The 72,089-nt window shown below is 35.7% G+C and overlaps 2 protein-coding genes and 1 long non-coding RNA gene across 5 annotated transcripts; 1 reads left to right on the plus strand and 2 right to left on the minus strand.

Moving 5' to 3' along the window:
• The first annotated feature begins 15,825 nt into the window (after positions 1–15,825).
• Positions 15,826–21,167, plus strand: LOC131622247 (uncharacterized). The gene is made up of 3 exons (XR_009289823.1): positions 15,826–16,255; positions 17,928–18,147; positions 19,197–21,167. It is a non-coding gene; the product is annotated as an uncharacterized LOC131622247 (long non-coding RNA).
• Positions 21,168–44,486: 23,319 nt separating this feature from the next.
• On the minus strand, positions 44,487–46,116 carry LOC131622250 (ankyrin repeat-containing protein BDA1-like). Of its 2 annotated transcripts, XM_058893275.1 has the most exons (3): positions 45,489–46,116; positions 45,080–45,406; positions 44,798–44,907 (listed from the first exon to the last, which is right to left on the minus strand). In XM_058893275.1, exons 1-3 carry the CDS (start codon positions 46,095–46,097, stop codon positions 44,896–44,898), a joined length of 948 nt encoding a protein of 315 aa, XP_058749258.1. In that variant the 5' UTR covers positions 46,098–46,116; the 3' UTR covers positions 44,798–44,895. The 2 variants fall into 2 exon arrangements, with proteins under 2 accessions (XP_058749257.1, XP_058749258.1); XM_058893274.1 differs by having other exon boundaries at positions 44,487–45,406.
• A 10,463-nt stretch (positions 46,117–56,579) lies between these two features.
• LOC131622249 (ankyrin repeat-containing protein BDA1-like) lies at positions 56,580–58,217 on the minus strand. Of its 2 annotated transcripts, XM_058893273.1 has the most exons (3): positions 57,582–58,217; positions 57,173–57,499; positions 56,891–57,000 (listed from the first exon to the last, which is right to left on the minus strand). In XM_058893273.1, the coding sequence occupies exons 1-3, from the start codon at positions 58,188–58,190 to the stop codon at positions 56,989–56,991; spliced, it is 948 nt and encodes a 315-aa protein (XP_058749256.1). In that variant the 5' UTR covers positions 58,191–58,217; the 3' UTR covers positions 56,891–56,988. The 2 variants fall into 2 exon arrangements, with proteins under 2 accessions (XP_058749255.1, XP_058749256.1); XM_058893272.1 differs by having other exon boundaries at positions 56,580–57,499.
• Between the last annotated feature and the right edge of the window lie 13,872 nt (positions 58,218–72,089).

The raw sequence follows: 72,089 nt of genomic DNA on the forward strand, positions 1-72,089 counted from the left end.
CGGTGGCTTTGTGAACTTTTTGACTGGAATTTTGATCTTTCTTCTCAGGTGACTCACACCTACAGATCCTTTGGGCTTCTTTTTCTTCTTGATTATCAGGGCTTTCAGTTCTTGCTGCCCCTTTGCCAGTTCCAGAATTGCCACTTGAACTTGGGCATTCTGTGCTTCGAGATTCTTGATGCTCATTTCAGATTCCATCTCTTCTGACTGAAATAAACAGCGAGAAGATGAGAAATCCGTCATGTGAACCTGTTATGCAATGTGTATGACTGGATGCCATGTGTATGCAATGTATGAAATGTATATGCAATGTATATGAATGCAATGTATGAAATGTATATGCAATGCATGAAGTGAAATGTGTGTGCAATGTTTCAAGGATCTTAGAGTTTAGATTTGTTAAAGAAGAAACAAACGTTAGTTAATCAATTTATTTCTTTTTTTTTTTTGCTTCTCTTTTCTTTTTTTTCTTTGCCTCATTTGGGCTTACAAGACAGAAATAAAATAAATGATCCTTCAGGTCTCCCGTGGACGCTTTCTCTTTGCCCCCAGGAATGTGTTGATCTGCTGTTCTTCTTGAAGCTGTCCGGTGAGCTCCAATATCCTTCTCTCATAGTCCTGACAGTATGATTTGAAGGTGTCTCTTTCCTCTTTGAGTTGAACCCAAGATTTTTGCAACTCTTCTAGGTCAGTTGGCATCTCCGGGTGTAGAATAACTTGAGGTTCATATCCTTCGACCTCTGGTTCAATAGTCACAGGTAGAACAGCAGGATATGGCATAAGGAGTTTCTGAGCATGAGTGCGGACCCATCTGAGGTAGGGTTCCATAGGAATAGAGTTCCATTGCCCCAGAGTTTTGCTTTCTATTCTATAGACACTGCCCCATGCATGTATGAACCTTCGTCGGTGTCTATGAGAATCATTCTCGTAATCAAACACAATGCCATGGATAATCATGTCATGAGGACCGTTGCTCCTTGCATATCCGAATTGGCGTAGAGCTAAAGAGGGATTGTAAGTGATGCCTCCTTTGATGCCAAGGAGTGGCACATTAGGGTACTCTCCACAATGATCAATGATAGTAATGTCTCTTTGAAAGAAGTTGTTCCACCGGATATCTGAATGAGACAAAGACATAATCCTGCGAGACCAATGCATTCTTTGTTCATTTCTCAACACTGATCGGGGAAGATGAAATATAAACCACCTAGCCAGTAGTGGTATACAGCACATGAGAGTTCCTCGTTTCTTCATGGTACGAGTGTGTAGAGAATGTAGAATGTCTCCCAGCAAGGTTGGTTCCGGGTTACGGATTAGGAAAAGGTTGATGATGTGTATACTTATGAACTGGTCGGGATTAGGGAATAAAACCAACCCATAGATCAAAAGTGCCATAACTTCCTCAAAAGCTGGATAACTTTTGTTTTCTAGCAGTAGTCGAGCCTTTTCCAATAAGAACTTGGCAAGTAAACCCTCAACTCCACTCTTTGTTTCCCAATTGGACTTGATTTCTGATTTCTGCAGATGTAAAGCAGCAGCAATGACCTCAGGTTTTGGAATCCTTTCTAAACCAGTGAAAGGTAATTGATTTCGAACAGGCAATCCCATTAGTTCAGAGAATTCTTCCAAAGTGGGTACCAACTGGTAATCAGGAAAGGTAAAGCAATGATGTTCAGGGTCAAAGAACTGGAACAGGACCCGTATCATGTCTTCTTCAAATTTTGAGGTAACCAAATGGAGTAGGTGACCATGCCTTTCAGTGAATTGAACATTCCTGGGGAATTCTGACACCAAGTCTTTTAGCTCAGATGGTACCGTTGAAATGTTGATTCGGATGTAATCTTTGGTGGCGGGAGCCATTACCTGCAAAAACAAAGGTAAACTCTTTGATCCTTGAAGTGTCTGGTGCAAAAAATGATATGCTTATGATGCAAACATGTGGCACACAAAAACAAATCAAACAATAGCCTTAGGTTTAAAGGCTTGCATGGAGCTGATAGGTGATACCCTCCCCACTGAAGTTGAGTTGGTTAAAACCTGTCCTAGAATAGCATTCGGGTTCTATGATCCTTGGAAGTAACATCTCAATACGGCGCTCGATCGGCCGATCAAAATATTCCTCGAGGATAACTAACTTCGATCAATTTCAAAGCTAGCCACTTAATAGGCCACAAGTCAAGTTCAACTAAAAAGGTTCTAAGACAAATTAGTGTTTAATGACATTTCGGAAGCCTAATATACTCCTTGATCGTTTTCAAGGGACATCAGTATAAACCAAAGTGTCGCACTAACGATGACTACCAGCTCAACCGTATCGGTACATGCCGTACAGTTTCCTTGGTCTAATGTCATATACTTAAGGTATCTCGAGATTCGGGTTAGAATCTTTCACACAAGCAAAATACCCAAGCAAGCCTTTGAAAAATAAAGCAATCAAGTCAAACAATTGAAAACATCGAAGTGATCTATTCTCTTAAGGTAACCCCTTTTGAAAACATTTTGTTTTTGAAAGTATCTCCCCAGCAGAGTCGCCAGTTCTGTGGACCTCCGATTTTTTTTTAATACCGGGCCATACCTCTGATCTGTAGAGATACGTGAACTGACTCTTTTTTGTCGCTTAATGCTTTCGCATTTTTGAAAATTCACAGAGTCGCCACCGACCTTTTATTTTATCCAATTAAGGAAAGGTTTATAAAAGAAACAGAAAAAAGACCTTTAAGAAATTCTGGGTAAGGGGGTAGGTTATACAAAGGGAAGGTGTTAGCACCCTTTGTATCCATGGTTATCCATGGGCTCTTAAGTTTGCTTAGCTCACTTGTTTTTCGATCACTTTTCAATTGCTCTGAAATTGCTCATATGTGGTTTCAAATACCTTTGTAAATTGAATTTTGTAATGATCCGTGTGTGGATGTATACAAAATGCTTGTTTATCTTTCGAAAGATGTTTTGAAAAGAACGTTAACTTTGTAATAACCCGTGTTTGGATGTATACAAAGTATTGTCTTTTTTGAAAGTTTTGAAAAATCAACAGTGTATGAGAATTTTGTTTGTTTTGATTTGAGCAAGCAAACTAGGAGGTCTACCCTGAGTTGTAAGGTCTTTATCCTATTTCCTTTAAAAATCTATCCTTTCACCGGATATAAAAGCAAGGTTCGATTTTGTACTCGAAACAGTAGAATTTTGACTTTGATTTTGAAAGGAATGAGAAGGGATTACCTCAAGAGGTGCAAGTGTGATTGTGATTGGATTCAGATATTTATCTTTGAAGTTAGTGATCTAACGGTTCAATTTTATCTTTGACATACACGCAGTTTATATTTGCTGGAAATTAAAGTGCGGAAATGTAAAGTGCGGAAAGTAAATCTACGCTATTACATCGATTGTGCGGGAAATGTAAACTAGCCTATTTACATGAATTTGACATCCTATACATTTATCTAGGAATTTTAAATTGCAAGAAACATAAAAGGCATGTTTTTGGAATTTTTATGATTGGTTTTAATTATAATTAATGCATGATTAATTAAATTAAAATGAAGAAAAAAGATGAAAATAGATTTAAATCTAGAAATTAAGTTTAAAATATGTACAAAATATTTGTTAATTAATTTTAAAACAAAACTAATTTTTTTTGGAATTTTTGGAAATTGATTTGAAATTGATTTAAGTTAATTAAAACATAATTATGCAAATAATTATACAAATAATTAAAACTTAAAAAGAAAATTATTCAAAATATGTACAAAATTAGTTTATAATATATAAACAATATTTAACACAAAGAACAATTTTTTTTATGATTTTTTGATTGGTTAGAATAATTAAAAAGCAAATATATAAATATATACTAATTAATTATGCAAAAATATTAAAATTTTGAAGAAAATAAAATATTTTTATTTCAGAAAATAATATATTATTTTAGAAGTCTAAAAATATTTTTTGTGTATTTTTTGGATTTTTAAAACTATTTTTAATTAATTTAACAAAGAAATTAAAATAAAATAGAAAATAAAAGGATACTGATCCTGTGTGGTTGGATTGAGGGAGTATGGTGTGCATGCATGATCTGAAGCGTTGGATGACTCATTAAATGAGATCAGATGGTCCAGAAATTGAGGCACGTGGTAAAAGCTACACCTGCAAAGCACTTGATTAGTGTAAAGTTTAAAAAAGTACGCGCGCTGCTGAACCAATGGGAGGAAGACACGTCTTCGTCTTCAACCTTCAGACAAGGCTTTTAACAGCGCTTTTGTAAAAAAGCGCTATTGTAAGTGAACCCTAAATCTGCAAAATAACGAATAGGGGTAAACAAGCATAAAAATCAGGCGCGATGGCACCATTGAATTCGTCTTGTTCCACTGAATGTAACCATGTCCTTAATTTTGCTTAATTTTGGCCCTAATGAAAAACCCTAATTTTGAACTAAGCAAACCCTAAAATGGTATATGACACAAACAACCATTAAAGTCCAATTGAAGCTCCAGAAACGACCAGAGCTTCAAACCAAACACAATTATGCATCTACATCTTGTTAAATGTGCGTGAATGATGAGATATAAGTTGATTTTAGTTTGAACAAACCGTGGCCTAGGTAGCTCGATTTATGAGGTTTCAAGACTTGGAAATGATTGAGATATGTTCAGTAATGCTTGAGGAAAGTGTTTAAGTGTTTAGTTTGTATTGAAAATGGATTAAACTCAGAATTCGAATTTTGAATTTCCTTGAAATTTTTAAAGTGTTACAAGCATGGTACAGGCATAAGCATAGCTCTGAATTCGTGTCTCTCTTGTTACTGAACTAAGATAGCTTATTTATAAGCTATGTGTGCTTAGAATTGAAGCTAACTTGCAGCTAGTTGCCTTTGTTGAAACTTTGGTTTTTTAATATTAAAAACCTTTGAAAACTTGACCAAGTCTTGCCCTCCTTCAATGCACCTGCCTTGCCCTTCAATTCTCTGCAGAAGATGAAGATTCCTTAGGGGTGAGTCATGCTTGGAAGTTAAGCTACCATTATCCATGCATTTTCCTTTTAATTTTAATCTTAAAGTAAGATAAAATCATGCAAAAAATGGATAAAAAAGGTATGGGCTTAGTCTTGGTCGTGGGAGGCCCATAGTAACATGGAAATGATGTTTGAATGCTGAAAACTTGGCCCCTTTTGGAAAAAATGCAATTTTGAACAATGTTGGTTTCATGCATTTTTCCAAAATTTAGCCAACTTCAACAAGGTGTAAATCCCTCAATTTTTGTCATATGAAGGAGATCTTGCACTTTTTGGAAACCTCAAAGAGTCCTCTAACCAATGTCTTTGGTCTCATGTCAAAATGATTTTTGAAGCTCCTTGTGTGTCCTTTTGAAAAAAGTGTCTTTTTGTTGACTTTGAAAATGACCTGTAATGTCTTTGGTCATATTTTTCAAATGGTGAATCCAATGACCATGGGATCAATGGCATTTGAAAGATAATTGAATTTCCTTCAAAACAAGCTTTGGTTTGAATTTTTTGGATGAAGGATGAGAGAGTTATGATCAGTCAAAGTTGAGTTGACTTTTCAGGCAAAAACCCTAATTTTGAATCTTAGGGTTTTGTTGGTTTTTGATCTTTCCTTGATGAATTATGATCATCCAATGATCAAATGATGAATCCTTTGACAAAATATGGACTTTGACAAAAAATTTCATTTTTGACTGTCTGTTGACTTTTTTGGTCAAACGGGTCGTCTGTTGACTGTTTGAGCTGCTGACAGTGCGTCTGAGTGAATTGAAGTTTGAAAATTTGTATGATGGTACTTTGAGATATATGGATGTGTATGAAATCCATTTGAGCTCTCAAAAACTTGTTGCTCCTGTAAAAACAAGAAAAAACCCTGATTAGGGACTGTTTGTGTAGGAGATAGTTAAGCGTACCTGATTTTTGTGCAGTGTTGAGTCTCTGCTAATCGCTTGATATTCAGAAGACTTCTAGAACAAAAATCTTGGAATTTTGAATTGTGAAAGATTGATTTGATTGATGGTACAAAACACTGAGGATTGTACTGCCAGCAGTTTGGCTGTCGACTGACTGTTCAGGTATTGATGTAGCAGTTAGAGTGAAAAATCAACAGTCAAAGTTAATTTTCTTTTTTTGTTGTTTTTTGTTTTTGTTTTATGTGAAAAATGAAAGTTTATTTACATGACTTGTTAGAAAAACACAGACATAATAAATAACTAATATTTACGGTATGCGGGCAAAATTACCGATAATAACCCTGAAAATCATTTAATGCACAGAAATAGGAATATTTGACTGGCAGAAAGCACACAAAATATTATCTTAGTAATTAAGCAATATTATGACAAATAGTACAACATTTAATACTGACAGTACAAATATCACATACTATATTGAACAGTACGACGAATAAACGGTACATTTAAGAAATAAGAAATACGGCAAATTTTAAGAATGACGATTGATAACCCATGCTATGAACAATAACATGTAGATGATTGGGAGTGCAACCATTGCAGGTCCACACTCTTCAGGACTATGTAGGCAGAAGAAAGTCATGATCACCGTAGCAATGGTGATGACTGTAAGAAACAGTGTCTCTATCCACTTTGCCATTCTTGTCAGGGAAGAAGAGAAAATAGATATGAGATAGGAATTTGAAAGATGAGTTGGAATTTGATGTGAGATTTTATGAAAGAAAATGAGAGGTATTTATAGAATGGAAAGAAAGAAAGAGACGTTGGGGAATGATGTGATTCCGTACAAAAGGAAAATTTGAGTGGAAGTAAGATTTGAAAGAAAGTGTATGATAGTGTTGGAAAAAAGGAGAGATTTGATTTTTGAAAAAGAGATTTGAAAAGATTTTTGCAAATAATGGAATATAGTACAACAATTAGTGGGAAACAAAAGATAATAATAATCTACTTGTTACCAGTACAGTCTGAGTTTCCTGATTCTGCGCCTGCAAAAAGATTTAACTTTGTACCAATTGTGTCAGTACCATTTATCTGTAAATAAATAAATAGCATGTGTGAAGTAATACACAGTATTTGGCGTTTGCGTAAGAATAAGTTCAACTGCAAGCCAAATTACTGTATAAGAAAGATTCTAAAAACTAAATATTTCATATGTCAGGATATTTGTTGAAATAAAAATCCATGATTATATGAGACCCTTAATTTTCAGATTGGAGTTTTCTTGAAAAATATGTGGGCAAATTTTGGGGTATAACATTTAGCAACATGATCTTCAGCATCTGCTTCTTGCATGGAAGCATCTCCATATTCTGCAGCAGGAATTTCCGAGTCTCCATTCTCAAGTGCCTGAAGAATGGCAGCTAGATTCCTGGGAGCAGAAGGACCTTCAACTTCTGGTGGGTCAACAACTTCTGGAATGACCAAGCTTGGGTCTTTCTCCGAAGGGTTTTCCCTCAGATATTCAAAGAGAGTCTTGAAGTCTCCGAGCAGAACAGGATAATCAGGAATAAAGACAACGATATCCCTGCATGGATTTGCTTCCATTTCAGCAGCCAGTCTTAATTGTTCCATCTCATCCAAGAAGGGCTTCTCCTCAGCAGCAACACAATTTCTGAGAGGATGGTAGTATATACCATTATCATCCTCCAGAAGGTAACCAGGGTAACCAGGGGCAGCAGCCACTAGTCTTTTCTGTACTCCCATTGCTTCTACTTGAAAATCCTTGCGAAATCTTCTCCAGAGATTTCTTGTAGAAACATCATCCAGACCATTTAGAAATGCATCCTTCAGAAGGTCTAGACTGCTAATCACCTCATGTCTGAAAAGTTCCAGGTAGGTATAGGGTTCAGGTTCAGGCGGATTGAAGGTGAATTTGTAGTCAGGGTAGAGAAGACAGTAAGGTTTGGATTTTCTGGTAGGTAAGGGATGGGATATAGAAGGTGGAGGTGCGGTGGATGAGGAAGAAGGGATATCTGAGAGAATGATTGATGAGGATGGAATATCAGAAATGATAGATTGAGACGAGGATGAAGTATTTGTAAAGGGAGTTGGTGAGAAAGATTTATCAGAAGGAGTTGGGGGAAGAATACTTAAAGGTGTGGGGTTTAGAATGGGAGAGGAGAAGGATGATGGAGAAGGATTTGGTAAGGTGAAGTTTATTTTTGGTTCAGATGGAGGTGATTGGAAAGATGGTTTAGGGACAGAAGGAGGTGGAGTAAAAACCTTTCTGGAGATTTGTACAGAAGAAGAAGATCTTGTTCTGCGAAAGGAATCTCTGATCCTTTTATCTCTTCGTTCTTCAGAGTCCACCTTGTCAGGATCATAGGTGACCCTCAACTTCTTGGCTTTCTCAGCCTCATCTTCTCGGGCTTTTCTTTTTAGCCTAGCCTTTAGTTCCTTCTGATCCTTCTTCAGAAGATCAGCCTTGGACGGAAGTACTCTGCCACGGATCCAAGCAGGATCAATATCTGATTGCTTCCTAACACAATCTTCCAGGTAAGACTTGACAACCTGATGCAGTTCTTCTTGAAACAAGGAGGCAAAACCTTCAACAGCAACTCTTCTTGAGAGAATGTCAGGAAAGCTTGGGCACACAGAAGGTACATTTTGAATGAGTTCTAATCTGAACAAATCCACACCATTAAAAATGGGACCTTGAACTACTCCAAGCAAATGGGATGCATTGAGTTTTCTGATGGAGTCCAGCACTTTGCTTTCAGTAAGAATGTCTGAAATCATTCTTCCAAACGGAATAGTCGTTCTTGAAAGATGAGGGTACTTCGCCCTTTCCTCTTCTCTTGACTCAAGGATTGAAGTCTTTAGATTCTCAAACAGAATGTGAGAAATGTTGATCTCAGTCTTTTTGCCAATGCAGAAAAGAGTGTGCTTGTGATCTGGACTGATGTAAGAAGAGGAGAGCATCCTTTTTCTGTGGTAAAGAGAACCCAGAATAATCTCAGCCCATACTCTATAGAATGGCCTCAAGGTGCCTGTGTTATTCGAGTCAATCCCAGAAGACTTAGAGATTTGTTTTTCAACTATCGACCAATCAACAGATGCATGTCAAAAACCAGACCAACCTTCTTCATCATTCAGATTGTATAGCTTCCTGATCAGTTTTTCAGAGATAACCACTTCATGCCCTAGCACGAATGAAATGATGGCCGTTGGGGTAACCGTGGCATGTACCCAGAAATCCTTCACCAGATCAGGATAAATTGGACCAACCAATCTATTAAGGTACTTGGACCATCCTTGCTCAAGGATTCTTGCATCACACTTAAAGCCATTCGCTTTAAGATTGTTTAAGTCCACAGCAGTTTCACATAAAACCTCCAAGTCCTTCGTGGGTATCAAGCAAGTTTTCAAAGGAGCGTATTCATAATTTCGTAGAAGGATTTGTGAAGAAGTAAGTCTTTCTTTTGAGGAAGATGAACAAGAGGAAGAGTTCATGATGATTATGTCGTAAGATTAGATCAAAGACTAGGGTTTGAAAAAGACAAACAGATGCAGCGAAAAAAAATGTACAGCAAAATAGAGAGAAGGAGAAAAGAATGAAGTTGAAGCGGGCTATTTAAAAGATTTGAAAATAATTTAAATCATTTTGCATTAAATGTGAAATGACATTAGGAGAGATAGCATGGTAAATGAAATGATTTAATACAGTTACCTAGGTCGGCGTCTTTTCAACTGCACGCTTCGTACTGACCGTAGAGACACGTGTTCATCATTAGATAATGGATGACAGGTGTGAAATATTCAATAGGCTTTACGCCTTCTGATTTCGATCACTGCTTCTGAATTGATCAAGTTTCTCTTCTGGAAACACTCCTTCTGAAGTGTGCTGATATAAATCTGAATGATCTTCTGATCCATTACTTCTGATATACACAGCTTCTGGAGATTCACTTCTTTGTTCTGCAGCTTCTGATAAGACAAAACTGTATCTGCAGAAATTCTTAAGCTGCTTTGTTTCATCAGGAACAAGTTTATCATCAAACCAGATATTTATTGATTCGTCCACAGTCAATGTTTCAATATTGTATATTCTGTAGCATTTAGAGCATTCAGAATAATCAGGAACGAAACATCAATGCTTTAGAAACAAACAAAACAGATGGTTCCAAGACTGATAAACTTTCTTTTCTGATCTCCTACGAACATAATTTCTTCCACAGATTTAAGTACCAGAACTTGGAAGACAGTCCTTTTTCCCTTCAAGTGTTGAGACCAACTTGAGTCCAGGTGACATGTCATGTTGACTTTTATCTTCTTTGTCGCCAAGAGAATCTGCAAAAGAAATAGTCTTTTTCTTTGGTACCCACATCTTCTTGGGTCCTTTCTTGTTAGATTTTCTCAAGTTCTGATTGAACTTGGGTTTAACATTGTAAGCAATAGGAGGAACAGCATGATAATTTTTAATGTGAGTTTCATGATAATTCCTAGGTTGTGTCACATGCTTTTTGGTGTGTGTTATGTGAAAACTTTGAGCATGTGAAGTGTGCCTAATATCATGGGAGTGGCCATACTTGAACTGATCATACAATGGCTTGTATGTGAATTTCATTTCATCAACAGGTTCAAGTTTGTATGGGGTTTCACCCTCAAAACCAATGCCGACTCTTTTGTTTCCAGACACAGCATATATCATAGAAGCTAGCTGACTTCTGCCAATACTTCTAGATAAGAACTTCCTGAAACTTAAATCATATTCTTTCAGAATATGGTTTAGACTAGGAGTGGATTTTTCTGAATCAGAAGGAGATCCAACATTATTGGATAATTTTAAAAGTTTTTCTTTTAATTCAGAATTCTCCAACTCAAGCTTCTTTGTTTCAAATTCAAATAGCTTTTTCAGCTCTTTGTATTTGAGACTAATCTGAGACTTGAATTCCAGAAGTTCAGTTAGACCGGAAACTAACTCATCTCTAGTAAGTTCAGAAAATACCTCTTCAGAATCTGATTCTGATGTAGATTCTGATCCGTCATCTTCTGTCGCCATCAGCGCACAGTTAGCCTGCTCACCTTCAGAGTCTGAATCATCTTCTGACTCATCCCAGGTTGCCATAAGACCTTTCTTCTTATGAAACTTCTTCTTGGGATTTTCCTTCTGAAGTTTTGGACATTCATTCTTGAAGTGTCCAGGCTCATTGCATTCATAGCACATGACCTTCTTCTTGTCAAATCTTCTGTCATCAGAAGATTCTCTATGTTCAAATTTCTTTGAACTTCTGACGCCTCTGAACTTCCTTTGCTTGTTCTTCCAGAGTTGATTTAGCCTTCTGGAGATCAAGGACAGTTCATCTTCTTCTTCAGATTCTGATTCTTCAGGATCTTCTTCTCTAGCCTGAAAAGCGTTAGTGCATTTCTTGATATTAGATTTTAATGCAATAGACTTACCTTTCTTTTGAGGCTCATTTGCGTCCAGCTCTATTTCATGGCTTCTCAAGGCACTGATAAGCTCTTCCAGAGAAACTTCATTCAGATTCTTTGCAATCTTGAATGCAGTCACCATAGGACCCCATCTTCTGGGTAAGCTTCTGATGATCTTCTTTACGTGATCAGCCTTGGTGTATCCCTTGTCAAGAACTCTCAATCCAGCAGTAAGAGTTTGAAATCTTGAAAACATCTTTTCAATGTCTTCATCATCCTCCATCTTGAAGGCTTCATACTTCTGGATTAAAGCAAGAGCTTTAGTCTCCTTGACTTGAGCATTTCCTTCATGAGTCATTTTCAAGGACTCATATATGTCATAGGCCGTTTCCCTGTTAGATATCTTCTCATACTCAGCATGAGAGATAGCATTCAGCAAAACAGTTCTGCATTTATGATGATTCCTGAAAAGCTTCTTCTGATCATCATTCATTTCTTGCCTTGTCAGCTTTACGCCACTGGCATTTACTGGATGTTTGTAACCATCCATCAGAAGATCCCATAGATCATCATCTAGACCAAGAAAGTAACTTTCCAGTTTATCTTTCCAGTATTCAAAGTTTTCACCATCAAATACCGGCGGTCTAGTATAACCATTGTTACCGTTGTGTTGCTCAGCAGAGCCAGATGTAGATGCAGGTGTAGACTTTGCAGTTTCATCAACCATCTTTTACTGAAGCGTTTTTCTCTTCCTGAATCTTTTCTAAACACGGTTAAGTGCTTGCACCTTAGAACCGGCGCTCTGATGCCAATTGAAGGATAGAAAAACACTTAGAAAGGGGGGGTTTGAATAAGTGTAGCTTTAAAAAACTTGACAGATAAAAATAAATTGCACAGTTATTTTTATCCTGGTTCGTTGTTAACTAAACTACTCCAGTCCACCCCCGCAGAGATGATTTACCTCAACTGAGGATTTAATCCACTAATCGCACGGATTACAATGGTTCTCCACTTAGTCAGCAATTAAGTCTTCCAGAGTCTTCTGATCACACACTGATCACTCCAGGAACAACTGCTTAGATACCCTCTAAGACTTTTCTAGAGTATTCCGATCCACACGATCACTCTAGTTACAACCTGCTTAGATAACCTCTAAGACTTCCTAGAGTATTCTGATCCACACGATCACTCTAGTTCCTTACAACTTAATGTAATCAATTCTAAGAGTATTACAAATGCTTCTTAAAAGCTATAATCACAAACTGTGATATTTCTCTTAACGTTTAAGCTTAATCTCACTAATATATTACAACAGCAATGTAGTGAGCTTTGATGAAGATGAAGATTCTGAGCTTTGAGTAGAACAGAGTTTCAGCAAGTTAATAGGCGTTGTTTTTGTTCAGAATCGTTAACCTTGCTTCTCATCAGAACTTCATATTTATAGGCGTTGGAGAAGATGACCGTTGAGAGCATTTAATGCTTTGCGTGTTCCGTACAGCATCGCATTTAATGTTATACGCTTTTGTCAACTACCTCGAGCCTTGTTCACGCTGTGTCTACTGACGTTGCCTATAATAGCTTTTAACGTTCCTTTTGTCAGTCAGCGTAGCTTGCCACTTGTACTTCCTTCTGATCTGATGTTTGTGAATACAACGTTTGAATATCATCAGAGTCAAACAGCTTGGTGCAAAGCATCTTCTGATCTTCTGACCTTGAAGTGCTTCTGAGCGTGATACCATCAGAACTTCATTGCTTCTGATATCATGTTCTTCTGATGCTTCCATAGACCCATGTTCTGATTCTGCTTCGACCATCTTCTGATGTCTTGCCAGACCATGTTCTGATGTTGCATGCTGAACCCTTTGAGACAAAGCTTCTGAGCGCTGAATTATGCGTACTCTTTATATATTTCCTGAAAAGGAAATTGCATTGGATTAGAGTACCATATTATCTTAAGCAAAATTCATATTATTGTTATCATCAAAACTAAGATAATTGATCAGAACAAATCTTGTTCTAACATATGTGACCCTAAAGGAGGGGGTTCGATCCCCAATCCCAACAATTTTTTTATAAAAGACACAAGCTCATGGATCCAGTGGTATACGTCCTCGCGGGGCAACGGTGCACTTCCTTCAACAGCCATTGGAGTGCAAGCTGCTCAAATCCAACGCATAAGGACCTAAGGACTATCATAGACCTCCAAGGACCACGCCATATAGGATCTCGCCCTAGGTTTCTCTATATATTTTCTATTTTTATTATTTAGATTAGAAATTAATTAATAATGATTAATTCAATTTATTTATTTAATTAGGATTAGAAATATAATTAGGATTAGGATATATCAATTGGGGACATTAGGATTGTCCCGATTATTTTCCCGTTTATTCGATTTAATTATTTTAATCAAATTTTAGTTGTTAATTATAATCACGAAAACCCTAGAAAGTTACCAATGCATTAGGGTTCGCCCAATCCCATTGGCCAGTGGCCAAAGTATTAGGATTAGGGTTTTCCAACCGACTTAGGTTTTAGCCAAACAATGTTAGAATTTTATTCGCTTCGATTAAATTAATTGATCGCGGTGGGTAATGATCAATTGTCTAATTAATTAAACTCAAATCAAATATAAATTAAAATAACATTTATTTTGCTAAATGGTTTTAACCAAATCTATTGGTTACGATGATTAGCATATTTCCCTTTATCAAATCCGTTATTATTCGTAATCAAATCTATTGATTATGAGGGATAACGATCAAATTAATTACTTAAAACACACACATTTGCTATTCGTGATAATCGGATCTATCGATTATAGTGGTTAGCAATCCTCCCTTCAATCTGTTAGCCCTGGTAATCAAACCTATTGATTATCGCAACTAATGGTAACAAATTAAAATCAGGGTTGTACGCCAAACACTTAAAACACTAAAAGATTCATCCTTCAATACTGCGATTTTCAAATCTACGATAAGGTAATTCAAAATACCTTCGAACTTCGCATTTCAAGAACTGTGATAGGCCATTCAAAAAGCCTTCAAACCATATCATATCAAATTCTAAGGCGTACAACCCTAGGCCCAAACTACGTTGACTCTGATTCTCCCTAAGGAGATACGTAGGCACTTGGTAACAAGGCGAGTCCCCTTCCCCATAAATCTCACTTTTCCCCTGTTCATTTCCTTAGCTATTAAACTTGAATATTTAGCCATAAAACTATACCTTTGACTTAAAACCTTAGGAAAGGGTTGAGGGTGCCTAACACCTTCCCTCGACTTGATTATAATAATCTTACCCCGATCTCTTAACTGCGTAAGGTTTCCTATTCGCCTTGGTAGAATAGGTGGCGACTCTAAATAACTTTAATTTTTAGGGCAGGTTGTTACACACCTAATTGCATGATACTTACTTGGTTAAGTAAGTTTTCTTTTATATTGAGTAAGTCTTTACTTCTCATGTATGTTTGTTGATGTTAAATAAAGAATGATATGTTCAAGGATAGTCCTTCGAGGACTTGAGAATCGCTTGACTTCATTTCTTTCTTTGAGCTTGTTTATGTTTGTTATGTGGTGAAACTCTTAGGGGTTTTTGATCCAACTTATTGTGTTTGAATCTTAATCTCACTTCCTCTTCTCATCTCACTTTCTTCTTTCATCTTGAGTTCAAGATCCCATTTGATTGGATGATACTATGATTGGTGTGTCGCCTTTCGTATATGCTTTGGTTTTGATGTGTGGTAACCATCTCTCCTTATACTTCGTGCTTGCTTAGGTGGTCACCAAATTGAACATGTTTGTGTTGCTTGCTTGGTTAAGTATGAATTATTTTAAGCTTTTGTTTGAAGTGTTTACTTCTTTTAGAGCTTGTTTAGATATTTTGACTAGCTAGTCTTGTGTCATGAGGACTAATTCCTCTCTTCAGAGGTGTCCCATGATTAATACATATGGGATAACTTTTCTAATTCCCCATTTGTTTTATTTTGATCCTTAGAGGTCACTTTTCTATTTTTTTTTAGCTGTGGATGCATGATTCCTCAATGGTATGACATCACAGCTTCTATGATTTCTTTTACCTTGTTTATGGTCCATGGCTACTCATGTGATTGAGTATTGATATTGAGATAACTTATTCTATAAGTTACATTCTCCTCTCAAGTCTTGACCTAAATTGGTTCTTAAACCATTCCTTCCTTTACTTGCACTACAACAAAATTAGTTCTTGGCAGCGCTACAAAGACAACATTTTTCCCAAAAGGGCTGCTAAAAGTTTTTAAAAAATAAAAAATAAAATCTTGAAATAAAGTGCTGCTAAAGGCTAACTTTAGAAACCGCTTTTAAAAAGCGCTGCTAAAGGCTGTTAGAGACAACACATACGAAAGAGCTTTTTGAAAAGCGCTTCTATAGGTTAAATTTAAAAAGCGCTTTCATGAAAAGCGCTGCTAGCCATTTTCATAAAAAGCGCTGCTAGAAGCCAGCGAATAGAAAGCGCTTTCAGTAAGCGCTGCCTTAGGGCTTTAGAAAATGTCGAAACTCCTTCTTGATTCTCTGTGTCCCGACCTTCATCTTCTCCAACCACGTTTTCTTCTCCGATCACGTTTTCCAGCCACAAACTTCCGACCTCCGCCGCCATTACAGAAACTCCTTCAATCTCTTTCACTGGTAAGCCCTAAAAACTTCATCCCTGTCTTCTCTCCCTCTGTGCAACGCCGATTTCCCACTCGTCTTCTTCTTCTTCATTTCTTCTGTTTCAATGGCTTCCGTTTGAATTCGAGCATCCTTTCTCACTCTTCTCAGTTCGAAATCCATTCTTTTGTGCGTTTCGTCTATGGTGATTTCATGTATGGTTGCGAAAATTAGGGCATCAATTTCACTTTCCAACTCACATCAAGTTCACCTTCTATAGATTAAACTGTAAGTTTCAATATCCTTTTCTATTGATGCCTATATCAATTAGGGTTTTCGATTGATGCTTCTATCAATTATGTTTTTCTATTGATGCTTCTATCAATTAGGTTTTTCTATTGATGCTTCTATCAATTAGGGTTTTCTAATGAAATGATAATGAAGGTAAAGGTTAACTGTAAGTTAATTGGATGAGCATGGTTATGCATTGATGTTCTATCTTAAGTTTCTTTACATTGTGCCTTAGGTTGTTGAATATGAACTGTACCAATATGATAATGTTTAATTTGCTATGTATTTTGAATTCTGCTACTCATTTTTTCTTTTGAATGCTTGAATTTAAATGGCAGTATGTTTGGTACTCAATTTTGTGAATTGTGTCTGAAATAACAGTTCATGAACAAACATAAACAATTTGGTTTTTATCAATGAGGTTGGGTGCAATTCTGCAGTTGGGTTTGTGTTTTCGATTTATTTTACACTCCTAATTGTGGTTATCTGTTTGGTTCTTTTAAATCAAGAAATAAAATTTTTAAAATGTTATTCCAAACAAATATTAAGGTCATGCTAAGTCTGTTAATGCTATTTATGTACCTTCAAGAAACATCATCCTTCATTTCTAGATTTTCTACACATAAGAGAAATTGAAAAAGACAGTTCTCATACAAACAATGAGTCTTTCATACTATTTGGATTTTCGATTTTGATATCTCTGAGTTCGTTTTCACTGATTTTGATTTTGATTTTTTGGGTTTGATTTTTGGTTTGAATCGAAATCAATTTTTCCATGTGCAAAAAGAATTGTAGTAAAACATGAATTTCAAGTATATTACAAAAAGTCTCCCACTAACAGATATCGGGGTCCAGCCATAATCTACAAAAAGAATAGTAGTAAAACATAATATTCATGTATCAAATAATACCATCTCAGTTGGAAATTTGAAATTTCCTAAACGCAAGAAACTCATCTCAGTTGATACAAAAGTCAACAACTCAAGATAGTTTGGCACTTATTCATGGCTTTGATACTTGAGTTAGAAAAAATATTGGGCATTATCGTATTAGCTAATTAGTCTTAGCAACAGAGTTTCATGAAATAAGGTTCTACTAGCTAATTATTCTTATATGTAGAAAACAAATCATTGGACAGAGCATTTGCTGCCAGGCATATTCGAAAGACTGCAAATATATAATAGGACTGTTGACTTGAAACTCAATAGAATATCCAGAATAGCAATATTTTTGTTACTTGTTGTTTGTGGGTCCAAACATATACTTATCTCTTTTGAAGAGTTGTAAAATTGCTATCTATCTTCTCTACCGGTTAGCATGACTAATGACCGACCAAGCCCTCTATATGTGTTCCTTGTAGCCCACATTCATGTCCTAAGCATAGGCCAAAAAAGTAGAATCAATCACCAAGTATGCATATTATTTTAATTTTTCAAAGTTTTAGTTAGCAATATCAACCAACCTTTTGTTAAATAGACTTTTTTCTATAATGCATATGGTTTTACTTTTTACATTGCCTTACAACTGCATCTCTTCTTCTTTTCAACATTGAACAATTACCATGTCATTAACTTCATATAGTATATTTGCATTACATATTTGAATTTATCTTGTATGTATTTTCAGTGTCCTTACACGTAGTTCCTCTTTGTTCCCATTACATCTTTAGGTTTACTGCACCCATACTTCCCCAGATTATTCTCTTCCCTGGCAAAAACAGAGACAATTTACAAGCACCGGAAGGCAAGACTTTGAATACCTTAAACTGCAAAATAATATGAATAAATATCTCTTAAATTGAACTAACAGGCCACTCGTTATGCAGTGCGTTTATGATTGGAGACAGGAAAATATTAACCATCGCACATTGTATGGAGCACGATACCCAAGTAATTTCTGAATTGTCATTTCTTCAGTATGTTGTAGATTTTATACTATATAATTATTAAAGTTCCTAGAGAGTTGCTTCCAAATGAATCTTATATATGAAATTGCCAGCTGAAGGAAGAAAGTTTGGAGAAATTTCAGGATTGTTCAGATTAAAGAAAATCAAAATCATAGAAGACAGTTCATAGAGTTTGTCTTTGTTATATATTTGGTGAAGAGGACTTGTCGGAACCTAAAATAGTGAGTGTCGATGATTTAACTTCACCCATACTTGGCTTAACAGTAGGATCAATAGCAATAGGCGAAGTTATTGAAGTCGGTGTGTCAACCTTCTTAGCAACTATATAACCATCAGCAGTACAAAGTTTTCCGTCTGCGGTAAAACTTTTGGACGATGTCACTACAGATGAAACTGGTGGCGTCTTCTATACAGGTTTTTCAATAGTAGAGACTGTTTTGTCAGCCGCAGCAGTAGAGCCTTTTGTTTCTTTCTCAGATGTAGAAAAAGGAGACACAACTTCATTAGGAGGATAGGCATCATCATCCAACTCCTGATAATCCTTTGAGAGAAAGGGAGAAGGGGAATAACAGTCAATAATTACGGGTTAAGATAACACAAAATGTCTCAGTTGAAAACTCAATTCACTTTATACTATCAGGAACCAAATTCAAAGAGTGTAAATATGGTCACCTTTATATTAAACAACTGCTCCAATCATCATTGTATATTTTCTGCTAGCTTTCTTTGGTCCTTATATATTTTTATAGATTGTCATAATTGGTAATTGTATATGCTTAGTAACTTGTTTGTTGTAATCACTTGATTGGCATCACCTATATGCTTTGTTCGTGATACTTCTCAATATTGAAGTAATCACTTGATTCTATGTTTATCCTTTGTGATTTTTTTTGGCACGGAAATAGTACAAGAAGCAAGTGACAAATGTTATAACAAGATTAAGAATCTATGTTTAGAATCTGGTTTTGATGATAACAAGCATATATTTTGTGAGTAACAATTTTATCACTAATGATTTCTTTAAGTGTGCAGATATTATGCTATAAGCCTTATACGACAGCATTAGAAAGAATCTCAGACAAGTACAGCATTAGAAATTTTGTACAAGAGAAAGAATTCAACAAGACAAGCTTTAAGGAATTAAACAGAATATCAAGATACATGAAGTCTCGTTACAACAAGAAGATCACATGAATAGAAGATCAGAAGTTCTGATAGAGTAACGCAGTGACATAGAAAAGCTACAACAACAAAGGCACACGTGGACAAGAAAAGAAAATACAATTTCAGCCTACCAAAGTGCAAAAGATCAGAATCAAAAGAAAAAAACCGTTACAAACATCATCATTAGCAAAACGGTTGCAACAAATTAATGGAACAACTCCCAAGGTTGATTAAAGAAGCAACCCACATGCAGCGCGTTGAAAAAGACAAGCTTAGCCAAGGAAACACGCAACCAACTGTCATCATCACGCTAAGGATAAGATTCTGCCAAGAACAAAACTTGTCATTCATGATTCAATCGAGACAAAGCATTCAAAGAAAATCTTCAAAAAATCTCAACGGCTATATTCCAACGGTAACTCATCAAGCTATATATATAGATCAAACTTCAAGCTTGAATGTGTGTCCATTGTACACCAAAATTGCATTGAGTGTGCATCCAAAGTGTGTATCCATGGTGCGACTACAGAGTGCAGCAAAAGAGAAATCTTGAGAGGAAATCTGTAGAGAGAAGCTGAGCATCAAAGTATAAATGAAGAAATGTGAGATCATGCTTCAGAATTTACATTAAGAGGCAACATACACAAAGTTTGTGATGAATCAATTATGTTGAAATACACATCAGATGCCTAAGAGAAGAAAATCTAAAAGAGTGAAAGAGGAAATCCTACTGTTAAGCAATATTCTCCAATGGAGTTATAAGAAGTTCACTAATACCTAATCAGTCCCTATATTGTTCATATTGGATGACAAAAGAAACTGAATACACTGAGTTGTTGCTCGAATAGTGTTTCATGTTTACTTATGATCATTAAATATGTTATCAGCCGTAACAAGCTTCATGATCAGTATTCAAGAAGAAGATGAAGAACTACAAGAAGCAATCAACATAATAGTTGGTGCTCCATATCTGCTCATGAAGATGAAAAGAAGATGGTCTTACAAGAAGTAATTAATTTCAAAGAGCTGAAGCTCTCATCTCCTTAATCAGACAAGAAAAGACCAAAACTGAAAGAAGCAATTAATACAAGAGCTGCTGCTCTTAATCTGCTTTCAGAAGAAGATGAAGATCACTTGAAGAAGCAACCTAAAATAGAGTTGTTGCTCGAAATATGCTTGAAGAAGAAATGAAGATAAAATCAGAAGCAATCAGCAGTAGAGTTGTTGCTCTAAATCAGCTTAAGAAGATTTAAAGACGAAGATCAGCATGAAGAAGCACTCAATATTCGGAGCTTATGCTCATATTTTGCTTATCAACAGACATGCAAATATCTCATCCAGAAGACAAATCCAAGAAGAATACAAGATGTTTTAAGTCTTGTAATTAAATGTAAAACACATAGAGTTGTTGCTCGTAGTGTATTATATTTTAGGAAACTTCTGATAGGATGTTTAGGCACCAGAAGTGACTTCTAGTCAGTGTGTTGTAAACAAATATACTTAGACATAGGAGAAAATCTGCTTAACTAAGAAGCACACTTGTAATCTCCAGAAGATTGATGAACGTTATATCCTGATGGGATCACTGAACGGTTCATCATTTGTAGTTAGTCACGAGCAGTTGGCTTGTGCAGGATTAGTCACAACAGGTTGTTTGTGCAAGGGTTACTTAGAATATTCACGCAGAATGTCTTCAGAACTGTACTGAGACAAGTCAGAAGTTCTGATGATATAAAGAAGTTAAAATGAATATCTCATTGGTTATGCAACTCCATTCCAAACATGTTTCCGCAACATTAAAGCATATTAAGAAGATGATATACTAAGAGAAAGAAAAGAATTTAGAGAAAGAGAATTTTAATCTGATAAAGAACACATATCAATCCCCCCTTTCTTGTGTTTTTCTCCACCTTCAAAAAACGCCAGAAAGCAGTTATCTTTGTAAGTATGCTTGCTTATGATATATATTCAGTGTTTACTTTTCTTTAGGAGGAGTCATTCCACATATGTGCTTGGTTTATATTTCATTTTAAATTAGATTGTGTATTATTGTGCTTGAAGGATAACAATTGATCCACTAAAACAGGCCCAGTATTTGGTTTGGATAAATCGCGCTTATATGAGATTTAGTTTCTAATTCTATATATATTTTTTAATGAATACATTGTTGGAAATTATAAATTAATAATTATAGTGTGTTCTAATGTGACAAAAAAGGGGAATAGAATTTTGGTAGTTGCATAAATTTGTTTTTTGAATTCAAATTTACAACATTTCATGAAGGGGTGCCTTGTGTCATTATAGATGAACCATTGTAATATATGGTGAAAAGGTGTTGTTTCATCAAGAGTAATAACTTATGAAACAACACATGCATGGCCTATAAATACACATTTTTGAATCCAAAATAAAACACACAAAATTATAAATCCTCTTCATTATTCCCGACACTCTTCCTTGCATTCGAGTTTTTCATCGGTCTTGTGCAGACTCGAGTAAGGCTGACATTATCCTGGGTATTCTTGCTTTCCAAACTCTAAGACAATTAAGAGAGTTCTTGAAATACTTTTAAGGAAAGTGACTCCATTCACGATTTCAACTGGGATCCTTTTGATCTTTCCGATATTTCTAACAATCTTAAAAGTATTTATTCTTCAATGGCTTCCAACGCTGCAGTTTCAAGCATAAAAGTTATGAACCAGGATCTTGTCAAATTGGATCTTTTTGATGGAACTAACTACACCAGATGGCAAGACAAGATGACATTCCTACTGATTTCCTTGAAGGTTCATTTTGTCTTGGATCCCGACTTAACACCAATTCTGAACCAACCGAAAATGATTCTGAAGAAGTCAAGAAGGAGCGCATGAAACGTAAGGAGGACGAACTGCTATGTCGTGGACATATTTTGAACATGCTATCTGATCGTCTCTATGATCTCTATACGGATAATCCGTCGGCAACAAAAATCTGGAAAGCGCTCGAATTCAAATTTAAGGCTGAAGAGGAAGGTACGAAGAATTTCTTAATTTCAAAATATTTTGATTTTAAATTCATAGACTCTAAGCCCATTCCTCCCCGGGTGCATGAATTGCAAGTCCTTGTGAATAAAATAAAAGCAGTAAAAATAGACATCCCTGAGACCTTTCAATTTGGTGCAATCATTGCAAAATTACCACCTTCTTGGAAAGGCTACAGAAAGAAATTGTTGCACAGTTTTGAGGACTTCTCTTTGGAGAAAATCCAAAAACATCTTCAAATCGAGGAGGAATCGAAGGAAAGGGAGAAATCAGAATATGCAGGTTTTTCCAAAGAAAATGATGTGACCACCAAAGGAAAGAAGAAACATGATGACATGAAGAGTCATCTTGGACCAAAGAAGGAACATAACAAGTTCAAGAGTTCTGGTGGTCCTAAAGGTCCAAAAAATGGATGTTACGTGTGCGGTAAACCTGTACACTATGCTTGAGATTGCAGGCACAAGTCAAAAAATGAGATCAATGCAGTTCGGGCCAATGATGACATAATTTCTACGGTGAGCAAAATTATGGCAATCAAAGGGAAAGTTCAAGGTTGGTGGTATGATACATGTGCTACGGTACATGTCTCCTATGACAAGGCTGCATTCAAAATTCATTCTGAGGCAAACAATGGACAAGAAGTACAAATGGGAAATGAAGTTCGCTCTAAGGTTGTTGGAACTGGATCGGTCGAACTCAACTTCACTTTCGGAAAGAAAGTTACTCTTGTCAATGTGCTTCATGTCCCCGACATGAATAGGAATCTTGTTAGTGGGAATTTATTGGGAAAACCGGGTATTAAATTTGTTTATGAATCGGGAAAACTTATTTTGACCCGTAATGAAGTGTTTGTTGGAAAAGGATATTCCGCTGAGGGAATGATCAAATTATGTACTACCGACAATATTATTAATAAAATTTCTAATTCTGCTTACATGCTTGAGTCTGTTTCTTTATGGCACTATAGATTAGCACATTCTGGTATTAGTTCTATGAAGAGACTAATTAAATCTGGATTGATTTCATGTGATATAAATGATTTCCAAAAATGTGAATTATGTGTCAAATCAAAAATGATTAAGAAACCTTTCAAAAGTGTTGAAAGAAATACAAATCTACTTGATCTTGTACATTCATATTTGTGAGAATTTAATGGCATGTTGACACGCGGAGGAAATAGATACTTTATTACATTCATCGACGATTCCTCTAGATACACTCATGTATATCTCTTAAAGCATAAAGATGATGCTTTTAATGCCTTTAAGATTTATAAAGCAGAAGTGGAAAATCAATTAAGTATAAGTATAAAAGTCCTTGGGAGTGATAGGGGCGGTGAATACGTTTCTACTGAATTTGATGTGTTTTGTGAAGAACATGGCATAATACATGAATGTTCAGCACCTCGCACACCGCAACAAAATGGCATGGCAGAAAAAAAGAATCGAACATATCAAGAGATGATGAATGCTATGTTGATGCATTATGAACTACCTCTCAATTTATGGGGTGAGGCCCTACTATCTGCTTGCCATATAATCAATAGAATTCCTTTAAAGAAAACCGATATTTCTCCATATGAAGCATGGAAAGGAAGAGCGCCAAATATCAGTTACTTTAAAGTGTGGGGGTGCGTGGCTTACTATAAAAACATGGATCCTAAGAGAACCAAGTTGGGTCCTTGAGGGATAAGATGTGCCTTTGTTGGATATGCACAAAATAGTAAGGCATATAGACTGTTAAATTTAGAGTGTAATGTAATTATAGAATCCCGAGATGAGGAATTCTTTGAAAATATTATCACCAAGGAAAAAGAATCAGAGTCGGCCGCGAATAAAGAATCTTGTGAAGAAGAATCTTCTCGGATTGTAGAAATACAACCTGAAGGCACTCCTCGAATCATTGAATCACAACCCGAGCCTAGGATAAGCAACAGAGTCCAGAAAATAAGGAATCTAGGACCAGATGAAATTGATCCTCAATTTATCCCCTTTTATCTGGTTGAAGGAAATTGTAAGAATTTCGTTCAAAGTATTCTAGTCATTCTCCAAGTAGGGGATTATCCTAAAACATACAAGGAAGCAATAACTTCAAGGGACTCTTCATTTTGGAAGGATGTTATCTAAGATGAAATGAATTCAATCGTGTCAAACTACACATGGGAACTTGTTGACTTACCAAATGGATCAAGGCCCATTGGATGCAAGTGGGTGTTTAAAAGAAAGTACCATAGTGATGGTACTTTAAACACTTATAAGGCCAGACTAGTGGCAAAAGGATTTACTTTGACACCTATACACCAGTAGCAAGGACAACCACCATTAGATTGTTGTTTGCCTTAGCTTCTTTGAATGACCTTATAGTTCATCAGATGGATGTCAAAACAGCCTTCTTAAATAGAGATCTCGATGAGGAAATATACACGGAACAACCAGAAGGCTACGTGCTTCCTGGAAACGAACAAAAAGTGTGTAAGCTTATCAAATCCTTATATGGCTTAAAACAAGCACCAAAACAATGGCATCAAAAGTTTGATTCTGTGATACTCTCTAATGGATTTATTCCTAATTCTTGTGATAAGTGTTTATACACAAAGGTGTGAAAAAACATTGTAACATTCCTTTGTCTCTATGTCGATGACATGCTGATAATTAGTAATGATTTGAATGGAATTTTAGAAACAAAGAGGTTTCTAACTTCCACTTTCACGATGAAAGATCTTGGACCTGTTGATACAATTCTAGGGATCAAAGTTAAGAGAAATAGTGGGGGTTATGAACTTAGTCAAACACACTAAATTGAGAAAATGCTTGATAAGTTCAAACACCTACAATTTAAGGAGGTAACCACTCCTTTTGATCATGTCGTCAAACTTCAAAAGAACAATGGAAGAGCAGTGGCTCAATTGGAATATGCAAGTGCAATAGGGTGTCTCATGTACTTAATGCAATGTACCAGACCCGATATATCATTTGCAGTTAGTAAAATGAGTAGATTTACTAGTAATCCAAGTACTGAACATTGGAAGGCAATCACGAGGATTTTTGGCTATCTATTGAAAACCAAAGATCTTGGCCTTCACTATGGTAGATTCCCTGCCATACTAGAAGGATACACCGATGCGAGCTGGACATCTAATGTTGGAGATCATAAATCTACAACTGGGTGGATATTTACACTAGCTGGAGGAGAAATTTCTTGGAAGAGCAAGAAACAAACATGCATTACGCTTTCGACCATGGAATCAGAGTTCGTGGCTCTCGCTTCCGCTGGTCAAGAATCAGAATGGTTGAGGGATCTTCGGTTGGAAGTTCCATTGGCTAAGGACAATGTCTCAAAGGTGATGATACACTATGATAGCCAAGCCACTTTAGCAAGAGTGTTCAGTGAAGTGTACAATGGAAAGTCTAGGCATATTGGACTTAGACATTCGTTCGTGAGAAAATTAATTAAGGATGGAATCATTTCACTCACCTATATATGAACAAGCTATAATTTGGCAGATCCGTTTACTAAGCCACTGGCCAGAGACTTAGTAAAAACAACCTCGAGAGGTATGGGGTTGAAACTCCTTGAGTAAGAGTTCCGACATCAGCGACAATCCAATCTTACGTTAACAGAACATTAACCTCAAGATTTTCAATGGGTAATAACAAGTCGTTGATTTGGATAATTGTCAAACATTTCGTGATAATGTTGACCTTAAAACGAGGGTTTATTTTTATTTCAAACTCTTAAAGAAGTTCAATACTGAGGGTACGTGTCTCGTGGAAAAAGACACAATATGAACTTCACCTATGTGAATTTTGAGATGGTGCCGTCTCAAAGTGAGAGTTGGAGTTTCTCTCATGAAAAATTCATGAAAACAGGATAGCATATGGCCATAAATAAGTGCTAAGCGAGATATGCAGAGGAAGAACCTTTAAAGAGTGTGTGTAAGGTAACGCCGGTCTAATCACATGGATTAATGGTTTAAAAGCAGTGCTACCTAATATTCCGATTAAACTTTGCGTTATTCTCACTAAGGTTAAGTTTTAAATCGAAAGATACCTAACTGTATTAACACTCTTTATATCTTTATTTCTGGAATGAGTTTTTGTCATTATTAGAACAAGTGGGGGATTGTTGGAAATTATAAATTAATAATTATAGTGTGTTCTAATGTGACAAAAAAGGGGAATAGAATTTTGGCAGTTGCATAAATTTGTTTTTTAAATTCAAATTTACAACATTTTATGAAGGGGTGTCTTGTGTCATTATAGATGAACCATTGCAATATATGGTGAAAATGTGTTGTTTCGTCAAGAGTTGCAAACTTATGAAACAACACATGCATGGCCTATAAATACACATTTATGAATCCAAAATAAAACACAGAAAATTATAAATCCTCTTCATTATTCCAGACACTCTTCCTTGCATTCGAGTACTTCACCGGTCTTGTGCAAACTCGAGTAAGGCTGACATTATCCTGGGTATTCTTGCTTTCCAAACTTTAAGACAATTAAGATAATGCTTGAAATACTTTTAAGGAAAGTGACTCCATTCACGATTCAGTCTGGATCCTTTTGATCTTTCCGATATTTCTAACACACATTTAGTTTATATTTCTTTGATCTCATTTAAATATAATCGCGCTTATATGAGATGTATGAGGAAAAAAGTTATATACCCGGTTTGTCCTATTAAAAATGTAAAATGTCGTATTATAATAAAAAAATTTACTAAAAATCAACATTATTCCACTTACATGAACATAACTGATAAGTTATGCTGTCTTCCAGATCATTAGACTAACAACAACTTGGAAATGGCAAGAAATGAATATCAAGCAAGTCATCAATTAAAAAAGGTGAGAACGGAAACGGACGGCGACAGCCGGCCTGATATTCCCTTGTTCAGGCAGGTTACGGTGGGGTTTTTTGGGGGTTTTGTTTAGGGTTAACTCCCATCTCTTCTTCTTCGGTTTAAATTCCTGGCTTTAGGGTCAGGGACCTTGTTGGAGAGTTGGATTGGTTTTCTCTACCAAAGCCTCGCGAGCTCCATCTTCTTCTTCTCCGATCCGCTTTTTGTTTCTGGTTACGTGCGCAGGTTTTTAGGGTCTGTTCCAGTTTTGTTTCTGCAGCTGGGTTGGTTTGGTTCCAAATGCAGCGCGGTGGTTGGACGAAAGTTTCGTACAGAAAGCGTTTTGCTCCGAGGTGGGATACATTTCCTTTCGGCGGGCGTAATCGCAACGCTTCTGACAGGAACGGAGAGGTAACTTCTTTGTTCGTTTCTGAGTTTCCGGAGGCGACTAATGCAAGGGATTTGTTTGAACTTTTTGGTTGTTACGGGAATGTGGTTGAGGTAGCGATCTCCCCGAGGCGAAATTCTTTGGGGAAAAGGTTCGGGTTCGCACGTTTTGTGGAGGTTACAGATGGTAGAATGTTGGCGGTTCGATTGGATAATGTTATTATGGATGGAAAGAAGATTCATGTTAATTTGCCTAGGTTTAGCAGGGATCAATTTAGGGTATCAAAGTTTTCTGGCGGTCAAGTTAGGGGCAACCTGGGATCTTACGGGGCTCGGGATTCAGGTGTGAACAAGCCTCAGGTCAGGCAGGTGTTGGTGAAGAAAAATCGCTCGTTCGCAGAAGCTGTTTGCCCTGTTCTTTCTCCTACCGGCGCGAAGGTGAAGGACAACATTTCTTTGGTTTACCAATCCTCTGCTGACATCAGAGGTAGATTAGCTAAGGCATATGTCGGCAAAGTTTGTGTCCCGGGGTCGGCCCACAGGATTCAAACCTATTTTGAAATGGAGGGTGTGTATGCGATCAAAGTCTCTCCTTTAGGCAGCAACTCTTGTTTGTTAGAGGAATTAGAGGAAGGTTTTATAGAAGACTTAATCGGCGAAGGTGAGGTTTGGTGGAAGAGTTGGTTCTCGGAGATTAAGAAATGGGAGGCGGTTGCGGTGGAAACGAATAGGGACGTTTGGCTTAGTATTTATGGCATTCCGCTTCACGCTTGGAGTCCTAATTTCTTTATCTCTTTAGCGGAATGCTGGGGAAGGTTTATTTGCATTGACGAAGCCACGGCGAAAGGAGATGTCTTCGATGTTGCAAGGATTTTGGTTAGTCTGCCCATCGCTTCTGTGATTCCCGTTTCTATCACTTCTTCTATCGATGGGCAGGATTTCGTGTTGTTTATCAGAGAGGAGGCTCAGGGTCAGTTTCGAATTTCGTCCAAGTCTTCGATGGGAAAGTCTTTGGCCAGTAGTTCTTCTGACTCGGGGGATGTTTGGCTGAACGAGAACGACGGTGTGGAGGGAAGCGTGTCTGATAGCATCGAGCAGTTCTCCGTTGAGCATTCTCTGGACGGAAATGGCATTGCTGAAGGTGGAGCGAAGAGGAATTCCGTTGGGGAAAATCATACCGTAGCTGCTGATTTTGTGAATTCGAAGGGCTCTTATGCTGGTAAGGGTGGGCAGTCCGCGACTCAGGCTTTAGGCCTTTTCGATTCTGCTATTAACAATTTCAGGAACCTTCCGCGGGCAGCTGAGCGCCGGAAGGTGTTTTCCGGCAATACAAATCTGTCTTCTAATGGAGTGCAGCCAGCGGTTGCTGCATCTTCTGGTCACAGTGCGAAGGATGAGGAGACGGTTTTGGAACCGTGTTTACCGCTTGTTATGCAGAATGGGCTGAAGTTTCGGGGTAGTGCTAAAGGTGGTTTGGCCAGGGAAACTATCTTCTGTGCTGGAAGTGATGCAACAGCCGGTTTGGGTAATGTTATGGGAGGGCAACCCGAGACTTGTTCTAAGGAGGTGGGGACAATTTTATCTTCTCAATCCAGGGTGCTGTGTTCTTTGGGTGGATTGGGGTTACATTCAGGACATAAAAAGGTGCGGTACAGGCGGGTGGAAGATATTGGGGTCAGCTCTCTGAGATGTAGGCAGGGGGGGCGGAAGTATATTTCAAAACCTTCGGGGCAGCATCTTTGCAAAACAGTAGCGGCTCAGACTGGGGATAGTTTTGGTTCGGTGTGCTACGGGAATCACCCGGAGGAATCGGACATTTGTAGGAACAATGGTAGGCAGTGGGATTTCCTTAAAAAGGATGTTGGAGAGAAACTATGGGAGGCTATAGTGGCATTGGGAGTTGTTGATGAGAAGGGAAGGAACAATCTTGTATGTAGAATTGAGGAGTTGGAAAAGGGGCGAGAGGCATTAGTGGATAGAAGGAAGGAGCACACTAAACCGGGACAATGATTATCGGTTCTTTGAATATTAGAGGGGGAGCTAATGCGCTCAAGAGAAGGCGTATTAGTACTTTGATTGAAAAAGGAAATGCGGACATTTTCTTTCTTCAAGAAACAAAAATCACCAATATGGATGAGAACTTGGCCAAGAGTTTGTGGAGACACCCGGAGATAAATTTTTCCTTTTCGAACTCGGTGGGTAGATCGGGCGGCTTGATTACTATGTGGAAGAAGAGTAATATGGACGTTCTTCTTAGCTTTAAAGGTGAAGGCTTTTTGGGTTTGAAGCTTTGTTGGAAGGATGATATTTACTACGTAGTAAATGTTTATTCATCTTGTGATTTACGTAAAAAGAAGGTTTTGTGGGACAATTTACTCGACTTGAAGGATAAGTATAATGATGGGGAATGGATAATAGGAGGGGACTTCAATGCAACCAAAAATGGTAGAGAAAGAAAAGGGAGAGGAAGTGGTTGTCTCAAGAAGGAGATGGAGCTTTTTGAGGAGTTCATTTTCAAGAGTTCTTTGGTTGATATTCCGTGCAAAGGGAAGAAATATTCGTGGTTTAGTGGTGACGGTAAGTCTATGAGCCGGATAGACCGTTTCTTATTATCTAACACCGTGGTGAATAGGTGGGAGGTAGTTGGTCAATTCATAGGGGATAGAGATGTTTCGGATCATTGCCCCATATGGATCATGACGGACAAATATAATTGGGGGCCGAAACCATTCAAATTTAACAATGAATGGTTTTCTTTTGATTCTTTTATCCCTTTTGTTGAAAAAGAGTGGAAATCTTTGAAGGTGGAAGGAAGAGGCGACTTTGTCTTGAAAGAAAAGCTTAGAATCCTAAAAGACAAACTCAAAAGGTGGAATTCCGAAGTATTTGGTAAAATAGATTTGGAGATAGCGGAGGGAGTTGCCGAGATTAACCATGCCGATGATAGGTTAGCCTCTTTATCTAACTCTTTTTCTCCTAATTTTCTTGATGAGAATGTGGACATAAGAAAAAAGGCTACTAGTTGTTTTTGGCGGAACTTGAGAATTAAAGAGAACATGCTTCTCCAAAAATCTAGATTGAAATGGCTTAAGGAAGGGGATTCAAATAGCGGTCTTTTTCACAAAGTCATGAAGAATAGAAGAAGATTTAATCATATTGGTCCGATTTGTGCATCGGGAAGTATGGTGGAGTCGGTGGAGGATGTGAGGGAGGAGGTGTTTAAACACTTCGGGAACAAATTCATTGAAGCGGAGGAGGATAGACCGGTGTTAGAAGGCATTACTTTCAATTCAATAAGTAGGGAAGAAGCGATGGATATTGAGAAACCTTTTCTTGAAAGCGAGATAAAGGAGGCGGTGTGGGAATGTGGTGATTCTAAGAGCCCGGGGCCGAACGGCTACTCTTTCCTTTTCTTTAAAAAGTGTTGGAATGTTGTCAAAGAAGATTTTATCAAGTTCTTCAACTACTTCTACCTTGGTAGACCAATTGCTAAGGTAATCACTTCATCTTTTTTAACTTTAATTCCGAAATCTAATAATCCGATTGGATTAGACGATTATAGGCCCATTTGCTTAGTGGGATGCCTTTACAAAGTGGTGGCGAAGCTTTTGGCGGGGAGATTAAAAGGGGTGCTTAATTCTATTATTTCACCGTGCCAAAGTGCTTTTGTCCCCGGTAGGTACTTGTTGGACGGTGTGGTGGTGGCTAATGAGGTAGTGGACTATGCGAGAAAGGAAGGAAAAGAGTGCATTTTATTTAAGGTAGATTTTGAAAAAGCATATGATAAGGTGAGTTGGAAATTCTTGAGATTCATGTTAACTAAGATGGGTTTTGGTGAGAGGTGGATGAAATGGATGGACTCTCTCGTGTTTAAAAGCAACATGTCCGTCTTAGTTAATGGTAGTCCTACGAAGGAGTTCGTGGTGAGTAGAGGGTTGAGACAAGGAGACCCTCTTTCCCCTTTTCTTTTTGTTGTAGTAGCGGAGGGCCTCTCGGGAATTGTTAAAAAATCTATTGAGATGGGGGATTTTCAAAGTTTCAAGATTAATGGTAATTGTCCGGTTGAGATGCTTCAATTCGCGGATGACACTTTAATTGTGGGTGAGAGTAATTGGAAACACGTGTGGGCTTTAAGAGCGGTGCTTCGGGCTTTCGAGCTTGTGTCGGGTCTTGGAATTAATTACCAAAAAAGCAAGTTGATTGGGATTAATTCTAATCATCACTTTTTGGAAGCGGTTTCTCAATTCTTTTCTTGTAAATTGGAAGAGAGCAATTTTTACTTCCTTGGAATTCCCATTGGGTTCAACCCGAGGAAAGAAGCTACTTGGAGTCCTCTTTTGTCTAAGTTAAAGAATCGTTTGGAGGGGTGGTCGAACCGTTTTTTAAACTTGGGAGGTAGGATTACTCTTCTAAAATCCGTGCTAAGCTCTTTGGCCATTTTTACCTTATCTTTCTACAAAATTCCGAGAAAAGTGGCAAAGAAGATTACTAGTATTCAAAGTAAATTTTTATGGGGAGGCGTTGAAGAAAGAAGGAAGATTCATTGGGTTAGGTGGGAGGAGGTCACGCTTCCTTTGCATAAAGGGGGTTTAGGAGTCAAAAATCTATTCTCTTTCAATTTGGCTCTTCTTAACAAATGGAGATGGCGGATTATCCAAGGGCAAGATACTTTGTGGTTTAAAGTTTTGAACTCTCGGTATGGTGATGTTACTTCCAAAATGTTCGGGAGTGAAGGAGCTAATAAAGCCCTTTCAAAGTGTTCATTTTGGTGGAAGGATATCTTAAAAATTAATTCTTCTTCATCTCTTGATCCAATTGTTGATTTGTGTAGGTTTTCCGTCCATAATGGTCTTTCCACTCCTTTTTGGGAGGCGAGGTGGTTGGGTGACTTTACTTTGAAAGATGTGTTCCCGGATTTTTACGCCATGACCCGGTTGAAGTTTGTTTCGGTGGCGGCCATGGGAGGGTGGAATGATGGTGTGTGGAATTGGGGGGATTTCGGTTTATCCGAGGTGGAGGTGGAAGAAATGCGGTTGGAGGAGACTTTGGCGGATTTTAAAAGGAAGGTGGCGGATTTTAGCGGTTGGTCGGAGGGAAAAGATTCCGTTGTGTGGAATAATGCCGATGATAAGGTTTTTTCGGTTGCCTCTTGTTACGATTTCTACAACAAACTTCGCTTTCCTTTTGGCCCTCCCATTAGGAACGATGGTGCTTTCATGTTGTTGTGGAAATTGGAAGTTCCTTTTAAATTCAAGGCATTCGGTTGGAGATTATTCCTTAATAGGCTTCCGGTGAAAGATTTGTTGATTATCCGAGGTATTTCTTTTTCCTTAGAGGATTCTAAATGCTTGTTTTGCGGTCTTTGTTTAGAGACTTGCAATCATTTATTTTTTGGTTGCTTGGTGGTGAAAAATATTTGGAGTGAGGTTGCGTGTTGGGTGGGTAAAGGGGACACGGTAGATGATGAGTGTTTATCGAATTTTATGGATTGGCACTCCTTTTTTAGTAGTAAAAAAGTTAAGCATAGGAAGTTGGGTGTGGTGTGGCTAGCTACCACGTGGATTATTTGGACGGTTAGGAATGGTATTTGCTTTCGGAAGGAAGATTGGAATGTGAATAATACGGTTTGGAACATTAAGCACTTGGTTTGGAGGTGGTCTTTTTGCGGGAAAATTACTTACCCCAATTATTCTTTCTACGAATTTTGCATGGATCCTTTGCATTTTTTGTCGTAGTTGTAATTGGTTAGTAATATTTCTTTTTTGTCGGGTTATCCCGTTTCTCTGTGTAATCAGGTTGGAGAACCCTTAGTTCTCCGTTTTAATATATCTTGCTTACACAAAAAAAAAAACACACCCATATAGCTACTGTAGATAAAATGTCATAAATACAAAAACTTCTGAAGGTCAAACTTGTACCTTGCTGAAGTACCCAACCAACAAAGTATTATGAGAACGATCAGGCTCCAAGAAGGAGAACAATAAGTTCATGAGCAGCAATAACAAGAATGGTAAGTTTAAACAACTACAAGCAAAGCATCGCCATATAAAGTAGAACAAAATGTAAATTCATCAATATCTTTCTTTATTAGGCATTAACACCAATAAATTCGCTTTACCGAAACTGTCATGTAATGAAGTTGATTTCACGAACTCATTAGAAACCCGAACAATTATGATCATCGCACCAATTAATTCATCAATCAAAATATTGAATAATAATATAACAACTTTACTGTTGGTTTAAATATTTTGGTTGAATAATTTAATTTTTCTTTTATTTTTATTTATACTTCCTCCGTTCCTTTTTAAGTGTCGTCTTATTTAAATATTTTTAAATATTTCTAGAACAAGTGCGCGTACCATACCGGTCCCCGTGCGAACGCACGAGTATTTAATATTAACGGTAACATGAAGTTACAGATCAAAATATTGAATATTAACGGAAATATTAAGTTATTGATCAAAATATTGAACATTACCGGGAACATGAAGTCACTGGTCAAATTATTGAATAACATGAAATTACTAATTAAAACATTGAATATTAACGCAAACATGAAGTTACTGATCAAAGCATTGAATACTATCGAGAACCTTAAGTTATTGATCAAAATATTGAATATTAACGGAAACACAGAGTTATTGACAAAAATATTGAATATTAACGGAAACATTAAGTTACTCATCAGTTTTTTTAATATTAACGGGAACAAATTTGGAATAAATGAGAACACGAAGTTACTGATCAAAATAAAAAATAATAACGGGAACATGAAGTTATTGATCAAAATATTTAATATTAACGGGAACATGAAGTTACCGAACAAAGTATTGAATATTAACGAGAACATGAAGTTATTGATCAAAATATTGACTATTAACGGGAACATGAAGTTACTGATCAAATATTGAATATTAACGGGAAAATGAAGTTTATTGATCAAAATGTTGAATATTAACGTGGACACGGAGTTACTGATCAAAATATTGAACATTAACAGGAGCACAGAGTTATTGATTAAAATATTGAATATTAATGGGAGCACGAAGTTACTGGTCAAAATTTTGAATATTAACGGAAACATTAAGTTACTGATCAAAGTTTTGAATATTAACGGGATAAAATTTTGAATATTATCGGGAACACGAAGTTACTGATCTAAATAATGTATATTAATGGGAACAAGGAGTTATTGGCAAAATATTGAATATTAACGGGAACACGAAGTTACTGATCAAAATTTTGAATATTAACAGAAACATTAGGTTACTGATGAATTTTTTGAATATGAACGGGAAAAAATTTAGAATATTAACGGGAACATGAAGTTATTGATCAAAATAATGAATGTTAACGGGAACATGGAGTTATCACTGATCAAAATATTAAACGAAATGCATCATAATAATTATATAAATTTCTTTTTTCTATAAAAAATACAATATTGAACAAAATAAACGTGGCAGAATGGGTAAACGTGCGAATGTTTATAATTTTGCTACTACAAGCAGGGTCGGCCCTGGGCCAGGGCAACTAGAACCACGGCCCAGGGCCTCAAAAAATCGAGGGCCTCAAAAATCGGGTGAAGAGGTAAAAAATTATAATAAATATTAACAAATAAATAAATTGTTCACCAATTATTTGCAAATTCAGCAGTATTAGCACAGCGGCACTGGTGATGTTTTGAAATTAGAAGGTCATCGGTTCGAGACCTTAAAACACTTGCTTAGGGTTATATTTACTCCAGGAGTAAGTTATGTTAAAAATAATAAGTAATATATATATATATATATATATATATATATATATATATATATATATATATATATATATATATATATATATATATATATATATATATATATATATATATATATATATATTACCTGGACCTTTTAAATTTTTTAAAATAAATTTTGAATAATATATATAAATTATATTTAATTTAGATTTGAAAAATCCATCATATAATAAAATTCATTTATATTAAATTTATATTATAAAATATAACACATTTTTATTTATTTATGTTTAATTCTATTAATTTTATTTTATTTTATAATAATAACTTAAAATATAAAAATTTAATATTTGTTCAGGACCTCTAAAATGTCGTGACCGGCCTTGACTACAAGATATATATTCTATTCTTTATCGATCAATTTTATTTTTTATTTTATTATGTATCTTTACTGAACGAAATGCATCATAATAATAAGTGCATAAATTTCTTTTTTCTGTAAAAAAAATACAATGTTGAATAAAATAAACGTGTCAGACGTGTGTGTGAGACGTTTCCAATTATGTTCCATCATTAAATCCAGCCTATTATCTAATTCCACTATGTTACATACTATGACCCAAACTATAAATATTTATATTTTACATATCTATTTTTAGGACATTTACCTCTACAATAATATCTATATTAAACAAAATAACACGGCTACAACGGGTACCTGTACGAACGCACGGATATCACACTAGTTTAATCAATATTTTTCGCATTGAGTAATAAATTAGTTTACTTATAAGGTATGTGGTGTTCAATTTTAGGTTTTATTGAATTACTAGGTAAACAAAATAATATTTTTTTTTAGGTTATCTTTAATACTTTTTGAGGAATTTATATCTATGGTTTTATTTTATGAAGATTCTTTGGGTTAAATTGGGTCCCCGAGTTTATAATGATGTTAATTTCAATTGGTTTGTTATGGCTATTTTACCATTATCAAGTCCTAGTATAAGTTTGAAATTTTAGTAAAGAGGGATACTGTTGTATTGGAGTTTTTGCTTCAGACACGCTTAGCTAAATGATTCAAGTTAAATCATATTTTTTTGTTTTCTTTTGGCTAATATACAGTGATTTTTGAAGGAACGCAAATAGAAATAGCAGAGACAATTTTCCCATTCTTCTATGAATTGCAATTTTTATAAGAATAGGCCTGTGACTTGATTGAAGTTAATTTCATTGCTGAGGTAGAAAGTAATTCACATTCAGTTTGTTTTGGTATTCCGATTACTTAAAACTTGTTTATGGACTTTTTAGATATTTAGTTTGGTAAATGGTATTAAAATGTTAAAACTATAATATCTTACTACTTAAATGTGAATGTTTTGTTAAATTTTTTATGCATGTCTCTGTCAGAAAATGTTAAAACCAATACATAAATGGTTAAGCTACGGAGGAAGTTTTCTCAGCGTTGGGATATAGCAGACGGCGGGAAGGGGAAGATCGAGTTTGGGGCAGGAGTCACCATTGTTTCATTCTTTGTTTCCGAGTTTGGGAACAGGTGGAAGGCAAAAGACTTGTATTATGAGTTCAAAGATTTCGGAGACATTGTGGAGTTTGTGATCCCACCGAGGAGGGATAGGTATGGAAGGAGATATGGGTTTGTAAGATTTGCCAATGTGGAAGATATCAAATCCTTGGAGGTTAAGCTAGATAACATGTTCCTTGACGAACGTAAACTTCATGTTAATCTTCCGAGATTTCAAAGAGAAGATACTGCAAAAGTGAACCTGGTTAAGGAACATGGACAGGCTGGTCGTAGTGGTAAAGGAGTTTGGAAGCAGTCAGGGCAAGGTAATGTGGATAGAGGAAGCAACAATGGTAGATCCTATGCTGAGGTGCTCAACAACAAAATAGGAAGCAGGAATGCAGAGGGACCCAGTTCATGGTCTAAGTCTATGGTTTTCTCACCTAGCAATGAAGAGTATAACATGTATAGCAAGGCTTTCACAGGCAGATTCAACAAACCAGGTGACGGTGACATTATCAAAAGAATTTTCCTAGAGGAGGGACTGTTTTCTATTAGAGTTACACCGTTGGGACCCAATCTATGTCTGCTTGAGGATCTAATAGAAGGAGAGCTTGAAGCGTTTTTAGTGGAAAGGAAGGACTGGTGGGAGCAATGGTTTAGTTCCATTAAACCATGGGTACCATCAGATGTAGATAAAGAGAGGTTGGTCTGGCTAAAAGTTCTGGGCATTCCCTGTCATGCTTGGGGGGAAATTTTTTTCAAACGTTTAGCAGAGTCTTATGGAAGCTATATCAAAAGTGACGAAGGTACAGCTTTGAAGGTCAGTATGGAAGTGGCAAATATTTGTATAAAAACCTCTGTCTTCAAAAGATTGGAGGAAACGATAAAGTTGGTCATAGATGATGAGGTCTTTAGTGTCTACATAATGGAAGATCCATCGGCATCTTTAGGGGCTAAGAAGAGTTTGATGAGATTAGGAGAGGAATCGGTTTCTGAAGAGTCTGCTTATTCGGCGGACGGAGCATGCTCAGAGGAGTATGAAGGGGAGGCGCAGGTGGAGGAGGAGGAAAAGGAGCCGTCAGTTCGATGTGACGGGACGAAGGACAGTCATTCTTTTGAGGAAGAAGATCTCTTAGGAGATATCAATCTTCTTGCACCAAAAGGCATGTTGTCGGATGCTGGCAAGAAAAAGGGAGAGTTTAACGTTTCTATTAATCAGGTTAGTCCGTATCCCGAGGTGGAAAAGTCAAAGGAAAGTAATGAGGCTTCGTTAAGTGGGGACTGTAGCAGAGTGGGAGATTCAAAAAATAACTCTATTACCAAAGTGGGGCCTCCTTTTGTAATAGAACCGGTTTACTTTGATGGGGCTAATGGGCTGGTTTCTAGTTTGGGCTTAGAGGCAGGTATTGGATATTTTGACAAAGCATGCCAAGAACTTAGTCTGGGTCCCAAAAATATCCAAAGTTCGCAGAAAAAGAAAAAGCTTCGTAAGTTGAAGAAGGTAGCAGATTTGGGAGATAGAGTGGAAGCTTCATACTTTGCTTGCATAGCACCAAGGAACTCATCGTCAAAGGAGTTGGTGATTGCTGGTTCCCCATCAGCGTCGGAAGATCCTATTTCCTCAGGTGAGTTCGTCTCTTCCTCTCTTGCCGACTCAGGGATTAACAGATGCAATAGCCGGTTAGTAGGTAACTCAGATATTGGGAGAAGGGTTTGGAATTCTATCGCTGGTTTAGGGGTAGTCAGTTCAAAGAAAAATTCGGAGATCGTGAAGTTAATTGAAGAAATGGAGCTGAGGGATAAGGAGGGTGTCGATGGGAGGAAGGTGAATAAATACTCTGGTCCATGAATCTTTTATCTTACAATATAAGGGGAGGAGGTTTGTCTTCTAAAAGGAAGAGAGTCAGTTTTATCATTAACTCTAATAATATAGATGTTTGTTTTCTTCAAGAAACAAAAATTCCGGTTTTTAATGATGTTTTTGCTCGAGAATTCTAGGGTTCCTCAGAGGTTGAGTGGACGGCGAGCAACTCAGTTGGAGCGGCGGGGGGTATGGTGATATTGTGGAGGAAAGGCTTTCTATCTCTAAACTATAGCTTTGTGGGGAAAGGTTATGTAGGTATTAATATAAATTGGGAAGGAGTGGCCTATAACCTCATTAATGTGTATGCGGCGTGTAATAGAGAGGAGAGGAGTATAACTTGGAGTTCTCTCTTATCGAAGAAATATAGTAGAGGGGGTGAGGAATGGTGTGTTGTTGGAGATTTCAATGAAGTTTTGAGGAAGGAAGAACGTAGAGGAGAGGGGAAACCGTGTTTCACAAAAGGTATGGAGGACTTTAGGAATTTTGTAGGCAACATGGATCTTATTGACTTAAACTGTATTGGAGGGAAATTCACTTGGTTTAAGGACAATGGCAAAGCGTTTAGTAGAATCGACCGCTTTCTTCTATCCAAAAAGCTCATTGAGGTGTGGGAGGTTTGCGACCAAAGGATAGAGAAAAGAGACTTCTCGGATCATGCTCCTATCCGGATAGGAAAAGGAAAACTTAATTGGGGGCCTAAACCGTTTAGGTTTATAAATGCGTGGTTCAAACATGATGGTTTCAAGGAGTTTGTGGAGTTAGAGTGGAGGAAGATGGTTGTTAAAGGAAGGGGCGACTTTGTGTTATATGAGAAATTGAAAAGTTTCAAGGAGAAGCTTAAAGGGTGGAATAAGGAGGTCTTCGGTTGGATTGATTTAAAGATGGAGGAGGATAGGGAGGAGATTAATTTGAAAGATATAGAGTTAGTGGATGGTTTGGGAGGTCAAATTGACGAAGTGGTGAATGATAGAAGGTTGGCTTACCGTGATCTTCGGAACCATATGGAAATAAAAGAATGCATGCTAAGACTAAAATCCCGAAATCTTTGGTTGAAAGAGGGAGATAGAAATTCAAGATTCTATCATAATTCTCTCAAGGTAAGACAAAGGCGCAATGGGATAACTTCTATTGAAGGAGGTGATGGGCGGGTAGAAGGTGTGGAAGAGGTAAAAGAAGAAATTGTTAATTATTTTCGAAACTTTTTCAAGGAAGAAGATGTTAGTAGGCCGGTCCCGGAGGGTGTTTCTTTTAATTCTTTGACCGAGAGAGATGTGTTATGGTTGGAAAGAGACTTTACGGAAGAAGAAATTAAGGAGGCCGTTTGGTCTTGTGACGGCAACAAAAGTCCCGGACCGGATGGTTATTCTTTGGATTTCTTTAAGTTAAATTGGAATGTGGTGAAGGAGGACGTCATGAGGTGTTGCAAGGATTTTCATGATAAAGGAGTTCTAACCAAAGCGTGCACTTCTTCTTTTATCACTCTTGTTCCAAAAGTGAAGAATCCACAATCTTTAAAGGAGTTTCGCCCTATTTGCTTGGTAGGAAGCTTGTACAAAATTGTATCCAAGTTGTTGTCGGCTAGACTTAGAAGTGTGGTGGGTAAATTAGTTTCGAAGAATCAAACGGCGTTTATTCCGGGTAGGAACATCTCGGATGGAATCCTTATAGCTAATGAGGTTCTTGATTTAGCTAAAAGGAATCGAAGGAGTTGTATGGTGTTAAAGGTTGACTTTGAGAAAGCCTACGATAGAGTGAGTTGGAACTTTGCTAGATATGTTTTCAAACGTATGGGGTTCGGTAAGCGATGGTTGAAATGGATGGATAGTTGCATCTTTACGAATACGCTTTCGGTGCTTGTCAATGGAAGTGTGACAAAAGATTTTGTTGTGGAGAAAGGGCTCCGTCAAGGGGATCCTTTGTCCCCTTTTGTGTTTGTTCTTGTGATGGAAGTTCTCACGGCTTTGGTGTTAAGAAGCAAGGTTATGGGAGAGTTCCGAGGCTTTAAAATTAGTGAGAAATCGGAGGTGGATTTGTTACAATTTGCGGATGATACTTTGATTTTTGCGGAGTGTGATTTGGCAAATTTGTGGAGTTTGAAAGCTATTTTTAGAGGCTTTGAGATGATGTCCGGTTTACGGATTAATTTTCATAAGAGCAATTTGTTTGGTGTTAATGTGGGAAGTTGGTTCATGGAAGCCGCGGCTTGTTTTCTCTCTTGTAAGATCGGGTTATTACCTTTTAAGTTTCTAGGTGTGAGGATTGGAGATAACCCTAGGAAACTATCTATGTGGAAGGATTTCTTGTTGATTTTTAAGAAGAGATTATCGTCTTGGAAAGGTATGAACCTTAGTATGGCGGGGAGGGTGGTTCTCATCAATTCGGTCATCAATGCTTTACCGATCTACACTCTTTCTTTTTACAAAGCTCCTAAAAAGATTTTAAATGACGTGTGCTCAATTCAACGTAGATTCCTTTGGGGAGGAGGTGAGTTAAAGCGAAGTGTTAATTGGATAAGTTGGGATATGGTTTGTAAAAGTCGAGAAGAGGGAGGTTTGGGAGTCAAAAACATGGAAATTTTAAATGTGGCCTTGCTTAGCAAATGGAAATGGCGTATCCTTATGGATAAAGAAGCCGTTTGGCGAGATCTTTTAGAAGAAAGGTACGGTAATGTGAAACTCAAGATTTTGGTAGGAGATGTCTCGGTGGTGGACAACAAGGATTCAATATGGTGGAGAGATCTAATCTTGTCGGATAATTATGAAAACCTTCTCAAGGATAATTTCTCTAGTGTCATCCGTGTCAAAGTGGGAAACGGGGATTCTACTCCGATGTGGTATGCGGATTGGACGGGAAAACAATCTTTAATGAAAACTTTTCCTTCTATGTTCTATGTGGCTGCTAATCACTTGCAACAGGTGTCCGCGGCTGGTTCCTACATAAATGGCGGATGGAAGTGGAATACTCGCTCTTTGATCACGGTTGAGGGTGATGTTCCGGCTTTGTTTAGGGAAGACTCGGTTCAGCAGGCGGAGGCTGCTGACTGTAGTGCAGCGGAAGCTACTGTCAGTGGGGCAGCGGCTGCTGTTATCTCGATGCAGGCAGTTTCGGCAGTTACCGGTTCAGCAGGGGATGTCCACAACGAAACGCAGCAACAGCAGAATCTATCTTTGACAAATTCTGGCCCGGCTAACGATGTTCTTCTTAATGAGATTCAAGTGTTAAGTATCCTTTTGGATAGTCACAGTTTAAAGAAGGATGAAGTTGACATGTTTAGTTGGAGGCTTAATGCGGAAGGAGTTTTCACGGTCAAAACTTGTTATGATTTTTTCAAAGGGAAGCTCTCGGGACCTCCGTTGGCCGAAGAGAAGGTGAGGGCCCTAGGTCATCTTTGGAAGCTAAAAGTGCCTTCAAGAATTCAATTTTTTTGTTGGCGTTTTATACATAATAGAATTGCTACAAAAGACAACTTAGTGAGCCGTGGAATTTTGAGCGAAGGAGGAGATTCGTTGTGTGTTTTATGTTCGAAGGAGGAGGAAAACATTAAGCATCTCTTTTCTAAATGTGAAGTGACTCTCGGTATATGGCGTAGAGTCTTTATGTGGCTAGGAGGCGGGGATCTTTTGTCATTGGAAGATTTCATAGAATTCTTCTATAATTGCTCAAAGATTAAGTGTACAACTAAAAGAGTTATTATGGCGGTGGTTTGGATAGCAACAATTTGGACTTTATGGTTAAAGCGTAATGCAATTGTCTTTAGAGATGAGGCCTTTAGTTTCATAGAGTGCATGTCGGAGATAGTTAGGGTCTCTTGGTGGTGGTTAATCTCTTATTATAAGAAATTGCCTTGTAGTAATTTTTATGGTTGGAACATCCAACCTCTTTTGTGTTTTGTTGAGTAACTCTCTTTGTATTGGGGTGGAGCATCCCTTTTGCTCCCTTTAATTCCATTGCTTATTGAAAAAAAAATAAATGGTTAAGCTACTTCTCAAATATAGTGCGTGCGTTCCTTGGCTTTTCAAGCTAGTATTTTTTATTCGAATGATTGAGTTTCCAGTGTTAGGGTGTGTTTGGTTCGAGGTAGAGCGAGGGGAGGGGAGAGAATATTTAAAATATAATGTGTTTGGTTTAATTTTTAGGAGGGGAGGGGAGGGGAGGGGAGGGGAGCAAAATCCCTCCGACACTTTTTGCGTTCCCCCGAATCGGGGGATTCGGAGGGGAGGGGAGGGGATCTGAGTTTTAATATTAATTAAATTAATATATTTACTAAAATATCCCCAGTTTTATTTTATTATTTTAAAAATATTATTTTCTTTCATGTTTCTACTTTTTTTTTTGTGATTTTTTCTCGATTACTTCCATCAACTTATTATAATTATTCTTCAACTTCAATTCCATTCCATATTCCTACATGGAATGGAATTGAAGACCCTTAGTGCTTCAATTCCATTCCATGTTTCTTAGCATTTATATTCATAATTGTTACTTTTTATTTGAAAGCCAAACAAACTAATTAATTGCGAAACTGTTGTAGAGCATAAGAAATGCCGCAACAACATAAGAGGTACACAGTTCACCTGATACACCATTCTAAGCTACTAGATAAACACCAACACATAAACAAATAGACCTTACACCATAAGAAGAGCCAATCTGCACCAACACTACAATCAGACCCCAACTCGCACATAACTGATACACACCGCTATTACCTATTAATTCATTTTAGTTTTGCTGAGTTATGTAATTTCAGGAAATGTCTCGGTCAATATTTAAGGAGTCGCGCAGACAAATGGTTATTGATTTCAAAAACGGTTGGATGGAGTTAAGAAGAAGTTGTTGGATCAAAAACTGAGTTTTTGTGGAAACAAGTTTGAGGGATATCCGGTTTTAAAAATTTTAATTTAAAGATTAATGTTAAGATTCACTTTATCAAATAAACGATATGTTTGAATCTTAAAATTGATCTTTAATACTAAAATTTTCAAGGTATATAAAAAATGAATGAAAATGTTACACATAAAGCGTGTCTGAGATTGTAAAAAAATGTGGCTATAAAAACCTAATTTTGTGTTATCATAATAACTACACTCTATGTGAGTTTGTGAAAACAAAACTCAATGAGATTGAAAAAATGAACGTCACATTTCACTACAGGTGTTAGAAAAGACCCTGGTGAAAATTGTTTTAGTTTTGATATAAATATAAAAATTAAGTAGATACGCCCTTTTCTTAACGAAATTTTTTGAAATTAAATTGTTGATATTGGGATTCGAAGTGCATAATACTTAATTTATTACCACTGGTGATATACTAGACCGTAATGAAAAGTGTTTTATTAAATAAATAAATAACTTCAAGCGCTTAACTAAGATTTTATGAAATGTATATTTTATAGTAGTGCACCCACCGTAGAGCCCTAGTAAACTAACTCGTGTTATACCTTCCATTTTCACACCACTCATACACTCACTAAAGATTCGACAACAAATTTTCTATTGTTAGACCATGTTTTAGGAGAGCATGGCCAAAGTGGGAAGAAAAAAGTAATTTTAAACAATAAACAACACTCGCACAGAGGTTGGTCTCGCATTCTATTAGGCAATACTTTTCACAGTTTTGACAGCAAATAAAAATTTGCTGTCGGAGAGAAGAAATGTTGTAGTGCACCTATAAAAAAATATAACTAAAGGTGGCATATAAATTATAAAATCAATCACATGAAAAATATGCTAACCATGACTTTTATAAATATTATATATATTATAACAATCAATCACATACAAAATATATTGTGGAACACATGGGTACCATACTAGTACACACACAATTGAAATTGAAAAGAAAAAAAAAACATACATTGAATAAAACTCGAGATACAGATAAAATAGTTAATACACCGGTTCACAAAGTAGTGGAAATTTCAAATCTTTAATGAAATTATATTGTCGAAACTCGGGGTACAGCGGTTCGGTCTGCCGCGGGTTGAGTTCTTGAGCTCTTGTATCTGAATTTCATTATCTTCAATGGATCGTACGTCATAAAAATTAAATAAACAATCATGAGAAGCACAATTGAATACATAGGGATGGAAAGAATAGTGGTGTTCTCACGTGTAGGAGATATCGCCGGCATAGCAATTAGAAAGCAACCAAGAAACAAACTGACCGGAGCTATCACCAGGCGGGCTACTGCTCCACCTGGGGTCAGAACCAATATTGCTATAATTGATACGCAAAAGGAAAACATATTCATTAATGAAAACAGCATGAAACTATCTTTTGTCAAGATCGATTTCCCAGCATTTCCTCGTGTCGAAAAGAAATCATCTGTAATAGTAACTTTCATGTTGTTGTCATCACTTGCACTAACCTGGAAAATTCCACCCGGAGGACTCAGTGCCGATTCATAGGTTACAGTTGCAACAAGAGTCGCAACTATCAACCAAGTGTTACGCTGCTCCTCTGTTATATCAGTTTTAATTCTACGCATCCAAGTTCGAATATCAATAATTGTGGCCAGAAATATTAGTTGTTCTGCAAGTGTCACTGCCTTAGTGTTTTTTGAGCCAGATTTTGCTTTAGCACAAATTAATATTTTCTTCTTCTCTGGAGTTGTTACCAAATCTAATGCTGTTTTGCTCTCCAAGTTCTTTGCATTCAATTTTATCCCCGTTTTTTTTACCAGAAATTGTAGCACCTGTGCTAGCAAATAATTATAAATGAACGTTAAATCTTGTATTTTATTTGAAGTAGACATGTGAATTTAATCAAGAGGTTACCTTGGGTTCACTAGTAAGGGCTGAAATGTGCAAAGCAGTGTTGCCTGCATCGTCTTTGTGGTTGTATATTTTATTTTGCAGCTTTCTAGCACCTCTTCGAAAATTTTCTTTGAGCCAGCCAACAAGTACATGAAGGGCCTCATACTGATCATTCTTAACAGCAATATGCAAAGCAGATTCACCTCTCACAGTTACATCTTCAATGGAATCCGGACAAGCAGTGAGGAATTTAGCCAAAAGATCAACCTCGCCATTTTGACACGCAATATGAAGTGGAGTCAAGCCTTCTCTTCCTTTAACTCTAACAAGATCTTTATTGATGCCAACCAATTTAGACACCATCGCGCTTTGGAGGTTATTCATAGCAAGATGAATGGGGTTGTGTCCTTGCAAATTTAGCTTTGCAGCAAATGAAGGTTTCAAATTCATAATTTCAGTGGCAAACTCGAGATGACCCCTAGATGCAGCGATATGCAAAGGAGTATCTACAAATTGGTTTTTATCTATGTTTTCCAAAATAGATGGATCATCTTGAATTGCGGCATAGAGGAGTTTTATGTCACCTGTTTCAGCTGAAATTTTCAGTTGGTCACCGTTTTTTGTGTTCATGTTTGATACTAAGTTTTGAGTGATGTGTGAAAGATATAGTGTTTTCTGCAAATATTTTTACATGTATGGTATTTAATAGTTTTTATTTCAATATTCTTTGCTTCGTTAAAGTAAAGAATATGATTAACTAATACTTCTGCCCTAGTTAAAGTATACTCTTTCATTAGAAGGTGTTGGTAACCCATATGAAAAAGAAAAGTATTATTAAAATAAAGAGATTCTAAACAACCACGTGTTTCTTACCTTTATTAGTAATGTGATATATTAAAGAAGAAATGGGCATTGTACCTCAATTTACCCTCTCTTCTTTAATCTAATAATGAATTTTTTTTTTTAAATTGCTACAAATTTCTACAATTTATGCATAAAAATGCTAGAAGAACCGAGAACTATTACGAACTAATATATCATAAAACATTCAGAAAAAATTAAAATGATTTAGAAACATTTACTACCATTAAGAAGTTTGTGACTTGAGCCTATAAATAGACAATTGATATTTTGTAATTGATTATCTAAAAAACCAATGTCATTCCCTCCGATACGGCTTTAAACTACCGTCCCTATTCCAATATAATTATAAATACATGGTTCATATAACATTCTTTGCAAACAATTTTCTAAAGTTATTGTATATCAACTATTCAATCACCAATAGTGGCATCAGAGCTATGTTCGGTCATACATTGAACAAAGTTATATTACCTACCCATTATTCCAAAATCTTCCTAACTACTACTAAGGTATGGATAACATCATTCAATCATCATCTATTTATGTTCGCATTTTCAATGGTGAAAATTGTAACACCCCATAATTCCCTTATTTAATTTAATTAGAATTTAAATTATTTATTGGGATTATTTGGCATTTCGTTGGATTAATGGGAGGAAATTGGGAAATAAGGTAATTCGGCTTGGAGTAGTGGTTAGTAGAAGGGAGGTGTTAATTTGAGTAGGCCTTACTAACTAATATTCTATTTTTCATAATATAGAAGAATATTGTGAAAAGAGAAAATAGAGAAGCAAAAGGGAGAAGAGAGAAGACTGAAGAGTACGTGAAATAGGAGAAGAGGAAGAATCTCAAGAATTTTGCTAAGGTAAGGGGTGACTAATCCATTTACTCTCTATTATCGATTTAATAGTGGTAGGATTGAGTATGTAGGTTGTTTGAATCGATTGACAGTATGTTAGGTTTGGGGTTTTTGAAAAATGTAGAACAATTGTTGGATTGTGATGAAATTGGGTGAATTGGAATGATGTTTGATGTTAATGGATCCCTAAATATGTTAGAAAGATGTTAGAATGTTTGAATTGGGACTGTATTGTTGATTTAATGATGTTGGAACGATTTGGGTTGGAATTGGAATGGAGAAGTGCTGTCAAAAAATTATATTTTTGGTTATGTGCACGATATATGTAACCGGGTAGCAGCCCTACTGTAACCGGTTACCGCGTGGAAAAATGAATAGTCTGGGTAATTTTTAGTACTGTAACCGGTTACCAACCATGCTGTAACCGATTACAGGCACATTTTTTAAAATAGCGAATACATTGACGTAAAGGCGTAACCGGGTAACGCCCATGCTGTAACCAGTTACACTTGTTGCATTTTGAAAAATTAATTTGAAAATCCATATCTTCCAAACCGTATATCCGTTTTAAGCGTCGTCTTGAGCATTGTCTCACTAATTAAATATTTTATATAATTAAATGGTGTTTTGGGCTGTAGCTCAATTATATTTTTAAAATTCGATTTTATTTTATGGTACCGGTTGTGTGTTGTAAAAGTCTTTCTTGAAGGTTGAGAAAACACTTAGAAGGGGGGGTTGAATAAGTGGTTCTTTAAAAACTTGATGAAGGGAAGATAGACAGAACACAATTATTTTTATCTTGGTTCACCTTCTCAATAAGGCTACCTCCAGTCAGTGTTTTAAAAACCGGACCGGACCGACCGGTCGGACCGGTCGAACCGGGAACCGGCCAGGTAACCGGTCTGGTTCAATAATCGGATCGGGTATGCCATCAAACCGGTGGGAACCGGTGAAAACCGGGAATACCGGAAAACCGGCGGTTTAATTGCTTTTTTTTTTGTTTTTTTTTTAACTTTTTTTTTAAACTTTTTTTTAAACTTTTTTTTTAACATTTCTTTTAAACTTTTTTTTTAATTTTTTTTTAATATATTTAGTAGTGTATTACTTAAATAGCATTCTCACATAGTTTTTTTCGTTAGTGACAAATTAAAAACTTTATTGTCTATTTGTTATCTTTGCTAATAAATTTTCTTAAATAGCATAAACATATTGAATTTTATTTTGAATCATACCTTATGATCTTCTGTTTAGCCTTGTTCTCAACTTCTGTTGTGGATGTGTTCATAGTGTTTTGATGCAGTATCAGAAGTTGTTTTCAACGGTATTTATTTGAATCATTCCTTATGATATTCTGTTCAGCCTTGTTCTTCAACTTCTGTTGTAGATATGTTTCCAGCGTTCTGGTGCAGTATCAGAAGTTGCCTTATGACTTGAGTTGCGTTTCTCCAGCTTCTCATGAGTGCCAAGTTCTGATTGCTGGTACTGGTACATCTTTTGAAATTAGAAACGTATGATTAGAGTACCATGTTTTCCAGTGTTAGCGTCGGCACACCTTGCTTAATTTGAAGAATAACCGTCAGGCATCCTTAATTATTTTAACCACCGACAAACTGCTTTAGCTTCTTGGGAGGTCAGACTGAAACAGGCCTTTGATTTCAATAATTTTCCATTCGGTCGAGGCTTCAACTCCATCTCTTTTTGATTGCACCAATATTCCATGTCATAATTAGCCTTCTCATTATCTATTGTTCTATCTTTACCATCCATAACTCTGTTAAATATATTATCAAAAAAATTCTTCTCAATATGCATAACATCAAGATTATGGCGCAACAAAATATCTTTCCAATACGGGAGGTTCCAAAATATGCTTCTTTTTGTCCAATTGTGAGTGGACCTGTTTCCTGGATTTCTACATGTTTTACCAGAATCTGGGAATTTTGGTAGGTTACAAACTTGTTCCCATACAACACCTGGTGACAATCGAGGTGGAGGAAGATCTGTTACCACTTCGTCTTTTTTGAAGTCTGTCATGTTTCTTCTATATATGACAATCAAAACATGAGATCTTTCCCCCTTTATCCAATGTAAACGCCTTACTGAATCCCATGCAATGCGGACAACCTATTTTGCCATGTGTACCCCAACCAGACAACATGCCATATGCTGGAAAGTCGTTAATGGTCCACATCAAGGAAGCTCGTAAAGTAAAGTTTTGTTTACGGGATATATCATAGGTGCATTCTCCAATCCACAACCTTTTCAAATCATCAATTAAAGGTTATAAGTACACATCAATTCTGACTTTTGGACTTGACGGTCCTGGAATGATACAGGTCAGAAACATGTATGGTTTTTTCGTGCACATCTAGGGAGGGAGGTTGTAAGGGGTTACAATAACTGGCCAACAAGAATATGCAGTTCCCGACGATTGGACATATGGAGAAAATCCATCAGAGCATAATCCAAGCCTGATATTTCTAGGTACTGCGGAAAAATTAGGATATGTACGATCAAAGTGCTTCCAAGCCTCGCCATTAGATGGATGTCGCATAGTGCCTGAACTTGTTTGGTTTGTATCATGCCATGTCATCTGACTTGCACTATGCATTGAAGAAAACTTTCTTTTTAACCTTGGTATAGTCGGAAGATAAAACATGGACTTCACTGCTACACGTGTTTGGTTACGATTAATAGCTTTACTTTGAACTTGATATCTTGGACTCTCACAGAACTTACATTCCTCCAACAATCCATCATTAGTATCAAACTCATTGTTATAGAACAACATGCACCCATTAATGCAACAATCAATTTTTCTTACACTTAAACCCAACTTCGACACTAACTTCTTTGCTTCATAAAAAGTTGTAGGCAAGTTGTCTTTCGTAGCAGTCGAGTCCAACATCATTTTAATGAAGTAGTCCAAACACTGATCAGGAACATTCCAATTTACTTTGGCGTCCATTAATCTCACACACATTGATAACTTTGAGTCTGACGACCCCTCAAACAACGGTATATTCATCTCATTTAACAACTGATAAAATCTATGCGCTTCCTCATTCGGCAAGTCTTCCTCATCAAAATCTCCAAGTTGATCATAGGTCACGTTCACACCAAAAGCATTCTCAACCATGTCACCCATCAGATTAAAGTTTTCCTCATATTCCATAATCGGCCTACTACTTGAAGCATGCGTGTTGCTAGTCTCGGGTACATTCGTCGACAGTTTTTCACCATTATGTGTCCAAACCCAATAATTTTTAATGAAACTCTTTCTATGCAAATGACGTGTTACTTCCTCTGGATCACTAATAATACGTCTACATTCACATTTAAGACAAGGACACCTAACTCCCCCTTCATTTCGACAACATTCCTGAGCAAATGCCCACGTGATAAATCCATAAACTCCTTCTATAAAATTGAGTTTAAGTGCACGTCTTCCTGGTTCCAATCTATCGTATATCCAACTATGATAGTAAAAATAATATTACATACTGCATATTTGTACAATCATACAATTTCATGAGTAAATTTTTTACTAGTCTAAATTTAATTACTCCACATTATTGGTCTACATTATATACTAATACAATATATGCTACAAAAATAATAAATTGTTTTTTAAATACAAATATTACAAATAATAAATATAATAATATTATGTGTTTGTTTTAAATACATATTTAATAAAATATTTTTAATACATAACTATTATTTTCTATTTAAAAAAATATATAATAAAAATCTAACATATAATACATATCATATATTCTATTTTTTTAAGTTATGTTTTATTCTAAAATAATAAAAAATATATATAATATTTAATATATGCTCAAATAATACATTATATACTAATAAGTTTTTAAATAGTCTAAATTTAACTAATCTACATTAGTCTACATTATATGCTACAATGAATAAAATATTTTTTTAATACAAATATTAAAAATAATAAATATAATAATATTATGTGTATGTTTTAAATACATATTTAATAAAATATTTTTAATACATAACTATTAATTTTTAATTAAAAAACTTTAATAAAAATCTAACATAAAATAGTAACTATGTATTCTATTTTTTAACTTCTGTTTTATTCAAATATAATAAAAGTAAACATATATACAACATATTTTATTATAGCTTGCTTATATTTCTGTTTTTCAAAAATATAATTTAGTTTTTATTATATACATAATATAATTCTATTTTTAAAAAAATTTAATATAAACATAAAAAATTTATTTTCAATACATCAAAATATTCTGTTTTTAATAATCAATTTTCATAATATAAACTCTGTTTTTAATATTAATAAAATAATCTATTTTCATAATATAAATATATTATGTTTTTAAAAACAACAATATATAATATATTCTGTTAATATTAATATATAAAAGTTTTAATAATATTAATATATAATAATTTTAATAATAGTTTTAGTATATCAGTTTTTTCTAATAGTTTTAAAAATATTAATAAAAAAAATATATTTTTCGTTTTTATTTTATTTACTATACTCTATTTTCTTTTTTTTCTTTTTTACAAAATAAATATTAAATATTAAATTTATAATTTTGTTTTATAATAATTAATTTATAAAATAACCTAATTAAAAAATAACCTAATTAAAAAATAACCTAATAAATCTATTAAAAATATATCACTTATAAATAAATTTATTAAAAATTTGAAGAAAAAAAAACTTATCTCTTCTTCAATCTACTCCACCTTCTTCTCCTTCTCCTTCTCCTTCACCTTCTTCTCCTTCGCCTTCTTCTCTCTTCAAAATCTAAACAAAACAAATCTAATATTAAAAACATAATATAGTACGAATATAAAAAGAAATTTTAAAAAAATACTGATGTAATTTACCTTTGATATAAGAATATGTGAAATTTCTAAAAAATATTTAGGATTGAAAGGTATGAAAAATTGAATTGGGATGGACAATTTGGGGATTTTGGGAGAGGAGGGTTTCTGGTTTCGTGTGTGGGAGTACAGAAGAAATGGTGTGGGAGTACAGAAGAAATGTTGTGGGAGTACAGGGAAATGAATGGAAGTGGAGAAGGCAAAACGTGTAATTAAATACGCAATTCAGTGACGTGATACTCACGTTGCAACATGACAACGGTAACATTAAATAATGTCCCTGCCTGCAATGCTGCCACCATGTCACTTCAGTGTAACGTTGAATATTTCCTCTAAAAGTTGCGACGTGTTTGTAATGTCACAACTAAATTTTTTAAATTTTGAATCTTCCCCCAACGGTCATTATTTCATTTAATCCCCATCTATACATCTGCATTTTACTTTTCAGAAATAAATAATATACGTACCGACGTGGCAACCACGTCGCAATTTACACACATGGATATCACGTCGCTATGTCCCCCAACAATCTTTAATTTTTACTTTTCCATCTGCCATTACCTGCAGCAGTTAAGTCAAAGTCAGAGTTAAAATATAGCGACATGGATTACACGTCACAACCTAAAATTTGAAATTTTTAACTTTCTCACCAACGTACTTTACAGATTACAATGTTTTTATTTTTATTTTTGATGTTGCGACGTTGAACACACGTCACAACCATTTTTTAAATAAATATTCTCTGAATCCTCTTCTTGGTAACGTGATATTGTATATTAAGTATTAAAATATTATTGAGATGTGCTTCCCACGTCGGAATATTGATTTATTTGCCACATGCTTCCCACATCGCAATATTGATTTATTTGCCACATGCTTCCCACGTCACAACATCAGATCGCTGGGGAGCCTTTTTCTTGTAGTGGTTTTGCGAATTCTTCCCCATTTCTTAGCCCTAAAGGGAAACGTAAAAACCCCTCTGCCCTGTCAAGTAACGATATAGGGATAGAAAAAAATCCTTACCCGCAGATATCTGCGGATAATATCCGTCACAGATACGAGACGGGTAAATTTAATAGATATCCACAGATAAAATAAACAGATATTTAAATATCTATTTTTAAATGGATATGAATACGGATAGCAATTTGATTATATGTATCCACGAATATCCAATAAATTATAAAATTATTTAAATATCCTTAGTTTAAATCATTTTAAGAGGGAAATTAAACTTGTGATAAAGGAAATTAATGTGGCAATTTTTTTTTGCTAGAGTAAGAGCAAATTGTATAGATCTTATGAGATAATAACTTTGTGTCTTTAAAAGAAGATGGACATTTTTTTTCAAAAAATAATTTTAGAAAAAAATGTTATCCGTGAATATATGTAAATATCAACGAATATCTTAAAATCTATGGATTATCCGCTAAACAGATTTCTGCACGGATATGGGACAAATATGGATATCATATTTATCAAACGGGACAGACACGAATATCATACTATCCGTCCCCATAGATATCCATTTACGTCCCTAGATATCCCAACAACAAGTACAGAGATGACAACAAAACTTAAGAAGTAAAGTTTCTCTTGCATATATTAATCACTAAATCTACAAAACTAAAAAAACTAGTACTAAGTTTTCCTTCTTAATAGACTTAATGTGGAAAGGAAATAGATAGTACAAAGGAAAAGAGAAAAGAAAGTGAGTGATGGTAACAAAAGGGTAATAGAACGATAATCATATAAGCCACTTTTTCAAAGATTAAGTATAAATTTATAGGATATTTTGGACGTTTCTTTATCATGCATGTTAATAGTTATTTTCCACGTCCAACAACGTCAAGTGCAACTTACTCACAGTTTTCACTTCAAACTACTTTATATTATTTCTCAAAAATCTCTCTCTCTCTCTCTCTCACGGTTAAAGAAGAGAAGGTAAATTGAGCTACAAGGCTCATTTTTTCTTTAATATATCAAATCACTAATAAATGGAGGCTTAATGCGGAAGGAGTTTTCACGGTCAAAACTTGTTATGATTTTTTCAAAGGGAAGCTCTCGGGACCTCCGTTGGCCGAAGAGAAGGTGAGGGCCCTAGGTCATCTTTGGAAGCTAAAAGTGCCTTCAAGAATTCAATTTTTTTGTTGGCGTTTTATACATAATAGAATTGCTACAAAAGACAACTTAGTGAGCCGTGGAATTTTGAGCGAAGGAGGAGATTCGTTGTGTGTTTTATGTTCGAAGGAGGAGGAAAACATTAAGCATCTCTTTTCTAAATGTGAAGTGACTCTCGGTATATGGCGTAGAGTCTTTATGTGGCTAGGAGGCGGGGATCTTTTGTCATTGGAAGATTTCATAGAATTCTTCTATAATTGCTCAAAGATTAAGTGTACAACTAAAAGAGTTATTATGGCGGTGGTTTGGATAGCAACAATTTGGACTTTATGGTTAAAGCGTAATGCAATTGTCTTTAGAGATGAGGCATTTAGTTTCATAGAGTGCATGTCGGAGATAGTTAGGGTCTCTTGGTGGTGGTTAATCTCTTATTATAAGAAATTGCCTTGTAGTAATTTTTATGGTTGGAACATCCAACCTCTTTTGTGTTTTGTTGAGTAACTCTCTTTGTATTGGGGTGGAGCATCCCTTTTGCTCCCTTTAATTCCATTGCTTATTGAAAAAAAAATAAATGGTTAAGCTACTTCTCAAATATAGTGCGTGCGTTCCTTGGCTTTTCAAGCTAGTATTTTTTATTCGAATGATTGAGTTTCCAGTGTTAGGGTGTGTTTGGTTCGAGGTAGAGCGAGGGGAGGGGAGAGAATATTTAAAATATAATGTGTTTGGTTTAATTTTTAGGAGGGGAGGGGAGGGGAGGGGAGGGGAGCAAAATCCCTCCGACACTTTTTGCGTTCCCCCGAATCGGGGGATTCGGAGGGGAGGGGAGGGGATCTGAGTTTTAATATTAATTAAATTAATATATTTACTAAAATATCCCCAGTTTTATTTTATTATTTTAAAAATATTATTTTCTTTCATGTTTCTACTTTTTTTTTTGTGATTTTTTCTCGATTACTTCCATCAACTTATTATAATTATTCTTCAACTTCAATTCCATTCCATGTTCCTACATGGAATGGAATTGAAGACCCTTAGTGCTTCAATTCCATTCCATGTTTCTTAGCATTTATATTCATAATTGTTACTTTTTATTTGAAAGCCAAACAAACTAATTAATTGCGAAACTGTTGTAGAGCATAAGAAATGCCGCAACAACATAAGAGGTACACAGTTCACCTGATACACCATTCTAAGCTACTAGATAAACACCAACACATAAACAAATAGACCTTACACCATAAGAAGAGCCAATCTGCACCAACACTACAATCAGACCCCAACTCGCACATAACTGATACACACCGCTATTACCTATTAATTCATTTTAGTTTTGCTGAGTTATGTAATTTCAGGAAATGTCTCGGTCAATATTTAAGGAGTCGCGCAGACAAATGGTTATTGATTTCAAAAACGGTTGGATGGAGTTAAGAAGAAGTTGTTGGATCAAAAACTGAGTTTTTGTGGAAACAAGTTTGAGGGATATCCGGTTTTAAAAATTTTAATTTAAAGATTAATGTTAAGATTCACTTTATCAAATAAACGATATGTTTGAATCTTAAAATTGATCTTTAATACTAAAATTTTCAAGGTATATAAAAAATGAATGAAAATGTTACACATAAAGCGTGTCTGAGATTGTAAAAAAATGTGGCTATAAAAACCTAATTTTGTGTTATCATAATAACTACACTCTATGTGAGTTTGTGAAAACAAAACTCAATGAGATTGAAAAAATGAACGTCACATTTCACTACAGGTGTTAGAAAAGACCCTGGTGAAAATTGTTTTAGTTTTGATATAAATATAAAAATTAAGTAGATACGCCCTTTTCTTAACGAAATTTTTTGAAATTAAATTGTTGATATTGGGATTCGAAGTGCATAATACTTAATTTATTACCACTGGTGATATACTAGACCGTAATGAAAAGTGTTTTATTAAATAAATAAATAACTTCAAGCGCTTAACTAAGATTTTATGAAATGTATATTTTATAGTAGTGCACCCACCGTAGAGCCCTAGTAAACTAACTCGTGTTATACCTTCCATTTTCACACCACTCATACACTCACTAAAGATTCGACAACAAATTTTCTATTGTTAGACCATGTTTTAGGAGAGCATGGCCAAAGTGGGAAGAAAAAAGTAATTTTAAACAATAAACAACACTCGCACAGAGGTTGGTCTCGCATTCTATTAGGCAATACTTTTCACAGTTTTGACAGCAAATAAAAATTTGCTGTCGGAGAGAAGAAATGTTGTAGTGCACCTATAAAAAAATATAACTAAAGGTGGCATATAAATTATAAAATCAATCACATGAAAAATATGCTAACCATGACTTTTATAAATATTATATATATTATAACAATCAATCACATACAAAATATATTGTGGAACACATGGGTACCATACTAGTACACACACAATTGAAATTGAAAAGAAAAAAAAAACATACATTGAATAAAACTCGAGATACAGATAAAATAGTTAATACACCGGTTCACAAAGTAGTGGAAATTTCAAATCTTTAATGAAATTATATTGTCGAAACTCGGGGTACAGCGGTTCGGTCTGCCGCGGGTTGAGTTCTTGAGCTCTTGTATCTGAATTTCATTATCTTCAATGGATCGTACGTCATAAAAATTAAATAAACAATCATGAGAAGCACAATTGAATACATAGGGATGGAAAGAATAGTGGTGTTCTCACGTGTAGGAGATATCGCCGGCATAGCAATTAGAAAGCAACCAAGAAACAAACTGACCGGAGCTATCACCAGGCGGGCTACTGCTCCACCTGGGGTCAGAACCAATATTGCTATAATTGATACGCAAAAGGAAAACATATTCATTAATGAAAACAGCATGAAACTATCTTTTGTCAAGATCGATTTCCCAGCATTTCCTCGTGTCGAAAAGAAATCATCTGTAATAGTAACTTTCATGTTGTTGTCATCACTTGCACTAACCTGGAAAATTCCACCCGGAGGACTCAGTGCCGATTCATAGGTTACAGTTGCAACAAGAGTCGCAACTATCAACCAAGTGTTACGCTGCTCCTCTGTTATATCAGTTTTAATTCTACGCATCCAAGTTCGAATATCAATAATTGTGGCCAGAAATATTAGTTGTTCTGCAAGTGTCACTGCCTTAGTGTTTTTTGAGCCAGATTTTGCTTTAGCACAAATTAATATTTTCTTCTTCTCTGGAGTTGTTACCAAATCTAATGCTGTTTTGCTCTCCAAGTTCTTTGCATTCAATTTTATCCCCGTTTTTTTTACCAGAAATTGTAGCACCTGTGCTAGCAAATAATTATAAATGAACGTTAAATCTTGTATTTTATTTGAAGTAGACATGTGAATTTAATCAAGAGGTTACCTTGGGTTCACTAGTAAGGGCTGAAATGTGCAAAGCAGTGTTGCCTGCATCGTCTTTGTGGTTGTATATTTTATTTTGCAGCTTTCTAGCACCTCTTCGAAAATTTTCTTTGAGCCAACCAACAAGAACTTGAAGGGCCTCATACTGATCATTCTTAACAGCAATATGCAAAGCAGATTCACCTCTCACAGTTACATCTTCAATGGAATCCGGACAAGCAGTGAGGAATTTAGCCAAAAGATCAACCTCGCCATTTTGACACGCAATATGAAGTGGAGTCAAGCCTTCTCTTCCTTTAACTCTAACAAGATCTTTATTGATGCCAACCAACTTAGACACCATTGCCCTTTGGAAGTTATCCATAGCAAGATGAATGGGGCTGTGTCCTTGCAAATTTAGCTTCGTAGCAAATGAAGGTTTCAAATTCATAATTTCAGTGGCAAACTCGAGATGACCCCTAGATGCAGCGATATGCATAGGAGTATCTACAAATTGGATTTTATCTATGTTTTCCAAAATAGATGGATCATCTTGAATTACTGCATAGAGGAGTTTTATGTCACCTGTTTCAGCTGAAATTTTCAGTTGGTCACCGTTTTTTCTGTTCATGTTTGATACTAAGTTTTGAGTGATGTGTGAAAGATATTGTGTTTTCTGCAAATATTTTTACATGTATGGTATTTAATAGTTTTTATTTCAATATTCTTTGCTTCGTTAAAGTAAAGAATATGATTAACTAATACTTCTGCCTTAGTTAAAGTATACTCTTTCATTAGAAGGTGTTGGTAACCCATATGAAAAAGAAAAGTATTATTAAAATAAAGAGATTCTAAACAACCACGTGTTTCTTAACTTTATTAGTAATGTGATATATTAAAGAACAAATGGGCATTGTACCTCAATTTACCCTCTCTTCTTTGATCTAATAGAGGTTTTTTTTTTTTGGTTTTTTTAAATTGCTACACATTTCTACAGTTTTCTTAGATGTGCATAAAAACGCAAGAAGAACCGAGAACTATTATGAACTAATATATCATAAAACATTCAGAAAAAATTAAAATGATTTAGAAACAATTACTACCATTAAGAAGTTGGTGACTTAAGCCTATAAATAGACAATTGATATTTTGTAATTGATTATCTAAAAAACCAATGTCATTCCCTCCGATACGGCTTTAAACTACCGTCCCTATTCCAATATAATTATAAATACATGGTTCTTATAACATTCTTTGAAAGCAATTTTTTAAAGTTATTGTATATCAACTATTCAATCACCAATAGTGGCATCAGAGCCATGTTCGGTCATACATTGACCAAAGTTATATTACTTACCCATTATTCCAAAATCTTCCTAACTACTACTAAGGTATGGATAACATCATTCAATCATCATCTATTTATGTTCGCATTTTCAATGATGAAAATTATAACACCCCATAATTCCCTTATTTAATTTAATTAGAATTTAAATTATTTATTGGGATTATTTGGCATTTCATTGGATTAATGGGAGGAAATTGGGAAATAAGGTAATGGGGCTTGGAGTAGTGGTTAGTAGACGGGAGGTGTTAATTTGAGTAGGCCTTACTAACTAATATTCTATTTTTCATAAAATAGAAGAATATTGTGAAAAGAGAAAATAGAGAAGCAAAAGGTAGAAGAGAGAAGACTGAAGAGTACGTGAAATAGGAGAAGAGGAAGAATCTCAAGAATTTTGCTAAGGTAAGGGGTGACTAATCCATTTACTCTCTATTATCGATTTAATATTGGTAGGATTGAGTATGTAGGTTGTTTGACTCGATTGACAGTATGTTAGGTTTGGGGTTTTTGTAAAATGTAGAACAATTGTTGGACTGTGATGAAATTGGGTGAATTGGAATGATGCTTGATTTTAATGGACCCCTAAATATGTTAGAAATATGTTAGAATCTTTGAATTGGGACTGTATTGTTGATTTAATGATGTTGGAACTATTTGGGCTGGAATTGGAATGGAGATGTACTGTCAAAAATTGATATTTTTGGTTCTGTGCACGCTGTAACCGGGTAGCAGCCCTACTGTAACTGGGTAGCAGCCCTGCTGTAACCAGTTATCGCGTGGAAAAATGAATAATCTGACAATTTTGAGTACTGTAACCGGTTACCCACCATGTTTTAACTGATTACAAACGCGTTTTTGGAAATAGCGAATACATTGACATAAAGGCGTAACCAGATAACGCCCATGCTGTAACCAGTTACACCTGATGCATTTTAAAAAATTATTTTGAAAATCCATATCTTCCAAACTGTATATTCGTTTTAAGCGCCGTCTTGAGCGTTGTGTCACTAATTAAATATTTTATATAATTAAATGGTGTTTTGGGCTATAGCTCGATTTTATTTTTAAAATTCGATTTTACATGTTTAAGTGTTAAGTGTAACAATAAGGTGGAATTGTGGCAATGTAATGGCTTTCTGGGTGTTGTATTTGGATGTGGCTTATGTATAATGTGATTTCTGAATGGTGTTGAAATATAAATGCATTATTTTAGTGTTGCTTCGGTGAGTTGAAATATGATAACGGTTATTCATATTAATTAGCGTTGATGATTAACATGCTTAAGGTGGTGCATGCATTCATAACCATATTTGTGGTTGTATCTTGGTGGTGTTGGATCAGCGGTAGCTAATTCCCGTTGTGTGGTATTAGTGAGTGGAAGTAGTCGTACCCTGTTGGTGGTGGATCGGTGAGATGGGTTAATCCCATGATTGGTACCACATGCATAAGAGTAGTTGCATTTGCATTTATGTTGATATAACAAGATTGGAGGTTGTCCAGTGTTACATTGGGTTGTTGTGATTTATGATTGAGTTGTGTGGATAACTGTTTTTGAATGATTTTTGAAATCTAATCGTACTGCAGTTGGGTGAATGATCTATCAATGATGTTTTATCATCATGAACTTATAATATAGTTTAAATGTGATTTGTCTCACCCTTACTGTTGACCATTTTCCGATTAAGAAGTAGCGGCTAGTGCTTGGTGAGGATAGCTTGTTGAGTTATTTCATTTAGAGTTATTTGATGAACTATTATCTCTTTTGTTGGAATAATGTTTTGGTCGGTTTGAATCAGTGATTTCTTAGTGTTGAATACCGATGTTTTATGTTATTCAGATTATGAAGTAATTCCGCTGTGTTAACATGTTTGCTGAAAATATGGTTTGATATTCCTCATTAAGCATCACATGATTAAATGTTTTAAATGTTCTGGAATTGTAATGCCCTTGTACATGCTTTACTTTGATTTTAATTTATGTGCCGCGGGGGTTTAGAAGGGTCTTACAGAAATTATTATTTCTGGCGTGTTAAAATGGAGACATTAATTTCATTTCAAGATTTATGGGACATAGTAGAAGAACGTTTCACCGCTTCCACAAATAATTTTTCTCTTAATGCAACTAAAGAAAAAGCGTTGAAGAAAAACAAATAGAACAATTCAAAGGCATTGTTCACTTTGCAACAAGCGGCGACTGATGCAATTTTTACAAAAATTATGATAGCTAAGACTATCAAATAAACATGGAACACGTTAGAGGAGAAGTTTCAAGGAAGCGACAAGGTACATGTCATTAAACTTCAATCTCTAAGAAGTGATTTTTAACTATTATTGATAAAGGAATTTGAGACAATTAAAGATTACTATTCTAAGGTTAAAGAAATAATAAATCAAATGAGATATTTTGGAGAGAATATTCTTTACAAGAAAATTGTTAAGAAAATTCTAATAACTATTCTCCCAAAGTTTGACCCAATCGTGACAACGATTGAGGAAACTAATGATATATCCACTTTATTAGTGACATAACAAATGAACTCTCTCAAATTATGTAACACTATTACAAATAACATATCAGACCTTGGTCGCGAAATGACTTTTACCTCGGTTAGACCAGTGAAGTAACAAAGGGTTACATGAAAATTTGTCCATCTACAACTCGGATTTTGTGACACTGAGGATTGAAAGAAAATGGTCACTAGTTCGATCCCTAGTAACAACATATTTTAATTTTCTAAATTTTTTAGCGCGCGTCTATTTACCATGATTTTTGATAAAAAAACTCTAGTCTCTTATTAAAGGTTACTTGCATGATCAACTAAGGAATCCTATGACAAAGTGCTAAAATTTCTTATAGTTTTCCTATTGTTTGAGTATTGTTTTGGTGAGTTATGTAAAGGAAAAGTCGAAGGACTTAAAATGCAAATAAAGGAAAAGAAAAACGGATAAAGCAAAAGTTTAAGCAAAAGACTTCATATTGATAATGAAATAACAAATGCGGATACTTTGCTTTTGAGAAAACCGTTTATCTTTATCCATTTGGAAACTTTAATCGAATAAGCCTTAATCAATCAGGGACAACCCAATTTTTGTTAAGTCTTTTTTTGAAGACTATACGCTCATATTGCTACTAGTAATATGAGCCGAAAAAGTTATTAGATAAAACTTCTACCATTCGACAGGCCTATATTTTGACTGGAAACCTCAACCTACTTCATAGAGGATCCTTCTCCTTTTATAGAGATCATTAGGAAGTCACATCTTGTAGGACCAAAGTCCTAAAGATCTGATCGAAAATCCAAGGTAATACTGTTACACCCCATTTCTACCCGACTTTTATAATCAAAATCAGAGTATAAAAATTTCATCACGTAAACGGAATGTCACACGTACTTCATAAAACCACAACATATTATCACATCTCACGTAGATACATAGAACATAATTATAAGACAATTCATCACAACCTGTCTTAAGTCTATAAGGTAATTCAAACCATCATTAACCATGCAGCGGGTTCATAACCGTTAACATCAAGTAAACAGAGTATCTTTAAATCATCTTATACAAATTTAAAGCCTATAAAAATTCTTAAAGAAACATCTTAAAATCCATCAACAGAATAAAATCAACATATAATTAAAACATGCGTTCATCCCCCCCGAGTGCTACGTATCTGAGCGACGAACACCTGACTCGAACTTAAGTAGCTACTAATCCTCACTCTGGATTACCTGCACGTTACCAACATAAGGGTAACAATCAAACAGAAAGGGTGAGAAATCAAACCATATAATTAGGTGTATGATAAAAAATATATCAGGTCAGATTATATAAGATTCACCACTTCCTAACAATCATACAACATCTATCAAACAATAATCTTAATATGCAACTCATAATGCAACTCTTCACAAATACGCATGCATGTGGTACCATTGGAGCAAAACTCCCATCTTAATAATCTGCCAATTTATCGAGGCATTCAACAAGGTATAAACCTTCCTCGCAAATTGCCAATCTAGGCCATCGGGTTTGCCATTGTAAGGCCATCATCAAATATGCAGTGGATGCGACTCTATGTATGCAACATCATATAATACAACACAACAATCATCATCTCAAATCATCTCTAGGCACGAGTCTACATCACAATTGTACCAAATAATAATGGTACTCATCAACATCTCAATACTGGCCAGAGGCCTACAGCTTAATATTGCCAATAAATATGACTAATTCAACTAGATTCTATCACCACCTGCAATTCAGAACTTCCAACAAAATATCCAACATCCAGATCAACAAAAATAAGCTACAACCATATAAAGATTACTCGGACAAGTTTTACTATGTTCCGGTTCATTATTTTATCGGCTAAAATTACTAAGAGTCTCATTCAGTATTGTTTCTCTCAATCTCGCATTCCAATTCTAGTGATATATACTTAATATCCTTTGGCTAAATTAATTAATTATACTACTATTTTTATTATTAAGTCACAATACTGATAATTTATTATTTCTGATAAATGTTACTAGCTTCTTGTTAAAATATTCTATTCTGATATTAAAAGTTACTCTGTCCCAAAATTATTAACACAGGTACTAGAAAATCCCACTAAATATTTTCACTAGGTTCCAAAATAATTATAGTAGTAATATTACCAGGATTTTTACTGACCATATATATATATATATATATATATATATATATATATATATATATATATATATATATATATATATATATATATATATATATATATATATATATATATATATATATATATATATATATATATAAGTGTATTAACAAACTAAAATAAAAACTGTGACACTCACTACTCAGGTGTGCCCCTCGGCACTTCCCTCCTATCCGGCACTGTTACACATACTTATGCAATTTTCACTTTTCATTTCTCGGGAATGTTAATATCTAATTAACACGATACAAATTTTACAGCAACACAATAATTTATACTAACATCAATATATCACATAGGATAATTTTAACGATAATTTCATGACAGCAACATCAATATCAGTCTTTAAAATCAAACATCACAAGAATACGTCTAAAATCAAATGTACACACACAGAGGCAATTTTATATCAACCTAACCCCCACATATTTTCCATCATATACTATATTAGATAGCAAGAACCTCACCCTTACCTTTTTGGATTGAAGGTTGCTCTAAGTTGTCTAACTCCTAACCTTTTTGCCCGTTCCTCACTTTGTCTCTTTTTCTCTTCTCGGTAACTTCTTCTCTCCATGATATATCACCAAAACCCTTATTTTTTTTTCTTTTTGAAGGAATAACCTACTGATACATCTAATTTTCCTATTTCTTTTATCCAACTCTTAAAATATTACTAGTGGCTAATGGGCCACTTCACACACCCCCACCATTACTACGACTATCTCTTAATTAAGCCCAATAATTGACTACAACTAATCTAATATATTAAAGGATGTCATTAATCAATTAATAACTTCAACTAATAATCATACATCTTAAAATCAACATCTACCAACACATCACAATATCAAAAGTTAAATCAGAATATTTAATTAAACAACTAATTAAATAATTGGGTGTTACAAACAGTGCCACAAACCTCTCGATTTTTATTAATAATCGAGGTAATATGTGATTATTTTACCTTGGGTTTTTATAATAGGGGTTAAAACTTATTTATTGCCATATATAATTTTTTTTAAAATCTCATTTCCACTAGCCTATATGAGAATCATATAATTATAAATCATGTAAACATAGAATACCAAATTTCCATTGTTTTAAATCTTATTTTCACTAGCCTGTATAATTTTTAACCCAGAAAAATATGACAAAATCATAATATATCATATCATTTTAAATCTTGTAAGCACAGAATAAAAATTTCCATTTTAAACCAAATGTATATATTTATATTGCTCTCATCAAGACAAAATACATATGTACTTTTACAAAAATGACAAAAGCTGTGTATATATACAAATGAAGCTTATAACAACCAAGAAAAACTATTATTGTTGAGATTCAAGACACCAGTCGAACGTGATCGATGTTATCTATATCTTCTTGTGAGTATGATATTCTGTCGGTAAAACTCCTATAATTCGAAGAAAAAAAATTTAATTATTATAAGCTAACAAAATAACATTACATTAATAAATATATATATATATATATATGTATGTATGTATGTATGTATAGTTGGGTCATTGACTCAGGTTGCTCTTATCACATGTGTCCAAGAATAGAATACTTCAAAACTTTGAAGATGGTGCAAGGTGGAGCAGTTCGCCTTTGTGATAAGAAGGCTTGAAAGGGTCATGGTATTGGTATGGTCATATTTAAAAAGTTTGATGACTGTGAGCTTCTTCTTCACAATGTGAGGTATATTCCATATGTAACACCTCATACATAACTGACTAGTATATTATGTATGAAACGTTAAAATTGATATTAAGTACATACAACAACATAAAGAATACAAGAAGATCCATATTAAATACAACATGACATTCTACTAAAAAGTATAAAACATGTGTTTTCAATGGATCTGCACAGCGGAAAATGAGATATATCAAGGTCATCGAGCCATCACCACTTCTAAGTCTTCAATCCAAACCTACTACCAATCAAGCGCTACTAAACTGCACCTAAAAAAGATAAGATGATTGGGGTGAGTTTACTAAATCTCAGTGAGTCCTCCTATCCTATAGGTCCACTCGGTTCTACAGTGTACATGCAACAACAAAACCGAATTCACCATTGATTCGGGGTTTATCCTCACATCCAGTACAAGTACGGAGCAAACACATGAATCGTCCACCATAGGAGTCATCATCTGAAAAGCATAAAAATAATGCAAATAAACTCGTACACAGACCCATAACCATGTACGGGGAATCTAGAAGTAGTAACAATCGGTCTACCTAGGCTGCGCCACACACCCTCGGTAAGTCACTAAGTGCCTTTCGTCAAAAGACTCGTAGAAGACCATCGCTAGATGAAGCAAATGAGCCCTACATGGAATTTCATCCGTGACGAGTTACAGCGGTGACATTGCCTATATGGCGTCACGACCCTGCCATCATCCATACGCAATAAGGTTTCTGCAAGTACGAAGACGCCTAATTGACTGCACAAGCCCATCCGGGTAGGAGCCTAGTGATGTAGCCTACATGGAACCACTAGTGGTGAGTTATCCAAGTGATATCGCCTAAGTGGCATCACTACTCTGCCATACCAAGAACACCAAGTGTATTCCGCAAGTGAGACACACCATAAAGACTCTCACAAGTACACTTGCAATGATAGCTTAGGTAAGTTTATCATACCAAGAACGCTGATGTATTCCGCAAGTGAGATACGCCCTATAGACTCTCGCAAGTACATCCGCAATGGTATTTTTGGAAACAAGTTCATCGATAATGGTGCCTTACCACCCAGTAGTTTGGCCTACCTCGGTTCTAGCATACCTCACATAATCCATACGCAATATTACACACATTCGAACGTTCAACCCGAACGAAACGATGGAAAACGAGTCAATAATCATCCACGGTATTATATGTATCATCATAGCATACATAAACTTTAACCACAATCATACTTGTATTATCATTATCATACCAGGTGCTTCCTCTTATATGCACACTGTCATACCCCAAAATTTGCCCTCCGCATTTCATCCTCAATAATTCAAGGTTCAAGGGACTATTCAAAGCAGCATTCTCCTATAAATTGGAATAGAGGTGTGGATAACAGGTATTTTGGGACCCAAGCGCTTGAGCACAATTAACACAAGGGTTTTATCATTTTTGGAGGTATTTCAGGGTTTTACTAACATTTTGATTATTATTTATTTTAACATGACTAACTATTTGTATTTAACATTGTTAATTGTTGTTAATATTAGGATTTTTTAATTAGCTTTTATTAATATTATTTTTATTTTTATTAGGTTTTTATTTTTAGGTTTTATTAATTATCATTAGTTTATATTATTATTATTATCATTATTAGTAATTAACATTAGTTAGTATTATTAGTAAATATTATTATTACTAATTATTATTATAGGATTATCTCTAAGATTAATAGGTTTAGTCTTGGTAGGCCCATTAGGTTAAGAAAACAAAAAAAACTAACTAAAATAGAGGAATATAAAAAAGAGAGAGGATGCTGTAAGGAGAGGGGAGGCCGCAAAAAACCTTGGCTGGAGAACAGGAAAAAACGTGAAAACTAGTGGCCATGGCAAAGGGATTTGGAAGCCAATCCGTTCTAAAAATCAAATCGTCTCTCTCGGTCCCTCCTGAAGCAATCCCAACCACGCCTTGACCGTAGACAAACGCAAATTGCACTCCACGTTCATAGTTTTGCGGCGTTTTAATTTCGATTTCGTTTTCAATGATTTATTGACCGTAAACTAATTTTGGTTGCGTGTTTATGCTAGTTAGAGTGTTTGCGACGTCCCTGTGTGTCTTAATTGGAGTTTAGGTGTTTGTATGAAGATCCACCATTGTTAGGGATTAGAAGGTGGAAATTAGGATTTGTTCATAAAGATAAAATTAATCCAAACCAAGGGTACCGGTGGATTCACGGCGGATTTTCGGTTCAAATAGTATATTTAATCGTGATTTATATTCTAGTTTTGTGGAACTGAGGTTGCAAGTACTAGCCATGGCATTATTCGTGCAAAGCTGCGAAGAAGAAGAAGAACAGTCCACAGGTGCATTGTATTTTATTTGAATTTGTTCATTTATTTTCATATATGATTGTTTAGAATTGTGAATTTAACACCAATTGTATGCAGCGCGCTTGGCCTGACGAGAAGCTTGGGACCAAAGGGACCTGGGTTCGATCCCAGCGTCCCACATATATTTTCCTATTTTACGCAGGATTAATACTAGGATCCAGTGTTTCATCCCTTATGCATAAGCACCATACACCTTTAATCATCACCGCTGGATGGCACCCAGAACTGATCCAACGCACAGGAATTTGGAGGTTCCACCATGGAGCTTCATAGGTGCATCACACAAGATCAAAGCCAGGTTCTCTATATTTTTATTTTCTATTATTTAATTATTTAGATTAATGTCAATTAATTATATTTGATTTAATTTATTTATTTATTTAGGATTAGGTTATAAAATTAGGATTAGGGATGTAATTATTAGGACTTTCCCGATTATTCGATTATGTCGAGTAATTTATTTGATAAATTTTAATTAATATTAAAAATCACAAAAACCCTAGAAAGGTTATAATATTAGGGTTTGCCCAATCCCACCGGCCATTTGGCCAAGGATATTAGGATTTAATTTATTAGTCGTTCCAACTAAATCTATTAGTTGCAATGGTTAATAATCGATTAATTTAATTAATCAAATCCTATAAATTGAATAAATTTATTTTGCTAAATGGTTTTAACCATCTTATTGGTTATGATGATTAGCATATTTCCCCTTATCAATTCGTTATTATTTGTAATCGAAACTATCGGTTATGAGGGGTAACGATAAATTAATAAGTTAATAATTAAAATACATCAATTTGCTAAAAGTGATAATCGAATCAATCGATTAGAATTGCCAGCAATCCTTTACTAATCTGTTAACTATGGCGATCGAATCTATTGATCGTTGCGGTTAATAGTGCCATATCAAATCAGGGTTGTACGCCCAAATCTAAAACACACTAAACCACGATACTACGGATTTTCATCCTTTCAAATCAGGCAATTCAAAATGCCTTTCAAATCGCAAACTACGATAGGCAACTCAAATGCCTTCAAACCATCTCAAATCAAATTTCAATTCTAAGGACGTACAACCCTTCCCCGAACTACGTTGACTCTGATTCTCCATAAGGAGATACGTAGGCACTTGGCAACAAGGCGAGTCCCCTTCCTCAAAATTTCAATTTTCCCCCTGTTCACTTCTTTAGCTACGAAACCTTGACAGTTAGCCATAAACCTTTATCTTTGAATGTTAGCCTTTAGGAAAGGGTTGAGGGTGCCTAATACCTTCTCTCGACCTGAATATAGTATCTTACCCTGATCTCTATACTGCGTAGGGTTTCCTATTCGCCCTTCAGAATAGGTGGCGACTCTAAAGCTAAATATTTAGGCAGGTTGCTACAGCTGGCGACTCTGCTGGGGACACACTTAACGGTGAATTACTATGCTCCTAAGGCTTGAGAGGGTTTAGGTTTAGGTTTGTGGCAAACGGTTTAGGTTTTTGGCGAAATTTTTAGGGTTTGGCTAATACGCCAAAAATTAGGGTTTATTTATTTTTGTAAATATCTATTTTTTTAATTTTTTGTTATTCATTTATTTGTGAATTTATATTTTTAAATATTCGCTGCTTTAATATATTGTCTAAACTATAAGCGGCCGGATTTCGAGGTTAGTATAAATATTTAAATTTTATTTATTTATTTTCCTCTGCGATTTCATTACTGCAATGTAATTAAATATTTATTTAAGTGAATATTCTATTTCTATTGCATCTGTTGGGTATATTATATTGTTGTTAAAACCTAAGTGTGGGAGTTAACTTTGAGACCAAAAGGGGACATGAATCGCCTTACGAGTCTCACTGATAACTCCACTCGGAGTGGGTTAGGTATTCGGAAAGGTCCGAAATGAAGCTTGACTTTGTAGAGGGCTGGACTGGATACTTAGCTGGTCTCTCCGGGAACCTACCCTAAAAATTCGAACCTCATGGATAAAATGAGTTGTTCCAAAATCCGAAGAGACAAAAAGTCTCGGAGGCTACGAACGACCCCATGAGACCTTCTAGAACACTCCCAAAAAAAAAAAAAAGGGTAGGCTCCCTAGAGCCGCTACGTCGAACCTATGAACCTAGGACTTTTGTGCTGCTGTGCTCTTTATATGTTTGCAATTTATATACTTCGAATATCTATGCATTTCGATTTTGCAGGTATCCCCACGTGGTCCCTAGCCTGTAGGGACTCTATTTTCTAAAGACCATGTCTTTCCCACGAAGGACATCACCATCTATGCATCCCCTAGCCTATGGGGATTTTATTTTTATATCCTTGTATTCTTACAACTACGCGTCCTTCCCACGAAGGACATTTCCATTAACGCACGTCAATTGGCCTCTCGATGGCCATGCGATCTAGTGACTGTCTCGAACGGTCACCTCGTGCCTACACCTGTGCACTCCCTAGCCTATAGGGATTTGCTTTCACGTTCATGTGTTTCTACAATAACGTGTCCTTCTCCTGAAGGACAACTTCACTAGCATGCGTTCGATTGGCCTCTCGATGGCTATGAAATCTAGTGACTGTCCTGAACGGTCACTCCATGCTTATTCCCGCGCACCCTCTAACTTGTAGGGTTTGGATCTCCATTTACACATCACATCCCTAGCCTGTAGGGATTTCTCTTCGTCCATATCGTCCTTAGATAGGTTGTGTTCCGCATAGAGAACCTTCCCACGAGGGACAAAGTCATTGGTACACATTGATTGGCCTCTCAATGACCATGAGATTTAGTGACTGTCTCGAACGGTCACTAGCCGCTATCTTCTGCATACTCTCGAATCCAAGGGATTTCCCTTAGCGTGTCATAACATTTACCCTGCAAAGATTCCAAGAGGGTCTAATGTCGCCTCTAAGGCTATCCCTAGGATCATATGTTACATGTCTGCATTGCATACACGGAGTTACAATATAAGGAGTCTCTCGTTTACGCGTGCATTTGCATTTTCATGCATTCATACATTCACATTTGCATTTCTATCTTCGCCCGCATCCATACCAACCGTGCTAGCCGGTTTCCCGAAACTCGCCAAAAAATCAAAGGATAAAAAAAAAATATGGAGAAAGGAGAATAAAAGATCTTGGTCTTGCTAAAAAAAGGGACGTCTTTTACCGTGCCAGCCACGTGTCCATGCCTTGGCTTAACAAGATTATAAATACAATAAAGGTTTTCATCGAGCAAGGATCAGTTCAACAAAGAGTTCACTCATAGATACACTCAAGATGTATCTAGTCATAAAGGGGTTCATCTTAGAACATATCAAACTTTCGAGGACGCTCTATGATAACCTGGGGGCAAGGATTAGTCCAACTGGGGCAATATCCTGAACAAAGAGGCATAACTACGATGGAGGGAATTCGACATATGTCAGCCCCACACCAAGAAAAAAGGGTCATAGGTGATACTATCCTTAGGAAAAGCAAAATAGGTTCAGTCAAAGGAAACTCATGAAGTTCCGATACGACGAAAACCCACCGCTAACGATTTATTCCCGTCAGGTTTGACATGTCCAAAGAAAATTCGAGGTTGCCCTCACTTCTACAAGTTTGAGAATCTAAGGAGTGAAACAAGGTCAGTGGATCTACAAAGGAGATTATCCCTAGGATCAATAGGTGTTTACCGTGCTCACAATTTCAACCCTTACGACCGCTAAGTGTTACTCAAGATAAAAGTTGTACCTTCGGATTAGTAATTCTAATGGGACAACCATGCAGGTTTTGGAGTCAATTCATTCACTCACTACCATGACTTTCCAGTCACACACTTCTATTTTTAGGGTTATTAACAAACTTGAGGGAGAATGACGAATACAAAAACTAAAACCAGCTAAACATATGCTTTCAAGGTAAGACCGCGCCGAGGATGTACAGGCATTGTTTCCATTCCCAAATAGTGGAGATATAAGGATGTTAATCCCTCGTCACCCCCTCGAGCCAGGAGTTGGAGTTTTCTTCTACTTTCTAAATAAACCTTGATTTCAACCAGGGGCAGGGTAGATTTCAATTAATTCAATGGTGTATTTTGGTTGTCAAGAGAATCACTCAATCCAAGCAAAGGATCAAGCAAAGCAAAGGTTCAAGCATATTTTCTTCCTCGCATTCATCAAAGATTAAGGAAGTAATGGAGATAACATTCACAACAATCTTCTTCCTCATTACATCATTCAAGATCGAGGAAGTATCAAAGGCGAAGCTTACAAATCAAAATCGACATGGCAGTCACAACATTCAATATCCAAGGATCAAGTACTTCAAAAGGAGCATTCGAAAGAAAAAGGAGAAAAACGCCCGCTAAGTCAAAATGGAAAACTCCATGAAAACAAAAGAACGACTTAGGCAAAAATTAGGGCATCCCGATGGATCAAACTCAAG

The sequence above is a fragment of the Vicia villosa genome, unplaced genomic scaffold (genome assembly GCF_029867415.1).
Source record: "Vicia villosa cultivar HV-30 ecotype Madison, WI unplaced genomic scaffold, Vvil1.0 ctg.000027F_1_1_1, whole genome shotgun sequence".
NCBI lineage: Eukaryota > Viridiplantae > Streptophyta > Magnoliopsida > Fabales > Fabaceae > Vicia > Vicia villosa.

Bases quoted from the DNA above. Each gene is read 5' to 3' on its own strand.
- LOC131622249 (XM_058893272.1), bottom strand. From the start codon at position 58,190: ATGAACAGAAAAAACGGTGACCAACTGAAAATTTCAGCTGAAACAGGT. The intron at 57,500-57,581 runs GTAACCTCTTGA...TTGCTAGCACAG, and splicing joins CCCTTACTAGTGAACCCAAG to GTGCTACAATTTCTGGTAAA.
- LOC131622250 (XM_058893274.1), bottom strand. From the start codon at position 46,097: ATGAACACAAAAAACGGTGACCAACTGAAAATTTCAGCTGAAACAGGT. The intron at 45,407-45,488 runs GTAACCTCTTGA...TTGCTAGCACAG, and splicing joins CCCTTACTAGTGAACCCAAG to GTGCTACAATTTCTGGTAAA.